This window comes from Ruditapes philippinarum, unplaced genomic scaffold (assembly GCF_026571515.1).
Source record: "Ruditapes philippinarum isolate M1 unplaced genomic scaffold, ASM2657151v2 ctg3085_1_1_1_1, whole genome shotgun sequence".
NCBI classification, from domain to species: domain Eukaryota; kingdom Metazoa; phylum Mollusca; class Bivalvia; order Venerida; family Veneridae; genus Ruditapes; species Ruditapes philippinarum.
The window spans coordinates 267,400-339,488 of record NW_026859772.1 but is presented as its reverse complement, the minus strand read 5'-3'; the positions used below and the strand labels follow the sequence as shown (position 1 = coordinate 339,488).

The following is a 72,089-nucleotide window of genomic DNA, read 5'->3' as shown; positions in this document are numbered from 1 at the left end:
TAAAAATATATAACGTCTTGTAGCCTTTTTATCTTGTGTTGGAAATATCTCCCGAAATTCTGTACATGTATGTTACATGATTTTTTTTAACAAAGTCATTCAAAAGGATGGTAAAGTTTCATACATGTACATGGTGTTTTTATCAAACTGTCATCTTCCAATCAATAAATCCTTCTAAATTCTCTAAATTATCACATTTTATTTTCAAAAAAAAAAAAAAAAAAAAAAAAACGAACATGATAATTATGTAAATTTTTTCTCTTTTTTTTTTTTTACTTTTTATTGTATAATAAAAATTTACGTGCAGAATGTGTTATTCAGTAGCCTTACAGATTCCCTTCCTTACATAACACTCATTCCCCTAATGGCTGATGGTTGAGGAATTAAAATTGCAGCCACCGTTTATCCTTGTGTGATCGTAAGAGACTATATGGGTTCGAATCACTGGAGTCTATATATACATCTCTTAGCTTCAGCAGGTGAGTTGGTTTTCATCCCTTGTGTTGCTTAAAGTTAAAAATGTAACACCAGGAGTTAGCAAAAATCATCTTTCCTGTTTCGGCACCATATGACCTAAATTGTGTTGGTGCGCTGTAAACCCAAACAAAACAAAACTCAGATACTGGAGGGAAATTCATTTCGATAACCTTAGCTGACCCATGGTCAAGCTCGTCCATGAACATCCACATTCTGACAAAGTTTGATAAAGTTTCAAACAAAACTAGGGGTGTCAGGGTTAGAAAAAAATGCTTACGTTTAAACGGAGACCAGATAACCGTGTTAAATATTTGACCGACCGCACTAATAAAATCCATAGATTTTCAACATTAACATTGTTTCTTTATGACAAGATATAACATTTTTGTTCGCATTTTTGTACTCAAAATGATTGCAATATGGAGTGACCATTTTCCGATAGGGTCGTAACGTATAATGGACCAGATCGAGAAAAAATACGTTGTTTAGTACAAATTGTTATATCTTGTTATATGAAACTAATGTAATTTTAAGAATCAATTTAAAACGTTTTCGCCCCTTTGCCAAATACTCCATTAGCAATAAAAGTCTTCATGGATGAGAGGTTCATTTTGCAATAATATACATAATAAAATATATTTGACCTTGACCCCAAAAATGGCATTGACCTTCGCGGTCATTTTTTTTCTTTATTTTTTCGAAATTAAGATTATTCCGCATATCAATTCAGTTGGATCTAGACGGAAAAGAGTTTTAAAAGTATACAAGCATTTCGCTCTATTTTATCTGTAAATACTTGTTTAAAATAAAACCATAATCTGTATTATGACATTATACATTCGTCAAGATTATGTGCCTAGAACAAATTTCTTCATTTCTCTTTACTATATATTACCACATGCGATATAAATCCCCGTATTTTATGATTCATCGGAGTTCATTGAGGCATTTTAACAGAGAATCTAAATCACTTTCATCGTAATGCTGTCTTTTCCAAGAAAATATAAAGCATGGTTTTATACTGCTACCTTATGCAGCTGGAACTAGATGCAACTGCCTTCGGAGGGAAGATATCTTAAAATTGAGAGTGTCACTTCCTATCGATTTTCTTAAAAACAAAATACAGGAGAAAGAGAATTTATCTAGAGAAACAAGATCTAAAGAAAATAGAAACAATTGCAGTCTTTACTTGAAGAGTATTGTCATTATGTACTGCAAAAACACATGATGAAGCATGTTCAAGCGTTGAAAATGGATGGTAAAACGCAAAATGGAAGCTGCTTTGTTTTTAAATAGATATCTTTGGGTTAATTGCTGAAATCATAGTCAGCAGAAGCTTTCATTTTTTGCTCTACACAGCGCTAGAAAAAGCAGCACGCCACCAATTTTGATGAAATTATTTTTTTTATAAGTAAAAATTGTTTTTATAAATGATTTAAACGTGTGTAAGGCCCTCGCTAAATTAATGAATACTCCTTACATACCAATATATGCAGAAATGAACCTGAAAGAAAATGCTGCCATATTTTTTTACTTAGATCTAAATTGTGAATATAATTATCTTTATACATTATAAAAAAACCTGTTAATATGCTTGTAAAATTTCAAGTTTTGTTTCTTCACTCATTAAAAGGCAATTGCGGCTTAAGAATCACTATTTTTAGTTGAACTGTGCGTTCCTCCCTTTTTTACATCACAATATCTAAAATGATAAAATCTGCTTTTGGATATATTTCAATGCCGTTATTTTTGAAATAATAATGACCTTCACATTGATCAATATTGATGTGAAACGAAAACAAGGCTCATCCCTTTAGAATATAAGATGTTTTCAACAATCTCAAATTGCTGAAGTTATAGCCGATACGACTCTTTGATGTGATGTGTATTTCAAAGTTAATTATGTATTTATATAATGCTTAAAGTGCTCTTAACACATCTCTACTGAAATGCCTCCGTATGTTTGATGGAAGAAAAAAGCGGTGGGGGGAGGGAGGCTTGGGCGTCCTTGCTCGAATTGTTATTTTCGTTGATTTAAACCACTTGTCCCTCATCGTTGTGGGTTCGTATCCCGGAAAGGACTTTTGTATTCTTGTAAGAAAACTCCACTTACTTACGGAATGTCGGTAGTTCCACTCAGATTCCCGCTCGAGAACCTGAAATAAATCTTCCTAAAGTTATTCTGTGTTTGTTTGTGTGACGTTAAACACAACAAACACAACAAAAAATATTAATATTTTGTACTGGTCAAGATAAACATTTTGCTGTTATGCAAGCCTTTATACATGTATAAAAGAATAAAAGGTATAGTTAAAAAGCTCTTAAGATATTACGATTAACTTTTTTTCTTAATTGATTTTTCAAATTTCATAAAACAAGTCATAAGTGGAATAAAAAAATATTGTCTGATATAGTCAGAGTATTCTTTTTTAAATATCAATGTTTTAGTGTTAGCCTTTGTTAGGTTGGCAAGAACAGTGTATAACAGCGCCTTTAGGGAAATGTTAAAAAAAATTACAAATTAAACCTGGAATAATTTATGACCTTTGTTTAAAGAATAAGTTTCTCGGTTAAGTTCATGAAAACTAGTTCTGCTGAATGAGACAATTTAAGTACATATGCACTTGTATTTATTAGACTTAACAAGTATAGACCCAGGCCAGCATACACATCCTTGCAACCTTACCTGGTCCTATATTATTGAAAGTTATTTTTTGTACATATTTTGATATTAAAATTCCTTAAACTTAAAATGGACTGTTCCATGTGCAAAGCTGGGGCAATCTATTACAGACCATCAGGGTACAGTTTATAATGATAATTGTAAAGAAACGGTAATTTTAAGGAAGCAAAATCGCCATTGGTCGCTTTCAAATATGGGAATTTTATTTAAACAAATCAGGTGTTAGATAGAATGGTCTTAGTTTAAACTTATGTTTGAAATCGGTTGTGAAATAAGTTTTCGCGACATAAATTATATTTATCACAAGTCGGGTTACTTGAACCCAATTGTCATGGTATCATATGAGTAAACATGACCATGACATTAGTGTGGCTCGAACCTGACAGACAGGACCATAAGGCAACCGCGTCTCGATAAAACTTGAAATATGATTTTCTTAATTTATTAGATTCGTCTCTTAGTGTTAGATCGTATATTCTTTGAATCTGCACAATTAAAGAAGGTACAATTACATAGTTTCTGCAAAAAGGGAAATACCGAAACACTAGTTATTAAGAAAAATACTGGCCAAGGAAATATAATTTAACACTATTTCTGCAAAAATGAATATACTCTAACACTGTTTCTGCAAAATAAATATATTGTTACACGATGTCTGCGTAAAGAACATATTGTAACAATATTTTTGTCGCATGAATATACTGTTACACTATTCTGCCAAAGGAAATTCTGTAACACAATTTCTGCAAAAGGAATATAATGTTACACTATATTGCCAATGGATTTTTTCTGCACTTTTTTGCCAAAGGAATAAATTATTACACTATTTTTCAGATGGAATGAGTTGTTACACTATTTTGCCGATGGAATAAATTGATACACTATATTGCCAATGGAATAAATTGTTACACTATTTTGCCAGTAGAATAAATTGTTACACTATTTTGCCAATCCCCTTGCACAGAATGTTTACATCAAATCAAATTCAGTGTGTACATACATACAGATATACATACAGAATCATTTATTTTTCAATTAATTTAAAATTAAAATGGGAGTGAATCAAAAAACATGACTATGCAAATAATTGACGGCATTTACTTCAAATTCCATGACAACGGGGAAAAATTGAGTACATGTAAATACATTGCTTGTAATTTTATTGTGACATTATGACATTGAATATGTTGTTAAGAACTTATTAAAACACTTAACTTTAAATTATAGACCGTAATAAATGAATTATGAAAGATCAAAAATATTTAATGCATTGGGTATCTGTTAATATAGAAATCTGAAGACAGTAATTTGGTATTCATTCATTTATTCGATCGATCGATCGTTCGTTCCTTCCTTCCTTCCTTTTTTCTCCTGCCTCCCTTCTTCCTTCCTCTCTTCTTTCTTCATTCGTCTGTTACTTCTTTCCTTCGTTCATTCCTTCTTTCTTTCTTTCCTTCCTTCCTTTCTTCCTTCATTCGTTCATGCCAAAATTTTCAAACATAGATATACATTACAACCAGAAGACATTTCTTAATTAATAAAATCATGTGAGACTGAATATATAAATTTAAAGGTAAATAATGCAAATTACTTTAAGTTCTTATTTAAATTCATTTGCTCAGTGGGTTGGAAAGGATGACGGCATACTCGTCAAAATAACGTGTAATGTTTTGAGATATGAATTCACAATTAAAGTGAACATTTAAAAGAGCATATCGTATTTTTATTTATTAGTAAATACTGTCAACTAAAATTAAATTTGCACGTCTTCAGATAAGCTAAAAATATTCCAAGAAAATTAACCTCGAGAAAAATGTACTATTTTCTAATTAAAGTAAAAAATGTCCACAATTCAAGAAATTATTTACATGTGAAATGCATTTAATGACTGATTTTGCAGTATTTTCAATACATTGCTGCTGTATGAGCAACGCAGTAAGGGCTCCTTTTGCATATTTTGACCTATTTTAAGTAATTTACGTTGATTTTAATTGCCGTTTGCAATGTGTAAATCACTTTCTTTGTTCTCTTGACAGTGTTTTACTCTTAAGGTAGCTCGCTACTTTCCGACCGAAATTTGACAACATCTCAGATCTTGATGATTTTTTGTATGCAAACATATAGATATGTGAGCTTTACTTCTGCAGTATTATTTTAAAAATAAACAGCGTTACTATGACGTCAAAGCGCCCTCTATCGGTGGCGGCGAAACTGCGTCTTTTTTTCAGTAAACCAATCTGTTCTTATCAATTTTCATCCGATTTCCTTCGTTGTAATTTTATAGTGTTCAATAAATGTATGTCTTTGTATTGATATCTTTCTTTAACATTTGCTTAATTGTCTGCGATTCTACGTCATTTTTCTCTACATTCTGACGTCCATATCTGATGCAAATACCGCGCGATATCGCAATAAAGATTGTGTAATAAAAAAATTCAACACGGTGAACTTTGCTATAATTTTTCGAGCGTGTAGTGAGAAAGTGAAGGAAAATATTTATGCAATAAAAATATAGGGTCAACGCGTAAGATATTTTGCTATTACTGTTTTAAAATAAAATAAAGGTAATGTAACGTAATGGTTTTGGTGGCGTTAATAGACGTTGGAGTTCAAAGAATAATACCAAATAACAATTTTCTTACGTCAAACATTACGATTGTAAGTATTAACAACACAGGAACATGATGAAATGTATATTTTTTGAATTGTTGATTATTTTCTCATTGAAAGCATGCGCTAGAACAGCAAATTTACAATGTTTAATCTTAAATACGTTTCTAATTTGCAGGACGCAGTCTCATACATCTTTTAATTTTTATTTTATATTTTGATGTTTGTATGAAAGAGTGAAAAGTGTTATATTATTATATGAATTAACTAGTTTCAGCGCAAAAAAATAAGATTCACATATTGCTGTATGAATGAAGTAAGAATATTAGGTCGCTTAGCTTATACCCGTTAGAATATTTATTTTACGTTACATTCAGCTTTTAAACACTTTCATAAAATCAAATACAGGCAGACGAGCCTCGGTGTCAAAACACATCGTAAAATGCAATTAAGATAGATATGCATACAAATGTGGAATAAGTGATAAATTAAATTCAGAAATAATATTCAAATAATTATGTTAAGTATATTAAAAAACAAACTGTACAAGAAACAAAAAATATTTATTTTTGCTTACCATTTTTAAGTATGTGCAATACATATATTATATAATTATAATCTAATTTAAATGTCATAATTAGAAAATGACAAACTATAAAACTTTTTGGAACTCGGATTTACGTATACCTACTTACCGCCTTTTCATTACAGTATAGCAAAGCGGCCCTCAAAATATTATTTATTTCTAAAGAGTTCCACTACATTTTACCTCTGTAGAGCAACCACTCAGCAACAAAGGGCATTTCTCTGTAGATGTTATACTGTATGTTTTTATTAAATACAAAATATAATTATTAAATACCTTGTGCAACTTTTGTTACCACTGAATACGAATTATGTATTATGTTGACGTTATCGTATTATGTTGACGTTATCGTGTTCATTTTTAATACAATACAGTTTTCTTTAAAACAAAAATAGAAAAAAATAACAACAACAAAAAAAAAAAAAAACAAAAAAAAAAAACGAAAACACACACCAAAAACAAGTGTTTATGATGTAAAACAATAAAGTGGACTTCTGTCTTATTAAGGGAGATCATAATCAGGTTTTTAACTTTGAATATTCTGTAATCGGAAAGTGGTCTTACGCTGAATTCGGATGGCATGAATTCGAGACACGATTGCGTATTGTACTAATAGATTGTCCTTTAGAATTGTTTACTGTGTATGAAATGTTTCAAGGTCCACCTCGGACTCCTGTCATTTATTTCCGTAGAGAAGTTGATATTGTGAGAAACACTGGTTTTGTTAAATTCCCTCAGCTATAATTGAAATACTGTTGAAAGCGGCGTTAAACCCAATATTAAAAAATAAGAAGATATAAAACATAAAATGCATAGTTCATTATTTTCATAGGCTCTACATAGCTCTGTATTATGTGCAGACAAAAACAAGCTTCTCCGAAAACCATATTCACACAAATTGAGGATCCTACATGATCGCCTTCAATACAAGGGAATCTGTAGTAATTTTAATATGCAAAATTATCCGCTTATGAACATACAAAATAAATCAACGGATCTTTTGCTTCGAATCGAGAAATGATCGCGGCTTCAGGTCGCCTCAAAAATGCGCTAGTAAACGCAAACCGCGAGTCAGGAGTTTTAAATAAATAAGAATATCTGTAATTATGTGAAATGCGTGAGAAATTCAAGCCATAGAATGATAAATCTGAGTCTCACGCTTAGTGCAGGGAAAGTATTTACTAGTATTTAGCTGCGAGAGAAAATAGAATAACCGATGGCTGTAAATAAATGAGCCGTGTCACGACAAAACCAACATAATGGGTTTGCGACCAGCATGGATCCAGACCAGCCTGCGCATCCGCGCAGTCTGATCAGGATCCAAACTGTTCGCTTTTAAACATTTTAATAAGTAGAGAAGCTGATAGCAAACAGAATGGATCCTGATCAGACTGCGCTGATGTGCAGGCTGATCTGGATCCATGCTGGTCGCAAACGCACTATGTTGGTTTTGTCGTGACGCGGCTCAAATAATTTTTTATACGAGAATAAATATCTGCTAGATTTATATAATTAAGACTACCAGTGAAACATGACTTACCTACAAATCGTTGTTACTTCGAGTTGATCATACATTTTTTAAACGTAAATTTGATTCATTTACTACTAACTGATATATACAATTCGAAATTGTTACATACGTATGATAACATGGAAATTTATATAGTACCGAGATACACATAACATGATGACACCGCGACTGCACCAGCCTTTTCATTCTTTTTTTCTGACATTCTTTGCAAAATTTATGTTTGTATTATTTCCACTTAGGTGGCATTTTAATTATATCTTTCAATATTTTGAATTGTTTTTCAGTCCTCGGGGTATTTATAACCATTCGTTTCAGTTTTTTAGAGATTGATACAAACTTTTGCAGACAGTCATACCCTGATTTGTTGTACATGTATATAATTGAAGTTGTTCATCGAAATGCGGGCACCTGACAGGACTTTTAAAAGAACATTTTACGGAATATGTCTAAATACAATTGTTGTTGATGGTTTTCACACATTTTAATTCCAGTCAGTATACTTTTCATCGGAAAAGTCGTGACAATTTCCTTGAGAAAAATATTTGACGTCACCAAAATCATTACGTTTTACTCATCCTTTATCTTATATTAAAATAGTAATAGCAAAATATCTTACGCGTTGAACCTATATTTTTATTGTATAAATATTTTCTTTCATGACTTCACTACATGTTAAAAAAATTATAGCTAAATTCACCGTGTTGATTTTTTGTTATTTTACAATTTTTATTGCGATATCGCGCGATATTTGTATTATAAATGGACGTCAGAATGTAGATAAAAATGACGTAGAATCGCAGACAATTAAGCAAATGTTAAAGAAAGACATTATTTCAAAGACATACATTTACTGAACATTATAAAATTAAAACGAAGGAAATCGGATGAAAATTAATAAGAATAGACCGGTTTATTGATAAAAAAGACTCAATTTCGCCGCCATCGATAGAGGGCGCTTTGACGTCATAGTAACGCTGTTTATTTGTAAAATAATGCTGCAAAAGTAAAGCTTACATATCTATATTTATGTATACCAAAAATTATCAAGATCTGAGATATTGTCAAATTTCGGTCGGAAAGTAGCGAGCTACCTTAAATACATTTTGAAATATTTCATGAAAACTAAGCTAAACTAAGCATGAATCTGGAGGCATGCTCCTATAAAGGAACACTTCATTAAAAGAAAATAACAGTTTCATTCAGAGAATAAAAGGATCGAATATGGTATTAACATTGAATTTGAATAGTTATTTATTCAAGGACAAGGCATTAAACAACATGTATATGCTAGTAGAGGACATCTTGAAATCTTATTCAAGGAGATGAATGAGAATGAATTCGTGGAGCATGGTATTACATTAATCAAAATATTAAAATTAAATTAGAATTTTTAAAAAAGCAAGCTTAGAATCTATAGAAAAAAATCTAAAAAGAGAAATTCAAAGCAAATAACGGAAAGGGAATATAGTTCATGCATCTATATTTAGCTTTAATTCCGTGAGAAAGTCATAAAACTAAAAATAAATAAAGGAGCAATGGTTTCAACTGTATGCAAAAAGTGTGACTTAAAATCTAATCCAAGGACATATCTCAAACATTAATGTATGAAGCCTTAGAATAAAGTCAATGAGCAGTAAAACCTAGAGCTACATTTAATTCTTTAGAATAACTTTTAAGTTAAGAGCAACCATTCTATTAAATTCAACAAGTAGTAATATTTAAAATTACATCAACGTTCTTCAAACGGAATGTTGCATAAGATTGCCTTACATTTGGATGTAAAAAATTTACTTGACATGAAATTGAATTCTAGGAAAAGACTCTGAAATTAAAAGGCCGGGAATATATAAATCATTGCAAATGCCAAGGTCTTAAATTTTAAGGAAGGAATATGAATTATGGACCATTCACTTGCTCTTATAAGTTAAAAGGTTTCATTATTTACTCGACATGCCTTAATTAAATACGATTTGAAGAAAGGTTTTAGACGTTTCATTTAAAGTGAAGTTAAAATATTTGAATTCATTGAGAATTTCAATGTAATTCATTATTTTGAAATCTATTAATTATTTCAAAGAATGAAGCAACAGTACTAGAATTTAAATAAGATTTTAAACCTAATTATGATTTATGGAGAAGGAATAGAAAATAATAAGGTGAGGGCAGTGAAAATCTCATTAAAATAAATTTCTGTTTATGGGATCGCCTGCATAGATAACAAAAAAAAACTGAGCTACTCTTTCGAAAGTATACGATAAATTGTTTATCGCTAGTATGTCGCCGAATTTATGTTTAAATTTGAATTCCATTTGTTTAATGGATTCGTGTAATAAATAATGGAAACTTCAAATTCACATCTATCGAGTTTCAGGTTTTGCTTGAAAATAAACAATAGGCAACTCATAATTTAATATATAAAACCAGGGATGGATTGCATGTCCCTCATGAGAATATTATATTCCAAACAGTGTTGAGCAGATATCATACCGGAAGTGTGAAACCGGAAATATTAATTTCGCGCATGCGTGCTTGCATATATCATGTTACTTGCGAAACTCATACGACACCGTCTTCCTCAAGTTACTACATTACACTTAATATGAACTCGATAGTCTAGTACCAAATGTTACATTATATAGTAGTAAATGTTGGCTGTTTTTGTAAAAAATATGTTAATTTAGTAAATACAGCTGTTGGTGTGATTAACCTCTCAATCAATAACATAGCGTAAACTATATAGTGCACACGATGCTCTAGGTTTGAGCTCTAACGTGTTTTTTAAATGTAATCAATATATATTTTAAAATGATCATAATGCAAACAAATTAGGTAAAAGGGATAAAAGGATGCATATTGCATATTCTAGCAGTTCAGATTACTTTGAGGAACGGACTTGCGAGAAGTGGTCTTTATATTGAACAGCTTTAATTTTCGAAAGCCATGGTTTCCTTACTTGAATATATATCACGTGTAGTTGTTGTTGATTATTTTATTGTTATTTGTTTAAAGGAGAATTTCATCAGCTTTCATAATCTTTCGATACAATGTTAAAATATAACGGTATTAAGGTGAAATAGTACAGCAGTTTTATTAAGACCACCATTTTTAACCATAACATAATGGTCTTATCATGGAGTTGAATCCATAATTACTATAACTTGGATGTCAAGTCTTTAATAGAATTCCATCTGCTATCAAAAGTTAAGCTATTTGTCCTGATAAAATATCGACCTTGGGATATTTTGACGAATCAACATCTCGTTATTAAGACCACTTTGGAGGCATGGGAGAAGTGGTGTTAATATCCAGTTGCTCTTATTTTCATGACTTATGTTTGCCTTTAATGAAAATTTCATGTATTAATCAAGTGCCATTTAGCTAACAAAATAGTAAATGGTCGAAGAGCACAAACCATTTGTACACTGAAGCTGCATGGGGACATACTACAAGTATTCACCGCAAGATTCTCTTTATCTATAACATGTTAAATATATCCATCTTCCAGTCAGGGAAAACATTCACCATGTCAAATAATTGCTTTCTGAAAAGCGAACAGTGCAGTCTGTGCTCAGAAGGCAAGGAAGGTCTTCGTCTGCAGTTATCGCAAGGGTATAGATCCAGTTGCTGTCTTAAAATAACTAAAATATTGTTCAGGAAAACACTAATTTCCCGACACTAGTGCATGATTTTACCATTTTTTAAAATTAGTTTTTTTTTGCCACTCATTAGTTTTTTCTTTATGGAATATTATGGTATAAATAAATCTCGCATAGCATATTGCTGGTATACTTTACTCCCACGAACGTTCATATAATTTTATGCTGTTTGATTGGGCAATAAATTACATTAACCTATACATACTATTAATGGTCTTACACCAGCTGCTACATTTTACTCCCACCTTGTGAGTTGTTTTTTTCTTTTACTTTTTTGTTTATCTTGAGATCAAAGTAATCAATATCATCGTCATAAACTTAGACTTTGATTTTGATCTTTTTTCTCTTTTGATGTTCAGTTACGAAGAGACGAAAAGAAAAGAATTCCTATATCTTTTTCATTAATGGAATAATAAGCCCCAGAAATGAACACGATTTTTCCTCTGAAGAAATGCAAATCTTCGTTTGATGGAAATTCTGGCATTAACGCCGAAATCAACGCACAGGTTTGGTCAAACGTGGATTATAAAGAAAAGACCATCTGCAGTATGTTAATAACTTTCTTTGTTCAATCCCCCCAAAAAATTGAGCATACTGTCTATGACCATAAAGCTTTACCAGTATTTGCCTTTTTTCATTTTATTTTGTCTAATGTAGAGATCTATGAATATACCATCTTTTTCTACAGAAAACATGTACCTGAGCGTATTAACTCCCTTTACTTGTGAGTAAAAAAAATATGAAGGAATAGTATTTCCCCTTGGATATGTCTACTTTTTTTGCTTTTCATAGCGAAAATCCTATCTGTAGAGACAATTTAAATACTTAAATAACTATGTCAAAAAAAGATATTTGGGGGGGGAGGGGGGCGAAATCAAGGACAGTTACTAGTATTTCATTTTGTTCGTTTAGATATCAGCATTATTTGACAATGCAGCTTAGACAACGCCACTGAATTGTAAAAGCCTTAAAACATAAAATTTGAATTTCTTACATAAATCAACCTTGGCACTTAAAATAGAAAGATTCGCAAAAAAAATTTAAAAAATATTCTCAGAAATATATTGAAAATTGTATTTATGTGAAATTTTAGTCCGATTTTGCGTGAAAAACAGAGTGAGCGAATGATCTGAAATTTTGAGCTAGTCTACATCAAATAGAATATTTATCTCCAGTCCCGTCATGTAAAAAAAAAACGTCAGTGCAGTCCCTTGGAATGTTGACAAAAAATATCTTCTTATCATTAAAATGATATTATGTTCCTTTATATTTCGTAGGAAAATGTCTCTCCTATTTTTTATGAAATCTACCATGTTTAAATATTTAAAAGCATTTGGATATTTCTATATTTATAAGCAGTACATGACTGACCTGATGGTCTTTATACAGGTGTGACTGTAACTGGGTAGAAATTAATAGAAAATGTATATAACGTGTCCAGATGGGTCCTGAAAAAGAATTTTTTGTTTTAGTTTGATTGTGCTGGAAGCTGTACTCTCGAATCGTCCCTGGAATCAACCAGTACTAAGCAATGAATGTAAAGTCTCTTGGTTTCCAAACTTTTGTTTTGAATACATACAAAGAAATTTTTGTTTTGAAGTAGAGAAGCATTCTTTGTTATGAAGGTATCATACCGGAAGTATGTTTCTGTAAGCCTCATAATAACAACATAAACTTTTGATAAAAATCTTCAATCTTTGTTTTTAACATATTGACAACAAAATCTCAAAATCTTTTAGTCATCTAATCGTCGTGCCGTACATTTTTTGTTTGTTTCATTTTGGAAGAAAAATGTTTCTTTTCAAATATCTGATGGTATTTTACTCCCAGCAGACGACCATTGCCACAAGAAAATGAATAAAAACTGGATTGTTAATGACTCGTGCCAGACATTCAGTTCGTCTGTAATGGGCAATGTCTGCCTTTGCGTAGATTATCTTCAGGCAATAAACTTTGTATCAAGGTTTCTAAATGCATAAACATGCTAAGATATACTGGTTCCAAGATTATTGTCAGACTCGTAACATGCGCAGGAATAAAAAAGTTTTATCTACGTAGGAGGAAGAGCAGACGATAGATTGATTATTCCTCCGACAGCTGCCGAATCCCCCCCCACTCCATACACACAAAAAAGAAAACCCGCTTCCATAAAAAATATATAACGTTTTGTAGCCTGCTTTTTTCTTGTGTTGAAGTGTTGGAAATATCCCGCGAAATTCTGTACATGTATGTTATATATTTTTTTTACAAAGTCATTCAAAAGGATTGTAGTTTCATACATGTACATGGTGTTTTTATCAAACTGTCATCTTCCAATCAATATATCCTTCTAAATTCTCTCAATTATCACATGTTACTTTTAAGAAATGAACATGATAATTACGTAATATTTATTTTTTGTACATGTTATCGCATAATAAAGATTTACGTGCAGAATGTGTCATTCAGTAGCTTTACAGATTCCCTTCCTTATCAAACACTCATTCCCCTCATGGCTGATGGTTGAGAAATTAGAATTTCAGCCACCGTTTGTCCCTGTGTGATCGTAAGAGACTATATTTGGGTCCGAATTACTGTAGTCTCTTTAGAAGGTGAGGTGGTTTTCATCCCTGGTGTTGCTTAATGTTAAAAATGTAACACCAGGAGTTAGCAAAAATCATCTTTCCTGTTTCGGCACCATATGACCTAAATTGTGTTGGTGCACCGTTAGACCAAACCAAACAAAAACTCAGATACTGAATAAAATGCATTTGGATAACCCTAGCCCACTCATGGTCGAACTCGTCAATGAACATACACATTCTGACAAAGTTTGATAAAGATTCAATCAAACAAAACCGTGACCAGCTCTGGATTGTTAACGATTTTTCTCTCTCTTTGATGTGACGTGGTGACCCAGATTTTGAGCCAAGATGACCCCGATACCAACTTGTCCAAGATGTTAATCTTTAAGAAAAAAATTATGACAAGCTAAATTGATGAAGATTTTATCAAACACGTGATACATATAGTGTCAGTAAAGTTTTTCTTTGATTTGACCTAGTTTTTTTTTTACCGCAGCTGATTTATGTTAGAACTTGTCCAAGGAACATTCTAACATTGCTTGACGACTATGACCTTTTGATTCTTAACAAACCCAAAATCCTAAAAGCTCACCTTCTTACGTGCTCAGGTGAGCTGAAACTATTCATGCTCATGTGAGCTTAAGCTATTTTGAAACATTTTACACCAGTGACGACAAAAACAAAATTGTAACTAGAAAAGTAAGTTTTTGAATTCTGTTCTTAGTGTAAACATGTTTTATTTAAGAAGGCATGTAGCTTTTTTCACCACTCTTTAGAGTCTGCTTCCTGGAGAATTAACCAGTATTGAGGACCAAGTTTTTCAATGTATGAACTTGTCAAAGATATCATTTAACAAAGTAGGGTTTGAACACACGGTCCTGGGGTCAGAGACAGACGAGTAAACAACTCCACCCTCTGCTGCCTTTCTAGACACATCTGATCATAACCAAGACACAAATCTTATTGTTTATAATCATATAATACAAATAAGAAACGAACTACAACAACTTTTTTCAAATGTTTTTTTTTTATTTTCAATGAAATACAAAGAAATATTTTTTTAATAATATTCTAAATAACCTGCTTGATGAAACTCTGACGTCATCATTTTATGATTTCTTTTATGAGGTTGACAACATTTTATAACAGTTTAAATATTTTACTGATACAACTATAACAACAAAACAGGGCTTCAATAATTCCACAGTTAATCCTTACTCTCAACAGTTTCCGACCCAATACTCCCTTTTTTTTTTTAAATCTGAGGCCAATTTTCAACATCAAATATATTTGGAATTGAAACTTGAGTTTGAAAAAACTTATGAAAGCCCTGTTAAAGACTGATTTACTTTTGTAATTATTTAAAATGACTGGCACTTAAAACATCGAGAGAGTCTGACATAGGTGTCCTTGATTAATATCTAACAATGCTTGATTCATGTACCTCAATGAAAACAATTCAACTTACTAACAATAAGTTTCTCATTCCAGTAATTACTAATCCCTCAAATATTTTCTTAATATTTCAAAGTTTTTGGTGTTTTTTTTTAAACTTATACATTTGCCTTTTAACACTATACCACTGTATATTAAATTAATAAATAATAGTTATAGCAATTTAGAACCATTCCAATTTGAATCATATTCTACAATGACTCAACTAAAATCATTCTGTAAGCACTTTTTATGCCAAAAACTTTTTTTTAAATTATTTTCAACACAACTTTTGAATTGAATGTTAAATACAACTTTCTTATTAATATAATAAAATAAAGTATAATTCAACAACTTTTCTTTTTACAAAGGTACATATTTCAAATAACAAAAAAAAATCTTGCTCTTTTTTCCATAGAAGTGAAAAATTTAATATAACTATAAAAATTCAAACAATATTTTGAAACAATATTACAAAAAAAAAAATCTGACCTCAATTCTCTCCCCTCCCCCCAGCTCCACCCCTAACAAAATTGTATCATTTATTTCTGACAAATATGGATTCCAATTGAGAAGATTCCTTTCTACCCAAGATCTCTTTCAAACTTCTTTTAAAAAAGCCGTACAGTGTTGTTGTCTTTTTCGGTCAGCTTTAAAATTCGGAACATCATATTCAAAAACTACAAATGTCTTAGTATGTATCTAAATGACGCCAGTGAACGTAAATAAAAAGAAATGCAATGAACATATTTGTCAAGAGATAAACTGTTTACATCAACACCACTACATCGCCATGTAATACATCAAATGCATTGAAAATTTTGTCAACAGATAATTTTCACAGCAGGGTTAAAGGCCCATCATGACAAACTTTTTCTCAAATAATTTTCAACAATGGAATAGATATGTGTAAAAATGTTGGCCAAAAAAGAACGCCAAACACGGATAAAATATGGCATTTATTTGAATGTTAAACCCCTATTAAAACACATTCCCTACCCATCAAAAAAATATATATAGATATTTTGAAAAAAAAATTAATAAACATGTTTTAAATTCAATATTAATCAGTTTATATTTTGACAATTTCAAGAGTAAACTTTTCATCAACATAATAAGAGTTGACACAAAATTGATGAAAAAAAAAGAAGATGTTCACGATGGGCCTTTAAAGTAAATATTTACCATACAACAACAGGTCTAAGTGCGAAGATGAGACAAAAAATGCAGTGAGAATGAAAGTCTGGTGCAACAATGCTAAATAGATGAAGAAGCCTTTTTTTTTTTGAAAAATGTTTTTAAAAATGATGCGTTTTTTTTATTTTACTCTCTAAAATAACAAATGACACCTAGATGAATGTACATCAATCACAACATATATAGTATATTATCTAACACCGTACTGGCCAAGTTTTCTCATAGGAAAAAAGAAAAGAAATAAAATACAAAGTTTTAATATATATAAAATATTATATATTTATGCTTAAAGGAAACTGTTTCAATGCTCCAAAAATAACATAATTATTTTTTATGCTTTTTTTATAATGTGGAAGCACATTTAAATATTTCTTAAAAATTCTTCTTTTTTTTGTCCTGACTTTAAAGCAATTAAAAAAATAGGCACCAAATATTCAAAGCAGAACAATATGGATTTTTTCAAATGCTCAATGCCCTTTACCTAAAGCTAAAGTTTGAATAAATATTATATAAATCGTCCATTATTGAAAAACAAATTTCATTACTGCCATATAATCATCAAAGATGTCAAATCAATGTTTTAAATCTTTCAAATACAATTTATTTAACCAAATTATTAACAATTTTAACTTACATTGAACTGTTTTATCATATAGAATTTTTGTAAAATCAAAACTTTGGAAAAAGAAATTAATAGCAAAAAATCTTCAAAGAAATTGAAGCCAAACAAGCATTTTATATAAATGGTATATAACCCCTTGTAAAAACACTTTGTATTTCTCTTTTTTTAATGTTCTATAAAATAACAAGTAAACTGTATTTGAGCGGTGTCACGACAAAACCAACATAGTGCATTTGCGACCAGCATGGATCCAGACCAACCTGCGCATCCGCACAGTCTAATCAGGATCCATGCTGTTCGCCATCAGTTTCTCAACTTGTAATAGTCGGTAAGCGAACAGCATGGATCCTGATCAGACTGCGCAGATGCGCAGGCTGGTCTGGATCCATGCTGGTCGCAATTGCATTACGTTGGTTTTGTCGTGACACAGCTCATTTTATCCTTGAAACAGGAAAATCATCCAAAACATCATGTGACCTGCACAAATGTACGTAAAAAGAAAAAAAAATGGTATGTAAAACGTTGTCTTTTTTCTCTCACAATTTTTCTCTCTCATTTTTCTTTATTCAAGATTCTTTTAACTCCACTCTTCTAGTGTTCAGAATTATTCAAAATTATTCAACAAAAAAAATGAGCTAACAATGTAAAACACAAATATTTCTAAATATATAGAAAACAATTCGCAATTCAAAAAGTTTTATATCAAAGCATATGTAGATCTTTTTATCAGTTCCCTCCCTTTAAAGATTAGGACTTGATTGAAGTGTACTGTAGGCAATCAGACATTTTCAATATGTCCTGAAGCACTAATTGCAATAAGTACTGTACTTTTGATTAAAGTTTTTAGGCATTTATTAACTGAAAGGATATAAAGCTATATCAAATAAAATATTTTTTATAAAATATGTAATCAATAAAGTATGTTGTTTCCATAGTAACATATTTATCACATATTTGCCATATGCTCTAATGGAAATGTGTTTTTTAACAAGAATTTTGGATTTATTTTTTTTTACGTATTTTTTTCTTCAAAATTCAATCAATTATCAATCAGTTTGTAAACTATAGACATCAGGATATACATGTATAGCTTTATAAACTTAAAATTGCAACAAAGTATGTAATGTGTATCTTATACAAAAGGTAAATTATCCTTCTCAAATGACAACAACGACAAATTGTAACTAACTATGAAACCATATAATTTACAATTAAATTTCAAGTCCCAATCTTTAAGAGAAGGGTTCTAATGATCTACATACCGATTTTAAGGTTTTAACTTAATTTTTGAGAACCAGTCTACAATGCAAGTATTTGATTGGCTGCTTCCGACAGCAAAGCTAAGAATGAACCAATAAAAACACTGCAACCACAGACTGGTCTTCAAAATTCAAAATTATAACCCTAGAACCATGACAAACTGATATGCCCACATAAAAAAAGTATCTCTGTAAAAACAAACTGACAAAATGCCCTATGTACAGTCTGCTTCCAAGAAATAAAATAAAAAATATGACACTTAGAATTTCTTTTACCGGGAATCATTCTAAGAGGATTTAAATTAACAGCAATAATTTGTTGTGCTTTTTTTGCAATTAAAAACACATTAACAATGTTTACAAACAGTTTAACTGCAATGGAATCAAATTCCAGGAATCCCATGTTCATCAACACATAAAATTTGTTCTCTAATAAAACAGGCTATATTCTTACATCCCCTTTTATCTTTTTCTGTCCTATAAATTTGTGTTAACACTCTTAAAAATATGCTATATCATAGTAAAATTTGATATCATACCCAAAGTAAAATCTCTGTTTCATTTCACATGATATAGATTTCTGTTTTTATTGTTTTTTGTTTTGATAATAAATAAATAATAAAAAAACTTGCAGAAATCTTTATAAATTTCTTTTTAAACAATGCCTATTTCAAATAAAGAAAAGAAAAGAAAAGGAAAAGTAAACAGAACATAACAGAATATTGCAAACATGTCAAAAAAAAAGAAAGAACAAAAAAAAAAAAAAAAAAATCAAATATATTCCACAATGAACAACCAAGATAGGGCTTGAGGTATTTGCGGTAAAATGCTTTAATTTCTTCTCTAAAAAAATCATTTTTATTACGTTAGATAAATACACCTCTGATACCTTTACTATAAAAAAGAAAATCGTGTCTCATAAAAAGCCTCTTTCTAATTTTCGTATTTTTTTACATCTTTAAAAAAACTGTTATTATTTTGTTTCATTTTCCCCTGGAACACGAGTTGTATTCAAATATCTCTATTCCCTCGTAATTTCTATTTCGGTCCACGTAAGATATAAATGCATCATCACGTAAGTGACGTAAAGTGATTAATTTCTATTAAATTATATATGGAGTTAACCCCTTACTGCACTAAGGTGATGGTACATGTAATTAACCTTTTAGTTTACAGATTTGTTCAGAATACGGGTAATATAGTATGTTGTTGGCTCACTTTTACTTAATTAAGCCATTGTTGTTACTTTTTTTTTAAAGCCACAGGTGTATTTATTCTAAGTAAAAAAATGTTTGCCATTTTCGTCACAGAATTTGTGATTTAAGAAAAAAAAAACAATAAAACACCCTGTTTATATTCATGTATATGTCATTAACTTCAAAACTCACTAACAAAAATAATGATTTTTATGTTACTGACAAAATTACAATAATGTTCCAGTGTTTTTAATTTTATGAAAAAACAAAGTACTGCAAGCACTGGTGAATGAGACCAAGGTATTTTTTATACACATCATAATGCCTTTTAGCCTACTATTGTACACACACTTATATGCCTGTATGCCAGATATATATATAAAAAATTGTATTCCAGATGTAAGCTGGAACATACTACAGAATGCAGTACCATACAGCAGTAAGCTGTAACATGCTGTCTTACATATGCTAAAATTTCGTTTCCCTTCATTGATTCGCTCTTCATCATAGCTTTTGTTTAACTTATACAGTTTCAGCATCACCATATAACAATGCCGTGTTACTTAATTGCACAAAAGTTATTCCGTAACATTTTCCGTCATGCCCAATACAGTGTTTACATCTTTTCGTAGTGGTTTAACCACATTTAATACAGTATGTCCATCTAATCATTCATACGCTTTTTCTTCAGATAAACGATACATTCCAATTAACTTTTTTTATCCTTTGAGAATGTCTTATTCATACAATTTGTTAACTATGCATGTTTCAAACATTTTCTACCACGCGAGGTTCTTTATCCACAAATTGCGACTTGTGCAGTTACCACTTGCTTTGTAATTCCTTACAACACAACAACAAACAGACGTTTTGTTGCCCCAACTTTAGAGCTGCTAACAAAAACACGATGCTTTCAAAATTGGTCAATGTTCACAGACATGAAGTACAAACATGTTTCCGTCACAGTAACTCCTTCCGTTTGTGTTTTTATTAAAACGTCCAACATATATTGCACATTTTGTGCAGTTTGATTTGTAATTCTTTCGCCTCAAGTCATATCACATGGGTCTATACCACGATAATTCCATCGCCTATTTTTCGTATATTCAAATAAAACTTCTATTTACTTTAACAAATGTAACACATCGTAACAACAAACTATTAATCTAAAATCATTTGAACATCACAGGATTAGAAAGAAAAAGAAATATAACTAGCTAAAAACAGGCTAACTCCAAATGATGAAATTCCAATTTGTAAATCCTAGGATGATTCTACTCCGAAATTCACAATATGGCATTTTTGAAAAAAAAAAGAAAAAGCGTCTCAAGTGCAACCATCCCGCTCTTTTTTAATAAACCGCTCTGCATGCGACTGCAGCAACACTGGCGGGGGAAGCATTGGATATGCGCCAAGAATCGAAGACGTGTGTTCCGTCGGAGAGCGCTGCGGTGTAGATCGTTGGGGCGGAGACCCCGACGGTGACCTGATCATTTTTAGACTGCCGTTACAGTTTGCTTTCACAAGATCGAGCACGTTAATGCCCATTTGTAGCAGCTTGTCCTGCATTATAATATTCTCCAGACGTATTTGTTCAAACGCCATCTCGTAGTGCTGAAGCCTGGTTTGAAGTTCCTGATTTATCTGTATTAACTTGCCCATCTGAAATAAAAGAAAACAAGTAATGTAAACTTGTGTTAAATAACTTGATTCGGAATACAACAGTACCGTTCTTTCACATATAATAAAGGACTTTCAAGGTCAAATGATAAACAATTCTAGAAAATGTTCCGAAAAATTTACTGTTTACTTTTCTTTTATCAGAGGGCATATAGGGATTTTAAAAACTCATTTTTTCCCTTACTTTTTTTTATACAACTCATTAATTCTATCTATAAAGTGGCCTTAGAGGATACTATTCAGGGCTTAAAGACATGCCATAAGCAAAAGCAAACAAGTCACTAATTTCTCACCATGAAATTTATATTGTCTCAAATCAGATACAATATTAAAGTTACGACCACATGGTGGTCCAACATGTATTTTCTCTTTCATTAAAAGATAACATTTGTTTTTACCTATATCGGGACCACACATCAAATCTTTATATTGATCAAGTTAATTACTTCGTAAATATTTATATATAATAAATAGATACAACAAGATATTTTTCCTTCAGTTTTTGATGAGAACAATGTGGTGGCCGACACATACCATCTGTTGCTATGAAAAAACCCACCTAGATACTTTCGTACACTAACAACAACGGCTTTGGTCAATTATGCACAAAAGCCAAATGTTTACTGTTATAATTATCTAGTCAATAGTGTTCTTCTGATTTTGTAAATCGAACCGGTTCTGCTTCAAATATTTGCCATTTTTTGTTGTTTTGCAAGCTAGCTTGATAGCTTCCTCACATGAGGGAAAATAAAAAGTCCTTGTTGGGATTCAAACCCAACTGTTAAGGGGCAACTGGTTAGAAGTCAACAACTTTCATCACTCGGCCATTGGACTCCCCTCCTTAACATCCAGTACCTTCAGAGTGGCAAACAATTGTTCAAACATTATTATTATGCCATGTTTATGCTTCAATGCTGCGGCCACATCCAAATATAGAATCTATGGAAGCCAAAGGTGCCACTTAACCGTTAAAAAAACGTTTTTTATGCAAGGCCATCGAAAGGATATGGCTAACAACAAATTTCCCATACAGGCCCTACAATAATTACATCAGCTACCAGTGCATCTAAAGAGAACAATGCCTGATTTAACAATCAAGAATCTCCTGATAGGAACTGATTAACCAATGTAACTGTTTGTCAGTGTTTTCAGTGCAAACATATTTATACCTCATCATCATGAAACAATACAGAAATGATGGATCAAAATGTTTACTTCACTTCATTAATCATGTTAGAGTGGTTCCGACCAGTTTTCAAGGACAAATAAACTAAACATGTACAAATCTAGGCAAATCGAGACTTTTGTGAAGCAATTGTGTAACTGATGCACACAAAACAGTGTTTAAAGCATACAAATCGAGTAACTGGAGCAAACATATTAAGTGTTTGATGCAAACAAATAGAGTGTTTAAAGCAACAAATCGAGTATTTTGAGTAAAACAAATAAAGTGTTTGAAACAAAACAAATCGAGTAACTGATGCAAATAAATCGAGTGTTTAAAGCAACAAATCGAGTGTTTTGAGTAAAACAAATCAAGTGTTTAAAGGAAACAAATCAAGTAACTAATGCAAATAAATCGAGTGCTTAAAGCAACAAATCGAGTGTTTTGAGTAAAACAAATCAAGTGTTTCAACTTAACAAATCAAGCGTTTGAACTTAACAAATCAAGTGTTTGGAGTATAAATCTGAGAAAACATTCATTACATTCAATACAAGTCTTGTACTAAACATAATAATATATAGAGATTTTTTATGTCATGGATATTATGAAGTTGTAACCATACCACCTGCATAAATAGATCAAAACTCAAGTTTTCCATATTTTTTTTTTATACTCTTTATAGCAATGTTAAACTTTCTGAGAGAGAAAAAAAAATGCACAAAAAAATCCACCCACCCACCCACATAATTATTCTCTCGCTCCTTTGATGATCCCAAAGGAAACCAAAGTTTTTACCACTAATCTCCTTTGATACTGCATGGAAATATTAGACCTAAAATGATAAATCTCTTAAAATGTCTTCTAATAAAACCAGGCATAACGTAAAAAGCATCTATTTTCAGGAGAACATTTCTAAGAAATAAACATTCATTCGGGCATAAACAACTCTCCCAGTAAATCAAACCAGGAGACAGCAGCAGTTCGACAAGAAAATGTATTAGCTGGGTTGTTTTTTATTTCTTCTTCCCTCCATGCAAATTTGCATGCCGCCAGAGCACAATAAGTTAAACCGATGTCAAGTGCGCTGGGGAGAAATTATTACAGAATTCTGGCTTCAGATGGCTTTTATATGTAAATATAAACACAGTTTTTCTTGCCAAAAGTAAATGACTCATTGAACATCAGACAAACAACAGAGACAAGGGAAAGAAAAAAGGCCTGTTCAAGTAAAAACTATGTACACCAGGCAGATAATCTATTATTATCCCTTAAATCCTATACAGCTTAGCTAGATTTTGGGGCACAGACATTTAGTAAATAACTGTCTCTGATATCAAAGCCTGGTTATTTAGTTCAGCTGGTACACCTCAGACTAAAAATACCTGTGTTTACCTTGATCAGATAATAAAAATTCATTATAAGCATTCATTTCATACATTGATATTATAAATTACTTTTAAATTACACCTTATCTTCTATCAGTCTCCCACAATCTCTCTTTCTCTTTTTTTCTCTCCAGTCCTTCACTTATACATCATGCCGGCATTGAAATATGTGAATTATCAATATTATAATTATGTATGCAAGAAAAGCACTGCACAAGCCTCCAATTAAACAAGGGCAACTTGGGACAATGTTCAAGTGGACACAATGCCCAACAGCCCATTCCCCAAACCCCTGCAACAATGGCAGAAAATTAATGTGCAATGCTTCCAATATTCAAATAAAAGACAAACCCTGTTTATAATGGTCTTCTCACTTATTTTACTTCTCATTTATTGTTTCTCATTTATTTAACATTTCTCTTATTGCCTCTTACTTAATTAATTTCTCACATTTTGCATCTAACTTATTTCTTCTCACTAATTGCATTCTAATATATGGTGTCCTGCTTATTGCTTCTCACTTACAAAACTTCTCACTTATTTAACTTCTCTCACTTTGTACCTTTCTCACTTACTGCCTCTCACTTATCTGACTTCTTACTTACTGATTTCTTCTCACTTACATATTTAACTTTCTCACTTACTCAACTTTTCATGCCTCTCACTTACTCAAGTTTTCATGCCTCTCACTTAACTTCTCACTCACATTGCTTCCCTCTTGCTGCAATAAATCATATGAAAACACTGCTTTCTGTTAATACTGTTTTACTTATTAACCTCAACTACTGTAACTTGTCAAAACTCCAATTACAATATCTAAATATAAAAGTTTAACACAAAGAGCTTTTTCTTTCTTATAGATATAAATATATACAGCATATATCTGAATTATTTCCACTTTTCAAGCGCCTTAAAAATATTCTAGAAATGTAAAGTATCTTAACAATGGGACGAATGCCAACAATTTCATTAAAATTTTGAAAACGCTTTTTATTGGAATAACCATGGAAACCAGCTAATCAAATGGAAGAAGATAGAATAGAAAATAATCTAGTTTCTTTCAAGTTCGCTTTTTTTCCCCCTATGAAATTCAGATTTCAACAAATTAAAGAGTCTGAGGGAAGATGCATGTAAAATCCCACTTGATTCCAATGTATTATCCCCCCCCCCCCAAACCCCAAGAAAACATCTTCAAAGGACTAAAAATAAAACCATAAATCATTGTAAACTAAGTTTCTTCTGACAGATCTATTAAACATTTTTATCATAAAATTCTACAAGCCTTTATTCTCATGACATAATATGGAAGAACACAATTTTCAAGCACTATCTCAGAAATGAATTTTTTTTCTACAGAATGATGAAATGATTACACATTTACCCATAAAACATTGGAATTCACCTGGGGGTGTGGGGGGCTCTTGATTATTCTTTAACATAATATCTCAATGATCAAAGGCTCAATAAACACAAATCAAAACTCAGTAAATTTAAATAATTAAAATTTACGAGACTGTCTTCTTATGAATTTTATGAAACTGTGATGAACTTGATGAAACCAGTTCCTAGTTAAATCCATTGAGGGAAGTAATAAACCAGGAATTCACAACCAAAACCAAAAGATAAGAATCAATACAGAATAATCAAGATGAAATTCCAGAACCTACAATTTGTTTTAACTTTCTAATTTACAATGTGTGAAGTTTATATAACAATGTCGTCTACGTTGAATATGAAACCATATAAAGCTTGCACAGGATTTCGACATCAAAATATTAAACTTTTAGGCAGCCCTGAAAGGTAAAAGCTCTGTATTGGCCTGGCTTTGTATCGGCCTAGATCTGTATAGGCCTGATTTTGTATTGGCTTTGCATTGGCCTAGCTTTGTATTGTCCTAGCTCTGTATTTTGCCTAGCTCTGTATCTGCCGTATCAGCCTAGCTCTCTAATGGAGGAGTCATAGACAAGTCCTTATTGTCTCGTGCATTCAAAATGTTAAATTTATTATCATATTTTTTAGCCGATTTTATCATCAAATTTCATACACCCAGAATGACGCAACAATCTACAAAGACATAAAAGCATTTGCACCAAACCTAGAGGGACTATAAATTATATAAATTTAGGGCGCTAGTATGCAGATGGTTAATCTCTTACAAATATTGATTATTAACTAAACTAGTATCAGTGTAATCATGTTAATCAGACGCACATTGAACCCAAAGTACTAAAATTAGTGCAAAGTAATTTTATGTCTCATCAATTTTCTAATTAAGCCCATTTCAGTAGAAATTAATTTGTTTTAGTACAATCGACAGTCTGCGAATGTATAACCACAATCTTAACTTTTTCATATTGAGTTATTTCATTTTTACAGTGATGTGACATCATTGGGTAATAATGTAAAATTGTCATTAATAGCTAATAAGTTCACAAATTTTTACAAGCATAAATCAAGTGCAGTTAGTATTCTACCCTAATACACTTGTCTCAGGGGCACACTTGATTAGTGCACCTGTCAGAACAGAAGACAAGGCGCAAGACCAATTTAGATATACATCATGAATGATGTAACATTGGTAAAACAAGGTCATCATTGATTTCTAGTTATTTACATTTGTATCTAAATATATATACACATATATAGAAATGTATAATTTTATATAATTATATAGTCAATGACCTATAACCTTAGGGCATGACAAAAATACTGAGACACTGGCTGATATTTATGATGTTATCTTAACCAATCTATCAAAATAACCTTAAAGAATACACTTTAAAGTTTAATTTAATGTCATAAAAATTTTGTATGTGTGCATGTTTTTTGTGTTTTTTTTTCTTGTTTTTTCGAGTTATGGAAAGGAAAGCGTGCTTGTTGACTCTTTGAATTTTTTTTTTTTTAAAGGCTTTTGGTAACAGCTATTCTTATATTATGTGTTCAGTAATTCTATAATTCCTGATTTGAATTTTCAACGAAGGCCCCCCCCCCCACAAATTCCAACTATGTTGGTGGAATTCCCAAAACCTAATGAAGTCTAAAAGGTCAATAAACCTCAGAGTATATTGATTAAATTGGTTTTGAATCAATAATGCACCCAAAAAAATCTCATTATAATAATAGTACCTTATAATATTAATCAGTACACAGATTGTTTTATATATAATGACAAAGTCTTTTTTCCCCCCATTCCATACGCTAAGCCAAGTAGATATACCAAACATTCATAGCTCTGGTATAGGCAAGCCAAAAAAAAAACCATTGCTCTTTTGTTTTGCCGACTAATACGAATATTTTGACTAGGATATTATAAAAGAATGCTGCATTACAGATCAAGATATCCGACACCATAAATCACAATACTGTTCAAGGTTTCCATACTAATTACAATGCTAAACTATATCTCCAAAATCTACCTCAATACATAGAACAATGGTCCGACTCGCAGATTATATTTCAAGTCCATTGATACACGTATCGGTCATTGATATATCTCTTTCATCCATTGATAATCTCTCTCGCATGATTGGTTATTGTTTCAAGTGTCACACCAGCAATTTTCATACATAACAAACTGTTCTATCCAGAGTGTCAAACCTTTTATTGTAAGGCTTATCGCCCTGAATGATTGGTCACTGTGAACTTGATCCAAAATATTCACGCTACACCTAAATGAAAGCATGGAGGGGCACCTGAGGTCTTTCTCAACCACTTAAGCTGGAATGTTGCCATATGACCTTTAAAGTGTCCCGACTTATACAATATAACCCGAACAAATAAGCCTAATTAAGACAATATAATAATGTCATAGTTTTTGTTCCCTTAAAAAACTTTCCGGTCTATGAAAATGGGGATATTTGATATTTCACTTCAAACAAATTCATCAAACAGTAAAATATATTCACTTATACATATATAAATGATTAATTTGACATTTATCTGTTGCTGTTTTGTTTTTTTTAATCAGAATAATGAAATACAATAAGTTAGTCATTGAATATCATGAATATATTTTAAACATTGCCTTGCATTAGACCATTAAAATAGCAAGAGAAAAATTATATATATGTAAAACAGTCCACTGTCTAAATAGTCATACAATGCCTTAAGCGTTGTAACCCCTGCTGGAGAAGTGATTAGCTTTTGCCACCAGTACAGATCCCGGCCAGCCTGCACGTCCATGCATTCTGACCAGGCTCTATACTGTTGACTGACTAACTTTCATTTTTTCATCTTGATATTCCTAAACTTGATAATAGACAGTTTCCAAAGTTGGACAAGTCCATTTTAGAAATTCAAACTTTTCAGGGTTACTGGTTAAAACATTCTGGGTGAAACACTGAAATTGTCTTTTTTTTAACTTTTTGAGAATTTGTTTGCCTGTCTCAAAACATGCAGCCGTAACAAAGATTCAGCCATATTCTGTACATAAAAGTCAATTCTGTGACCTTGTGCTTCTTAAAAAGACAGTAAACATTTTTATCGAGAGAAAAGAGTTACGTCATTGGATACAAAAAAGCCTCGGCTCACGTTCTTCCGACCATGTTACATAGCATGTAAGATATTAATTTATAATTTGTACTCCTACATGTACGACAAAAGCGTCAAATACGATCCTACATCAGGGCATTTTACACGTCCAATTACCTTTTATACTTCATAGTATTACATGTTTTTGACGCGAAATAATCAGTGAATTTAATGGCCTGTTCACATTTCTTAATTAGACATTCTAAGAATTCACCAATAAAACCCTTAAAAGACTACGAACAACTGCAACAAAAACGAAAACGATCATTATTATCCAGTCTTGAATTTCCAAGAAGAAAAATAATACAAGCTTGTATAGTGTTAAGAATACCTTCTTATTGCGTTTAATTATGAAAGTAATTATTGCTTAATAAAGGTATCATTGCTGTACACGTTTCGGGGAAGAATTCCCACTAGGTATAACAATAAACTGGCAGTGAAATTAGAAAACTGTCAATTTTCCCGCGCGTGTATATTGTGCCATAAATAGATAACTGAAAATTTCATGTCTCTAGTTTCATTAACATTTATTGTCGCAGAATTTAATTAAGGATAATATTCTCCCTTTACTTGAAATGTGTCGATGACAAAAATAATCCCAATTGAAGTTTTAATGATCATTTAAACATGCTAGGTATTCTTGGAAATACGTCCCTACCAAGAGGAAAATACCAGCATTCCTGATTTAGAAAAGCAACAAGTTTTTTTTTCTATAATGAGGAGATAAACAAGATGATTATGTAAAACACAGAATGCCCAATAAACCAACAAAATTACATGGGAGTAGGTGGGAAAAGGGGAATAAGTAATGGAGTGCAAAACTTCAACTTAAAGGTCAAGGTCATGAGCAAAGGCAATATATCAAGATTTGAAAATTTTGTCTAGATGATTTTTGTGCCCAAATATAAAAACAATTATGCAATTAAAAAGCAAAGTTATGGTGAAATTCCTTGAATTTAGACAAATTTGGCCATGAAAGGTCATAATTCAAACTGATTCTGTAGTTTATATAATATATTAAAGCTAACTATGTTTAAGCCGTCCCCAAACAGACATACCAAACTTTTAAAGTTCTTTAATATACACTATGCCATTTTTCTCCTTTCTTGGAATTCAAGACTAATTATCATGTTCATTTTTTGTTTGTTCATGCTACAATTTTTATTTTTTACTGGGGCTTATTTTACAACTTGACATACAATGTACTAATAGAACTTTAAGAATACAACCACAACCTATCAATTTGATACTATAACTTTATTGATGCCTGATGAATGCGTTAAAAACATCGCCCTATTTCTCAGCAGACTATTCATCTAAGCTCAAAGCAGCAAAGGCAAAATTCTCTTATCTAATCACAATTCCAACTTGCATGTCATCAGAAAAATCTAATCTGCAAAAACCACGTCATTGACCTAAAAAAAACTTCCAACATATTTCCTCCGGTAAAATTTCGCCTTAATTAGATCATTTCAGGCGAAATTCCTGTTCCAAACTTGTTATCGATGTACAAACGGACAATTTATATTTTGAGTCATGCAAACCTACCACGATATCATTCACTTCAAAACTACCGGAGACATCTTATTGATTACCACGCATAACAATTCCATGTTACGGCGTCGTAAATCTAGAATTTAATGTTACATGCATCAGTCCATCCATCTATGGCATGTTTGTGTCTCTGATAATAGGAACTATTTTTTTCCCCAAGAACTACTTTTTCCCCCTTCTTTTCTTCTTGAACATGCATTATTGCTTTCTGTAGGCAATAAATAATATGGAGCTGTCTAAAGATGTTTATTTGTATTAAGAAAAGACAGATTTACAACGTCTTTCTTCTTTATAGGTACAATTCTATTATTTGTGTAAGAATACGTCCAATTTGAAATTCAGTTTAATTATTCTTTACGGCCTTTTATGATGGTATGTCTAATAGTTTATGGAACTGGCAGAATCCCATTATATTTTCATAACGCATTTTGTTTTGCTGGCAGGGGGCCAATATTCCTCCCATGAATGAAATTGGGTAGACATTTTGAAAAAGCAGGAATTTCATTCAACGTGAAAATAAGATACTAAGAACAATTTATGAGAATTCTTTTGAAAAAAATAAAAAATTCTGACTAAATATCCGAAAAAAATTCAATTATAAGTTGAACAAAACTGTATAATATTTATAATTGCAAATAAATCATTTAAGTATTTGATATTAAAACAACTTAACAGATATTTAACCCTTTCCACACGGAACAGACTTGCATTGGATATGGTCAGGGTACTTGAAGAGGCGTACCAGCTTGGCTCAATTCAGCCCTTACATGCAAAATCAAATTTCCACAATCAGCACAATAATCATTAACATTTTACCTCTAAATCGTCCCGTTTTTGAAGTATTTCGACGTCTTTAAGCAGTTTAGCGTTGTCATCTTTTACTTCCTTCAGTCTGGATTCCGAGTCTCGTCTTAATTTGTTCAACTCTTTCTCCATAGAATGGTTCTTATCGTTTACCACCTGAAGTTTCTCCTTGGTTGATGCCTTTGCATTGGCTAGTTCCTGCAAAATACATCATTTATTTTTAGATAGGCTAGTTCCTGTAAAATACAAATTGCCCTGGAAGTTATAATTATGCTCATAAACACTCTAAAATTTGTTCCTGAACAAATCAGTACTGAGCAATGAATGTAGTTTCTTGCTCGAGAAAACAATGACTTGACCCTGACAAGGTTTAAACCCATATGGCTAGTAGAAATCTTACTATTATGAAGTGTTGACCACTTTGCCATGCCGCCACTGGGTAAATTTCAAAACATAACAACAGCTGTCTAAGGAGCAGTGGGCACCACTTTACTCAATACCCGATGGTGAACTGATCATTTTTTTTTATGTTTTGCTAATTAACGTGCAAGTGACCTTGACCTTTGACCTTTTCCTCAGAAAATAGGTGTACTAGAACTCATCAAGGTATATTCACATATTAAGTTCCAATGTATAGCACTGTTAGCATTGAAGTTAATGACCATATTATGAAAACTTTACCAAAGGTTTACCATTGGCCAGTGGGTTATGAAAAAAAGGCTAATTTTTCTTGGAAAGTGAAGAAAAATATTGAACTGCAGTAAATTCTTTGTATAGGAGAAAATCACATCAAAGGTAGAAAATTTAAGGAAAGCCAATTTTTAAATTTCTTGTTTAAGAATAAATAATGCTTCACTTTACACAAACATTACATTTCTTGCATCATCACAAAATTAGCCCTTAAAAATGTATCTGATTTAAGTAAAATTGACTCTCTTGTTCCCATGGAAACGTAACACTATATATATCCTAGTCTAACTTAGGAGACGTGCTTGAAGGGAGTGTTTCAAATACATTGTACATGTGATTTTCTCTCTGCACGCGACTACCGCTATATCAATTTCCAAACCTCCATGTCATTTAGTTTTCAAGCACATGTAGCATATTAGCTAGAAATTATCATTAAATCTAGGAAAAATTCTGCTGTTGGTACATCACAACTTTAAGCACCTAACTTCCTGCTTAAACACGTCATGTGGCTTGTTTTAAAACACCATATATCTGAATTGAACAGAGATTACAATCTTATACTTAGTATCAAAACTTCATCATTCATGAACATTACAACTTTTACTATCACCACTATCTAAATAATCACTGAAATTTATCAAACACCAGGGTTAGAGGTTATAAAGGAATTTTCTGAACTCAAACTCAAATCTCTGGTATTTGATTGGTCAGAAGCCAACAGGAAAGGCACACTGACCAATGAAAAGGCTGAAATTTGAGACAGAGGTCATAAAATTAAGTTTTATAACCTCAATGCCAGGTTAAGTAGGAGACTAAGAATAAAAATGAAGTTTTTAAATTTCAGTAGAAATATAAGCAACAAAATAAATAAGGTTCTGCCAAAGCCCAAACCTGTCAATGATTTCTTTTTTACGCAGAATATGGGCCGTTTCATAGTAGACAAAACACTGGTGAAACCCACAAAATTTGCTGTAACAACAATTTTTCGTCATCTACATTAAAAAATATAAATGCAAGACATGTTGATTCCAGGGAAGAAAATCAATTTTCTGCATATGACATAATCTGCACATGTTGCATTACAGACTTCTGTGATGATACAAAACAGACATAAAGTGAGCTTTTACATAGATAAAAGTGGATATAGATAAACATTACAAATCCTCTGAAATCAAATCATACATTTTATCTGAAATCATAAAATTCCTCTGAAATCGGTCAAATTTAACACAAGAACTATGGAATCTGATCTTCTGGGTGCCAGGTGGCCATCATATGACAACAAATCATAAAAAAAGATTTTTTTTCTTTCTTTCTTTTTCTTTGTTGCATAAAAAAAATTCTAGGGAAATTCACTCTCAAAAAAAGACTTTTCAATTTCTCACGACAATTTTTTCAACACCTATACTATAAAGTCATTTTAACATGTATGATAATTATAGTTTCAGTGTAGAAAAAATCAATTCTCTACACATGGTGGTGTCACAAACAAAGGTTGACAAACCTGCTTTAAATTTCTCCGTGCTTGAATATTTCTGTTTAATAATTCCTGATGTTTCGCCCGTAGTTTACAAAACTCATGTAAGAACCGGTCTTTCTCCTCCTTTTCCTCGCCGATTTTGCCGTCGAGAGCTTGACGTATCATTTCTAACTCAATTTCGAGAGCACGCTGGTTCTCTGTGGTTGGTGACAACTGAGATTCCTCGCCTGACAAGACCAAAAAAATTTCATTATATTTCATGTTTATAATATAAACTTGTATAATTACTATCTTTTAGTAATATAAACTTGAATAATTACTATTACTATTTTATTAGATGAAATTTCGCTACACAATAGCAAATAGGACAAAAATAGATTAAAAAGTTTACACTCTAATACCTTTATTTACATTAGATAACACTTATTTTTAACGCATTCACAACATGGTATCTTTACCTATTGTCAAGTTTGTGGAAAAAATCTGTCCTTGAGTTTACAAATTGTGTACAAATAATAATTCTGTTTTACTTAACTACCATTAAATATTTTACTGAGAAGCATACCATCACTTATTGAACCACTGGAATATTCCCCCCAATTCCCAAAAGACATATTCAGTACAAAGTCACTGACGACAAAATTGAAATTTATTTGTCATATATAAATATATTCTTTGCTTGAATTCATATCTCACTCAAGGAAGGAAACGTGGGTTTTATGACACGTATCCCAAAGAACTACCAAACTTTTACTGTTACAGCTTTTACTAAACCCCCTTTATTGCCACATACCATGAGAAGGTGACGATCTTTCACCCGAGGAATCGTCACTCTCCGAGAGGTCCCATTCTCTGTAAGATTTAGATGGGCCCGGCTCTGGAGTTGGTGCCCGTTTCTTTTCTACTTCTTCCTCTTCTTCATCATCATCTTCACCTTTGCACTTTTGAACGGGGGCGAGCGAGACGTTGGGGGCGTAATTAGGCTCATACCTGTAAATATAATATTAAAGAGACTGAAACTAAAATTTTACATTTTTTATAATTGCAATTTCGTCCAACAATATTCATATCTTTCTATTGCCATTAAAATAATGATCAGATAGTAATTGGCTTAATACATGAATTGACTTAAGGTACTAAATTCACGCTTGACAACCTTTGTTACTTCAGTGAGCATTATTTATATTCATCATAGTAGGATTTTATTCGGCCCTTCTTGAGGTGTGCAGAGCACTGCTCTGGTGTAACACCATTCTTTCACTTGCTTTAAAATCTTCCTTGTTTTCTATATATAAACTAAGGAAAGGACTGTGTGGTCATTATAAATTGTTATAAATACCCAGGCACAACTCTCCCAAAGCTTGCATTTGTTTATACTGGGCCCTAAACTGGCCATGCCTAAAACATGTCTTAACTCTTTATACACTGTGCCCTGTATTATTTTGAATCTAAGAATCTGATGATAACTATTTAAAATCTCATGAATTTTTTGTCCTATATTGTGAAAAACACATGTCACCTTTACAGTATGTTACTTATAAATATTGATGAATTTCAATACATCAAAGGGATTTTTACGGTTTCAAACGAACAACTGTCACGACTCACTGAACCAATTACAAACAATGATAGTAGCTCATATTATAGTCTTGTCTACTGCCATTTTTCCAATAAAAAGAATCGATATATCGAGAATACAATTTCACCACGTTGACATCCAATTGGTGTCTCCGAGTGATTAATTGCTAGATAAAACATATCGTTCTTTAAAGTGCAGCTGCTCTAAAAACCAAGCAAATGATACAGTACATTTTCTCAGGAACATAAATCTTGACACCTTTACAGGTACAGTATGTTATAAATAGCAAAATATATTGACATCGATCTGAAGTGAAAATAATTGTTTCTTCTTTTCCATTCAAACCTCGTTAATTTTCATTTTTCAATTCTTTTCTAGTAAAACTTGCTAACTCTGACAAGTTAAAATGTCCTAAAACTACATAAAATCGCTTTTATAAAGCGGGTAATTGATAACTTTTTCTTTGACGCAGCTTCTCCCATTAAACGTCTGTTGGACTAATAATTCTGTCTCTGATTATCTCCCTTTCTTCAATTGTGACCGAATGTTCAATACGGAAAACTGTTACTGGACCAGTCCACACTAGTATAGAAAACACAATCAATAACAGCGATTATAGAGGTTTTATATTACGCTGAGAATTATCGGCACCAGACACCAAACGGGACGTCATTTTGAGACTGCTCTGAAGCCGCCATACCATAATTCTTATTGCCCGCACTCTCGGATCATATTTGGTCATAAAAATAGCAAATAAAATAGAGTTTTACCAAAAGACCACTCTTTTGTTTTCCCCCAAAACAAGTTATTGCTTCGAAATATTGTGACATACTCTGGATTTTATCAGCATGCTACTGTCAACATATTATCCAGAAAAATCGCAGTCATGAATAATATATGTCGGAATTTTCAAGGTACTATAACTGTTACACAGAATTTTTTCTAAACACTTTGGGACACAACTTCAAGGGATTTTGTTAGGATGTTTTTGACAGCAAGTCTGAAATTTATCATTATAACAATAATGATAAGTGTCTGATCAGAACTATTCAACCAATCAGATCATGTCAACATTGATGTTTGTTATGATTATTCCCAGAGAGCACTGCTCTATGGCAGATCTGTCTGTAAAGACTGAAATAACAAGTCTTGCCTAATGAATGTTTTTATACTGCCAAAAATAATCTTCGCTAGACATTCCAGCTTATCAATTTCCGACCTACTTCTACTCTTGAGAGATAATGTGCATGTAGTACTGATCAATTTACCAGAACTAGGAAGATTTTTAAGATTCTTGTCCCCCCCCCCACTCCCCAGTTAGTTGGAGGAATAGACGGTACCTCCATTGAGATTTTTCTTAACATGACAGGGATTCATGGAAATATTTTTCTAAGACTTGTATACCATTTGACGTAAGTGTGAACCAATAACTTGTGTGCAAATTTTCAGATGATTCCCTGACTCTGTTTTTTCAAGAATACTCATTTTTACTGTACAAAATGACCCAAAACTGAATTTTTTTTTTTGAAAAAGTATGATCCCTCGGAAGCATTAATCACAACAAAATTACATGAAAATTGCAGACTCGGTTTGATTGAGTCTGTACATGTGGGGTATTGTACAAATATAAAAGCCTTGTACAAATCTGGCTAAGAATTTCGATATTTGCTTTTATTACGTCATTGTGAGTAAACTTCGATCATAGGTCAAGTCCCTTTAAGAAAGTTCAAAGATTACTACTTGTTTACTGTGCCTAATTTTGAAAAACAGCGGGTTAAAACAGAACCAATTTCTAATATAAATGAGCCAAATAAAACTTAAGTAGTCCATCCCAAAAATCAAATTCACTATTCGCATTTTATAGCAGTTAGATTTTTTTTTTCAACTTGTTTTTTTGCACACGGCATTTTTACAGCATGTTGTTAAAAAACTATAAAAAAGTGCTGGGTTGTTTTTTTTTTCATTTTCCACAGGAAACATAATCTTAAGACCTTATTACTTGTAGTTATTAATGTACTTTCTCCTTAAAAATAAACCCCGGCATTATCAACATGTCAGAATTCATGCAGGCTTTAAGATATTTCCAATTTGTTTATTACAATATTTAGGCCAATAGCGGATAACCATAAAACTATCAGTAAAAAAAAAGAGAAGAATTATTGAAATTCCTGAGTCTTATAGCAATTTTTAAGAGATTGAAAGGTTTATTTTCACAAGAGAGAAGAGAGGGAGAGAGAAAAAAATGTTTTATAAATCAATCAAATGTGTCAGAAGATTTGGATAGTAAATAGAATGGTATTTGTCAGAACTTTAGCCAAATTGTGTATACAACTTATATTTACTATATCAAAGTCTAAAAGTCAAGTTTAACAGCTCATCCAAGCTCATCTGTAAGGAATTTCCAAATCGAAAATCTTGTTTTCCAACTTAAAAAGTTATGGAAAAGCACTTGCCCATGACCATCTTAAAATCTAGACAAAAACCATTAATTTTCAAAATATATTCTGATTGAACAGCGAAACAGTTCATACCGGTAGTTTATATTATGGGCAGGCATCAATTGCCACAAGCAACTTGTTTGGCACCTGAGCAGGTTGTATGGTTTAAGAGCTTATTTTCTATTTTTTCATGCATTTTCATGAGCATTTACACTGGTATGATACAAACAGGACACACGTGACATCAGCAAATTTAATTTAAGACATTTTAATTAGAGTCAGTTCATATGCAGTGAACAAACTGCTGACAGAAGACACTTGTCTCAGTAACTGAAATAAGAGCGAGAGAAAAACCCAAATTTTTGCTATAAATGACAAAAAGAAGCATCTTTTAGTGGTGGCAAGCCTATTTTCATAATTTCTCGTATAATGAATGAGATTCTTTTCTTTGAAAAAATGAGAGGAAGTGGCCTGAAAAGTCCACATACTTTAAAGTTATTTTCTTATTTACCAAATTTTAAAGTGCTTCAGTTAGAGAATGCACCAATGAAGTTAAAGTGCTCTATTACATCACATATAGATTGTTTCTATGCAAATGCTTTAGATTTAAGAAGGCAGTGACTGAAAAATGATTCAAAACTGTCTAAAATCACTGATTATACATAGCACAATGGCCTCTATTGTACTCCATACTTTTCAAGCTCTTTGATATAAGATTGCCAAAATCCAAAAAAAATATCAGGAACATGCTTTTCTGAGTAATTGTACCAGTGCCAGATAGCACTGAATCTGGCACACTATGTACCTGCCTTAACTTGCTACATAATCTTGCCTGATTTAATAGACAAACACGATATTTCATCACATTAATTGCCTTAAGGTCTATCCAATTTCATTTGCCAGCTGCCAGGCAGCAAGAAGGCACCAAGTTACTCTGCTTTACGTATATTCAATTTACCCAATTTAACCCACCTGGAAACATTTAAGCCACAGCAAAAAATTGATAAAGGAAGCAAAAATAACATCTTTCTTACATAAATATCTGTGAATAAGATAAATACTCAGATTTTCAGCTTCAGCGAAAATGTTTTATACCGGAACCTGAGCATCAATGTAGAAGCAACAATGAAGAAATGTTTGGTACATAAGGTGCAATGTTTATCAGCCCAAACCTGATGTATATTTATTAAGGTGGTCTCTTTATGGACAAACTGCACAAAAACATGACATACAAACAATGGCAAATCTTTATGTCCCCAAACCCCAAAGTGGGGGCATAAAAAACATTACTGGTTTAATTAACATGACAGGTAGCTCCTGCCACAAGTACATAACATCAACACCAAGGGCATTTAAAGTACTTTCCATTAAAATTTATTGACTCAGTTTATAATTAACACGTTTCTAAAAACTCACCATCTCTCATCCCAAACCCCTTTTATGACCCATGAATCGCTAGCTTGATCATACAAAAAGATCATAAAGATTAATTACAAAGATGCAAAACTATTTTTATTGGTAAACATCACATTCAAAGTTCGGTTTCAAAAATGGTATGCTCGACTCGCCATTAATGATCTTTTGGTCTTGTATTATAAAACTCCTATAATTATAACACCTCCCCCTCCCCACCCATCGACCTGACCTTTACAATGAATCGGTCATTGACCTTTCGGTATTGTGGGTGGGGAAGAGAGGAGGGGTTCATTTTGATTATGTCCGTCCGTTGTACGGAAAAACTGTAATTCGTAATTTGAGTTTGATGACAGACTGGGAACCATTGTTAGTTATTAGAGTGTTTATAATGCTGGAAACTATGTTGGTAATATGCACAATGAGCTAGTTGCCAAGTTTTAACTGTTTCATGATGAATCTAATCCTGCAGTACAAAGTAAAAACTATGGAAACAGTTCATGGGAAAATTCCTCCCTCTTAGCCGAGAAACAAAAATAAGCAATATAGTGCAAAGTAATCTAAACTTCAACACCCAGAATTCCAAAGTATTACGATATTAATCAATAGATAATTATCAATCTAAAAATGAATTTGCCCGCCTGCTTTTAAATTTGGAGCAGTTTATTTCAAGTTACTGGTATTCAATATTATTTCCATAAAAAAATATCAACGACAAAAACTGAGAGCTTCCAACAGCCAGATTGCATTGATGCGCAGACGGGGCCTTATAGCAATATAGGCAAAGGACTCAAATGAGCACTTTCGGTTAACAGAAGTATCACTTTCAATCCCCGCAGGTCACAGATTAATAATTATTATAATAAAAAAAAATTCTGTTTCAAGCAATATGTTGTTGGAATGAAATAATAATTCTAAGATGATATAAATTTGACTTATTGTGATCATAATAAGGCGACTTTCCTTGTACCTACCTCACAACTTTTAGGGGTCGTAGGTTCGAGCCCTAAAATAGGGGCGATAACCATAACACCAATAAACCGACTTAACAGTCATTAAAATAAACCTCATTTAAATCAAACTTTCATCATTATCTACTGAAATAAAAAGATTTAAACTTTAATTCATTTCGCATCCTTCTCTTCAATTATTAACGTGTTTGTAGTTTTCCACAAGTTTTCGTTTTTTCTCATCTCCGTATTTAATCAGGTCAATAAAACTGTTTTTTTTAAATCCCTTAAAGTACATCTCCAACAGGGCTTTAGAATTTTTTTCATGAAATATTTCAGTTTTGCATTTAATTTACATAACAAAACCATTCATTTGAAATGCCCTGTTGACTGAATTACTGTTATAGACAGCACCTTTTCTTCACCTTTGAATAGTTTGCAACCTCTAAAGACCCATTCATGAAAACCCACATTATATGAAAGTACAGAACCTACTCTGTTGATATCTAAAACAATTTAAATGTGATGTGTGTTAGGGGTAAGGCTCCCACGTTTAAAATTTTTTGTAAACGTTTACACAAATGTTATTAGAACCGAAAAGATACCATTTAAACGGTGGTACTTCTATGTACTATACTACACCATGCATTTAAGTCGCCAAATGATGACTTACTTTCTATTTTCTTTACATGTACAAAAAGATAATGTTCAGGGCTCATCACGATTGGGTCGGCACACATTTTCTGCATTGTATCCCCATTTTGCTCTTTTGAAAGACCAAAGGAAAATCAACTTTACAAAAAAATGAATAATGTCACGAGCGATTATTGCACGGTAATGCTAAGTGGAATGTTGTAAACACCCATTTTCTGTTTTTTACTTTGGAATAAACCAATTAGAGTTGATAAAATCCATGATTACAGGCAATGATTATGATATTTTGTAAGACAATATGGTCATTTCTATTAAACGGTAAAAAATATTGTAAAGGTTTACGAATGAAAATCGAAACGAGTCCGCTAAAACTTTAAACGTGTAACCGCGGGGCCTTAGTTAGGGGGTGGGGTGGGGTAGAGGTGTGTGAGTGTGTTTGTGTGCGTGTGTGGGGGGGGGGGGGTCCAAATCTATTGCAATTTTAAATAATCTAATAATCCTATGTAAGATACATTTTAGATGCATTTCAAGGTCTGTACATGGTGATGTACAGTCCTTCTATAATTATACAGTTATACTCATACACAAAAACTTTTGTGAAATATTTCAAATTATACATTCACTAAATTGTGGAAAGAACAGACAGAGTGATCCTTGATACTCAGACATGTCTGACAGCTTTGCCCTATCTGAAGTCTTTCATTTATCTACCATTTAAAACAACAAACAAATTATTCAGACATAAACTTCAACACTCATCCTTCATCAACCAAACCATCAAAAACCCAGTATCAGAGATAAAAAACTAATAATGTTATAAATAAATTATACACAGTTTTATCTGCTAGTAAAAAAATTGTTTATACATAAAACACCAACAAAAACATCCCAAATTTCTGGGGAAATTAAGAAATTCTTGTGTACAAATTGACTGGCATAAAGCATTCTGTTTGTTTTCCCCAGGGCAATTATCAAACCATCATAATACAGGCCAATATTAACCCAACCTCAGACATATTTCTGTCTATCAAGTAAAGCCACTGTCTAGCACACTAATTGCCCACTAATATTGATACAGACATTTGTACGAATATCTCATTTGCTGTAATTCACACAAAACAGATAAAATAAGCACTTGATGACATCTGCTGATAAAACTCTTCAAAAAAGAAGGTGAAAAGACTTGTTAATTTCTGCCCTAAAGGCAAAAGAAAGTGTCTGAACTATGGTTTAATAAAATGCAATAAATATTTTATGATGAAATAGGCTAATGCCCTGAAACCAACATGTACAATATCAACAATGATGTGGTGTTTTTTAAAAACATATGTTCATACAAATTGTGAGAAAAACAATGATATGGAGTAAGATACAAAAAAATTTTTGTCCAAAAGAATAAATTTGACATATACGAGTACTATTGTCAATTACAGATTCATATTGTTAATTGTATTTGGGTGTGTGGACATTGTTTATTTTGTGTATTTGACCTGCACTGACTTGTCAATCATTAATCATAAAGGTAAACTGGCTATTATGTGTCTGAATATACCAATACATAATACACAGTGTAAAAGAAAGGTCAAGCAAATGGAAGTTTTAAAATTCTATTATTCTAATGCATAATTTATTGTTTGAGTTTTACAAATGCTAAAGTCCAATGATATCTTCAACAACTTATTTAAATTTAAAGTACTTTTCTGAAATGCAGACACACTGACCACCTAAATATCATGCAACAATATTAAAATCTTTTCCATGCATACATTTATGCCCAGGAACCATAATTAAATCACCTTTTGCTTGCTTTTGTAAGTATTAAAATAAGTCAAAAAAAGGTACCTTACTATATTCTAGTTTGCAATTTTGACTAAAGTAATCTGGTGCAATTTTTTTCTTTCCCGTCTTCTTGAAATTCAGACGGATTTTCGCTTGATTCTATCACATTTTCCATTATAGAATCTCAAAGTTTCTGAATCCGTCACAATGCATTTCCTAGGAGACGAGGAGTGCATTTTTTTCTTTCCTCGACGTATTCCGGGATTTATAAGACCCTAGAGCCGCGACGCAGAAACTTCACGATTTAAGAAGTTTCTCCGAAATTGTTTTTTGCCAATTACTGGTTCTTGTACAATTATAGCCTGCAAGTTTGCGGCAATATGCCAGTGTATGTGAAGAATGCTCCCTGCAAATCGATGGGAATTCAATTACTCTGCCATTTTCCACAGACATCATGTTATCCTAAAAGTTTTCAAAATTTTCAACAACAAGAAAAAAAAAACAACACACCAGCCTAACCAGATGCCGAAAAGTGACTTTCAATTTATGAGATTGCTAGCAACATGCTCACTACAAGTATTGAAGCATGTGTTTTAAAGAGAGAAAAAAGTATGTTTAAAACTCTGTTTATATCAAATGAAAGAATTTGAATTGGGAAGTGCAAACATTAATTTACATTATATGCTAAACAACCATTTCTTGTTTAAAAGTTCATACATATTTCTAACATGGATATCTAACAACCTGAATTATTTTTAGAATCAGTTTCATGATCAGATATAATTATGAACACTTGAACGCTCACTAAACTGCCCTTGACTTGTGTCTCAAACCAACGAACATGATCACCATAGAAAAAGTCTTGTTGCAGTCCACTTGAGATATATTAAAATTTGGGAAACAAACATTCAGGCATAAAAACAACCCTTTCGTCATTCTGTCATGAAAATTTTACACAAATACCAGCTCTACGTTATATAATCTTTTCCGCTGTTGTACAACTTTTAACAAGACGTAAAATTATTTGGCAAGCAAACGGCTGACATGCTTTGTGGTTCCATGACCTAGTTTCCTGAATACCGATCATAATTTAATGCAAGCGTGTACATATTTGATCAACTTGACGTCCCTAATGATGCTGATGAGATAGGTTTTGTTAAACTTTTTAGGGTTTGCTGCGTTTTTTGTTTGTTTTGTTCCGATGCGATAAAACGGTCCTCTTGAGACCAAAAAATAAAAATGTTTGTTTCCTCAATCCAGTGCCAAGAAATACAACAGATTTGGTCACCAACAGACATAATTTCAAGATCTACAGTCTACAGACAGAATGAACAATGTCTGGGTCAATAATCACCAAGCCACAATTGTAAAGCGACAAGGAATTGGAAAAACAGGAAACATAACCTATTAAAATCGTCCTTCAGCAATCTTTTGCTACTTTGTTTTTTTGCTTCCCTTATTGTCAACACAAAAACACTGTCATTTAATATGTTCCTTCCACTTGACTGAGATGGAAGTGGATTAATTTATTCTTTAAGGACGAAATAAATATTAAGTTACTGGTAAGCATATACCAGCTGTTTTCATTGTTACGAAATTTTTGTTGAAACACTTACCATCCCACCCTTCAACTTTCAATCTCGGTTAAACCCTTTATCATTTATAGAGAAAACTTCAAGTACTGACTGAGTAGTGAACAGTGAAGATGATTGACAAAATAATATTTCTCAAGTTATATGAAATCCAGGTTTGTGTCCATTTTTATATTGTCATGGTCATATACCACCTGGTAGAGAGATATCTCAGGTGGCACTTCTTTTATTACTTCAGACACCAACACTTAAGTGAGTAGAACCATTACACCAGTAAGAAAACAAATAAGTAGAACCATTGGACTTTCTGTAAGCAAGCTTCATAGAGTATTTACGACCCAGCTGCCTTAGTAAACCCTGGTATCCAGTATTTTTTTTTTTACTAAAATCAGCTAACAAATACCACATACCTGCTTGATTCTGAGTGGGGGACAACCTTGTCAGGGTGTAGTAGCACTGGGGGACCTGAATGTAAGTAGGAGGGCGCTGTACCTGTAAGCCTGAAATACAAAAAATAAATGAAATTAATAAAAGTACTATTAGGACAATAGTAAACATATTTTATTTTAATAATATCATACCAAATCAAAAATTTATTCCAATACTCAATGCATCAAGGACTTGAGTATTCACTATTGCCAGAACTTAGAGGCTAGGGCTATGTAGGAGTGGCTTGAGGAATGTTGACAACTACCAATAAGATGGAACTTGGAAAAGTTTGCTTCAGAAATTCAGCAGTGGGTAACCACAACAATCATGATATAAATAATACCTTAAAGCATGGAAATTATAAACAACTTAAAGAATTTGTTGCTGTTTTTCTTTTTGCGAAAATACTTTCAACTCAAATCATAAGCATCAATTTTCATACAAATCTTTACAGCAATCTCATAGTATAAGATGGTACCACTTTTTTTCATGTACTTTTATATCTATATCAGATAGCAATTGCTTTTTTGCCCTAGAACTAACATGTTTTTTATTCAAACATTCAAACAGTATCAGTTTACATCTACACTATAAAAAACAATATGGCTGACGGGTGATAAAAGGTTAAACATCTGTGCAAGAAAAGACATATTCAGCTGAGTCTTTAAAAGTGTCTTAACATATGAGTGAGTAGGAGGTTGCCATTTACATTTATATGGAGATCTCAAGACTAGGTCAGAGCACTTGTAAAGTTAGAACTAGTGCAAAATGAAGAGCATCATTCTTCACTGTCTAAACTAAATAAAATAGTATTCATTTGTTCAGTAAAACACTCCATTGCTGGAAACTGACATGTGCCGGCCTATAAAAACATTTTTCAGTTGAAATTCATGAACCACTTTAAAATGCCAGTGAAGCAGTCCATTTAAACCACTCTAAAGTTGGCTTCCTAGAACTATCCAGTTTCAGGTGTCATATGAGGAACCATGATTATGGCACGGCAGTGAGGCTCAAACCCACGAATCCTGGATTGAAGGTTTTTATAGATACATTAACCTATCATAAAGCAGTTCATTAATTCTTAACTTATTTATTTCAACATTCAATGACATGACAACATTTTGATCTATAAATAGACCTTAAACTTCACTTCAAAAAACGTTCGTTGACATTTTAAAGATCACCGACTAATGTAAATTTAGATCAATACAAAATGTTGCCCCGAGGGCTTTTTTATCCATGTTTGTACATTATTTTACTACTAGCTTTTCAGTGCATTTCACTTACGGTAGGTTCAGAAAATCAATAATTGATCTTGAAATTTTCTGTCAATTGACAGGGACACTGTCAATTGACATGGTCTTATATGGTAAGCAAAGGTATTCAACCTATTTAAAAAAAATTTTGCTTCTTAATTTGCGAATGAAATATTAAACCTGTAACATATTCCTTACATTTAAAAGCCATTTTATAAGATATCAGTCATCTTTAATGATTCAACTTCATGGCAGCCACATTTTCTTTCTTAAATGAAATTTCTTGCTTTACACATTATGATTTGAGAGACTACTGGATTTGAAACCCTGCAGCCCGATATAAGAGGCCCATCATATAATTAAGATTAAACACTTTAAGAGGGCTAACTTTGGGGGCTAACCCACTCCTTGGCCCCCCTTGTACAAATCAGATAGCCTTGTGTTTCGATGCTCTTTCTATTACTTAATAAACCATCAATTGTAATTATCATCTTATAATTTGATCTTAAAAATTAGGAGAAAAAAAATGTATCACAATTCTATCTGTCCACTAGTTGTGAATTTGTTTTTGATTCAGTTTTGTTCACTCATTTAGGCTGTTTATAAGATGTTAGTTCTTTAATTTAGTCATATTTAGGACCCCTGATACAGTATACAAAAAGTCATGGTTCCAAAAAGTTGAAGCTTTAACCAAGTTTCACTGAATTGTATACATACTAATGAATCGAAACTTACCCTTCTCTCATAATAGCTGGGGGAGCCGGCAACATCTTTCCTTCCTTCATAGCACTTGTTACAGCCGGGGACCATGGTTGGAATGCCGACATCATTGCACGGAGTGATGAACAGGTCTCTCCCGTCCATGAAGATTCTGCCGTTGAATTTTCATCATTCTTACTTCTTTTCACAGAATCACCGTTACCATCACCGGTCTGAAATATTAGAATTACTCTCAGTTTATAATCATATTGAATACTGTTTAAATTATCTAAACCCTTTATGACCAGTTTCTATAAGTCTTTAAGTGATCAACCCATTAATTTTCAGCAAGATACCTGCGATATTAGGACTGAATCTTATGCCATGAGAAATAGGATGCTAAGCAAGACAGTTTAGCACATCGAAGCACCGACTGAACTCAAAAAATAGTGGCTGAATAATATAATATGAGTATTTTGACCCAACATTGAAATTTCCTACAGCTTACAAATGGGCAATTCCAAATCAAAGCAAAGTTCATTCAATACATGGATAAATGTCAGCATGTTTTCACATTCAATGCTAATTGGCATACTTTATATAAATGATAGTAGCTCAATTATCATTGCATAAGTAAAGTTATATCTTGATTATTATAAACCAAACCAAATGAAGAATTACATTCAGACTTATACATTATATTGTGCTGTCGAGGTTTCATTTGTTATTTTTTTATTTTGTTTGGTTGAGTTCTACATCACACCAACACAGTATAGGTCATAATATGGCAACCTTCTAGCATTACTGGTGGGGGAGGACCTCAGGTGCCCTTTTCGCACAAACAGGCAACCGAGTAGAACCATGGATGTTCCGTCAGCTAGCTGGATAACTTTCTCACAAAAAAGAATCTAAAGTATGTCCAGGTTACTAAGCCACTAGCCATGTAAAATTCCTTGAGAAATATTTAATGTTTAGAGTCTCGCAACTCTTTTTCTTGTATTTTTTTAAAGCAAAACTTTCCTTTCTGATTCTATATGTACCTTCCTTACGTTCAGTTAAATGGCGCACAGCTTTATACACCAGAATTTCTATTACTAAGCCCTTCATAGTCATGATCTTAATTAATATAAGAGCAAAGAAAGAAACTGTCTCTATAAGTTCTTTTAAAAATAAAATAAGACTTGATTCATAATTGATCGGTTTATACTTTTAAAATCATAAATCATAAAATATAATTATGTCACCATAATTTATATTCTAATTAAAGGTGAACAGTACTCATTAAAATACATAAATGTACTTTAAAAAAACTAAAAAGGTCAAAATAAAGTATAACAGCATAAATATTTTGGTTAACAACGCACTAGCATAGTCTGAATTAGCATTTAAATAATAAACACTTAGTAAAACGAGGAGAGAACAAAAACGGCAACAATTTTAATTAACTGCCTACAGAAACATACAGTATCATCTTCTTAACTATAGTGGTTGTAAGTACATAATTATACAACTACACTGAAAAACATTAAATGTACACAAGTAATATAATCAAAGGGCCCATAAATTGCTTGACCGAGTTACATTTGTTCCGCTTAACAGCTGCATACAAATTTGGTCTTTAATCACCATAGGACTTGTTATTGAACAATGGTTTTGTCCTCTACTAAATTCCTTCACAACAACCAAAAAAAACCCACATAATCTATGATACTATATAGTACTTGGTGATGTAGTGTTTTCATATGTCAATTACAAATATATGACACCACTATATATAGTACTATATATTCATAATCATTATTGTTCAAGTTAGGAAATCTCTTCAACGTTCAGGAAAGTTAATTTCCTACGTATTTGAAAACAAACAAGCTTACGTTAATTATAGCAAATATGGTAATATGGTAATAGAGGGGTTACAGAATATCAGCTGAAAGTAGGTAAAAGTTTGTCAATATCACTACGTATACCAAGTGTAGTGGTGATGAAATACAGAATATATCTGATGATGTTTGTCAATATTATACGGCATACAGTGTTACAATTGATGATGAAATACAGAATATATCTGACGATGTTTGTCAATATTATACGGCATACCAAGTGTAGTGGTGATGAAATACAGAATATATCTGACGATGTTTGTCAATATTATACGGCATACCAAGTGTTACGAGTGATGATGAAATACAGAAGATATCTAATGACATCTGGTGACATATGATCACATCCCGGTTTTTTTACACAGATATTAAAACTGTGGTAACAGCTGATGTTATAATCATCTTTACAACACTACTAAATCTTGCTCACTGATCTCAAATCTTTTTTCTTTCTTTTTGTTTTATGCACGCTACATACCAGCCAGTTTTAATGGCAGATCGATATTCTTATATGAATCGAGGAAAAGTAAAATGGTGTATTAATTATTCATCCATTTCAGCATGATGGAACATTTTATAATTAGCAACCACTATTGTTGTAGTCTGGAGCAGTCTCGATTAAAAATTTCAACATTTACTTAGCTTGAACTGAAAAAAACTAGCCTTTAGCCTTTACCACCAGTGCAGAGCCAGGCCAGTCCACATCATTGCTTCTCTAAGTGTTCAATACTGCAGGGTTTTCATGGGTATTAATATACAAGCGATTTTAACAGCATTTCAATCCATGATATGGATCACCAATCTGTTAATAATGAAAACCCTGATACTGTTCGTTGACCAACTCTTAATATCTAAAGTTCCAACAAAAGATACATGGTACTGTAGGGGAAAATCAACAAATAAGTTTACAAAATAAAGTGAATTTCAAGTCCAAACCAACAATAAAAAGCTTATTAATCATATTCGGTAATTTATTCAATGATTATCTATATCTACTTTGTTTAACCATGTCTATAAATCATAGACAAGAAGAGTTACTAATGTCTGTGTTTGACCCATCATATCATCATCATAGTCCTATCTGACAGACAGTCAGCCAGACAGTGCATTTATATCCTAAATAGTTTCGGTTTGGCAGGCTGCCAAAACAGGTTTTTTTTTTACAACCGAAATACCACACGAGGTATAGAGGCATATCCATGCTTGTTAAGGCCTCAACAGACGGTAGGATTTAGCTGTGCAGCACTAATTAGAGATAAGATGTACAATTTTCAAAGCTATACAACACTTGCATTCAGACGGTAATTCCATAGGAACTCGAGAACGGGACCGCAGATTGTGGCGTATATTTTCGATCTTGTAACGGTTTTTAAATACGTTTTTGCTACATCTAAATATCTTTTAGTATTAGCCGAGTGTATGGACTCAAAAAATATATTATCAATTGAACCCAATCTGTCTCTTTTAAAATTGGTCAAATTTTACGGTATTATAAAAAAAGACAAGGAGTGACATCCGCCATTTGCCGCAACGTTTTCGGCATGAGTTTTTCCCCTTTGGCTACAATTGATTACTATTTTTTTTCAGAATTTTATTCCCGTTATTTTGTCAACTATCAGGTATCGTCCGGATATAACGTTAACGGTTTATTGTTTGTACACGAGTTGACATGTATAGGCGGCATTATAACGGGCGTATTCGTGTATTGATTTGTTAAAATGGAGAAAACAGACACTTTAGTAATATGGTCCAACTGATTTTGTCTATCTAAAAAAAGGAATATTTAAACATGATTCATTAGATAAATATTTTAGGCACTCATCTCGTATTCATTACTAGAAAAATTAAAACAAAAATCAAGCATATCAAGGGGGTAACTTACGCCGAACGTTGCGGCAAATGGCGGATGTCACTCCTTTTCTTTTTTCAATATACCTTATATTTGACTGATTTTTAAATTAGCAGATTATATTTAATTGAGATTAGATAATTAAAGACCACCCGCTCGCATAATATGAAAGGATATTCAAAGGTCGGACAAACAATATGTAAAGCCGGTACGGATTCGGATTTATGCGCCGCAATATGCGGTCCTGTTCCAGAGTTCCTATGGGTAATTCTACACTGTAAGAATCATCTGAGGTTTCCCTAAAAAGGATCCCTTTACATTGATCCTTTACATACTTTACTCACTAAATACTTTTTTCGCCATGAGTAATGATTGAAAACCTCCATTTAAAAAGAAAAATATATATATATTATATATATATATATATATATTTTTTTTTTTTAATGTGAAGCCTGACCGAGACTCAAACCTAGGACCCTCTGAATACCGTACTGCGGCTCTGCTGACTAAGCTATCTGGTCGCCTACAAACTACCTCCCCTCCCCGAATTAGAGAACAATTCAATACCGTGACATAATCATTTTCGGAATAATTTGGGATTCGAACATAACACACTGGGTCTCCTGAAGAGTTTTTCAACATCATTTTTACCCCATCTTACTACTATGTTTACCTTTTAGCCCTAATTGTTCTGGAATTTCATTCATTACACCTATTATCAGGAGATAATTTGGTTATCTGTTACTTGTCATTGTGGGAGGTCTATAAAAATCGGTACGACAAGATTTTCAAAATAGAACATGTCCTATCCCTTACATCTTGACATAAGGTTTCCGAAATCAAGAAATAGTACCCTTCACACATTAAGATTTGTCTGTACATCTTAGTTTTAATTGGTGTTGTACTTCAAAATCCTACCGTCTGTTGAGGCCTTTAATGTTCATTATGTGGCGTACCTATAGCGTGGAATGTTAAATAAGTTATAGTCAATGTACATTGCATTAACATACGTTTACATACAAGCTCTGGCACAAAGAGAAAAAAAAAAGGACAGTTTATGTCAGGTGAAAGGTGTCTTTAACATTTCAAATGCGAAGAAGACATTTCTAATGACATTCATACATTGTATTCTTATCAGGCAATCAGGGAAACAATGTGTTAACTTGCAATTTATGTAAACTGAGTTACAACAATATTGCGTGCAATTTTTGAACTCATGGTTTAATTTAAATCTTGAAATGTGTTTGAGAAAAGTAGAAATATAGGACTGTTTAAATCACCGGATGTTTTTGCCATTTTCAGTCAACATTTATAACTTAAATGTCACTTATTTTTGCACACTGTGACACATAAGAATTTTAAATTTCTAAAATCTTGCACTAAACTGTATAAACTCTGGAAGCGACTTTTCTTTCTTTCACATTATCAAACTTTCCAAAAGAAAAATAACAACATTATTTTCCACATTTCTCTTCCTAAACATTCCTAAAATGGAGGCACGAGATAACCTTTAATCAATCATTATAGACATAATTGTTCAATGCAAAAAAAAAAAAAGAATTATTGATCTTTAAAGGACTATACTAAATACCCAAGAAATGCTTTTTATTGCATTTTCTCAAAAAAAAAATTTTTTTCGGGGGTTCTGTTTTGGTTACCAAAAAATTACTCACTCGCCAATAACCGAAATATTTTGCATTACGTAACATTGCGTATAAATTATATAAATTAAGAGCAGTTACAGTGATTTAAAATTAAATGTATCTTGAATGGAAGTCAAAGGACTTAGTACTACTTTGTTTACATAATTGCGCTACTTATATAGTAAACAATTCCACATTCAGTGCTACTTTGGTCATACAGCGTGTCACATGCAGCTAAAAACACTTTTCTCTGAATTTAAATTCAAAAGTTTTTTTTTTTTTAAAAATATAACCTTATTGCATCATCAAACAAGAGCTGTCAGTAGGACAGCACGCTCGACTATTCTAAGTGCTTGATAGTAAAAGAGCCTTGATAATGTTAAATTTTTTAACATCACAAAAGGTCTAATTTTTTTTTAATAAACTCATGTTATAGGCCTTAGAGAGAGTCTAATTATACAGTATTGGCTTGACTATTCGGAAGGTAATGTCACAAGGTTGTTTTATTGAGTATAATAATACTAATTACCTATGAATACATAAATTTGACAGAAAAGGTACATAGGCTTCTAATTAAGATGTTTTATCAAGTAAATCACTGCTTTATTATTATGAATGCATAAAATTGTCCCAAAAAAGGGCACAAACCCTTCAGTAGCAATTGAGATAACAGCTTACAAGCAAAACTTCACCATGAATTTCTAAGTTGAAAAAGGGGAGAAAAATCAGCCTAAATGCAAGACAGAATTAGGGATCTTTGTCAGTGACCTTCAATTATGACCCTAAATGCATATGTGAAGTTTTAAATAAATATCTTTAATAGTTATTGAGATATGTAAAACTTGCATGTGAACATTAACCAAGAGTCTAAGTAGAAAAGGGGATATGAATCAGCCTTAATGCAAGATAGAGTTATGGAACTTGGTCAGTGACATACAATTATGACCCTCCAATTATGACCCTAAGTGCATGTGTAAAGTTTCAAGTAAATATCTTTGAAGACCTTTAACCTTTAACCAAAATTTCTAAGTTTCAAAGGGGCAAATAATTCTTCAAATTTTGCCGACAGAGTTATGCAATCTTGCAAACTGATGTACATTGTTACTATAAAAAAGTATTTTAAATTTCATTTGAATATCTCAAGCAATAATTGAGATATTTGACTTTACAAAAAAACTTTAACCAAAATTTCTAAGTTCCAAAGGGGCATAATTCTGTCAATATTGTAGGCAGAGTTATCCAACTTGTCAATCTGATATACCTTGTTACTATAAATAAGTATTGTAAGTTTCAATTGAATATCTCAAGCAATAATTGAGATATTTGACTTTACAAAAAACTTTAACCAAAATTTCTAAGTTAAAAAGGGGCATAATTCTGTCAATATTGTAGGCAGAGTTATCTAACTTGTCAATCTGATGTACCTTGTTACTATAAATAAGTATTGTAAGTTTCAATTGAATATCTCAAGTAATTATTGAGATATTTGACTTTACAAAAAACTTTAACCAAAATTTCTAAGTTAAAAAGGGGCATAATTCTGTCAATATTGTAGGCAGAGTTATCTTACTTGTCAATCTGATGTACCGTGTTACTATAAATAAGTATTGTAAGTTTCAATTGAATATCTCAAGTAATTATTGAGATATTTGACTTTACAAAAAACTTTAACCAACGCAGACGCCGACGCGGACGCTGACGCCGACGCCGGGGCGACTACAATAGCTCTCATATTCTTCGAATAGTCGAGCTAAAAATGATTCATGAAAGAAAAAAATCATTATAAAATTATATCTAAATGAAACACAAACATTACTGTGCTCGATGTTTGTCAGTAAAAATGTGTTACATGAACATTAACGAAGAATTATAGATTAAAATATTGTTCATATGTATCCGGAGTCGACTTGTAATTTCTTTGTATTCTTCCTTTTCAACCATCACGAAAAAGTCGAATATTGGTTCGGACTAAAGATGTCAGACTCTTAACCAGCTCTTGAGTGTAAGAAATTTAAATTACCAAACAAATTAAAATTAAAGAGTTTCTAAATCAACACTCCCAACAAAACATTCCCTTAAATTCAATTACAACACAAAGTGCAAATCACTATAGTCTGTCCCATCAAATTTGAACATTCCATTTTTTATTTAATATAATAGTAAAATCATTTAAATTAATGTCATGTTAACCCTGACGTCAATATCTCTAGGCATGTTTTTCATTTTTTTCATTAAGTCACGAATGTTGTCAAAATGCTAAATTTATATTTTTTTCCCGTTGACTTGCGTTGTAACTTGACGTGACGTCCATTTCAAAATGGCGGCGCCCATATAGACGTCATTTAGGGTTCGTCTCACAATTAGCGTGAAATGTACTCGGTAATTATAAAATAAAAAAATATTCTTATTCACTTATTGATCAATAGCTAAATGTTTTCATTAAAATGAAAAATGACAACAAAGTTTGAGTCAAAAAGGCAATTTTACTAGCAAACCATTATTTAAAATAATCAAAATCATTTGAAGTGAAAATGTCAGTAAGGTTTATAAATTCTAACACACAAAGATTTAATAAGTTAGCATGATATAATGTCGTTTTCCATATTTTTTAAGAAAGTGATTTGATTATATAGCTTTTCAATCAAGCGCGTATCTTGAATACCACAGCGCGTCGTAGGGGAGCGGGAACACTAGCTAGAAGACTATAAAAATGGTTCTTCGTTAATTAATGTTTAATTTAAATAATTCTAGATCTGTAGTTGTCTGAATTTTGTCCATTAGTGTGCATCACGTCTATTCAAAAATAAATAAATTGTCCAGGTTCGATGGGATACAAAAATATGCAACCCTTCTTATTTCGGGTGCGATGTTCGTGCGCTAAAACTTTCCGTAGGTTTCAACTTTCACAAGAAACCGCCAACAAGTACTACATTTTCATGCAAATCTGACAAAAAATATTAAGAAAACTGATTCACTATACGTTCAACATTGGTTTGCTTGTTACCAAAGTGTCTACTTTAACTAACTCCGTCGCAAACGGGAGAACACAGACTCGCGTTCGAGGAAAATATAAATTATAAGAATATAATATCATGCTTTCTAGTTGTAGGCCTATACACTTTAAGCTCGTAAATACATATTTAACTTTCCGTCTCGCAATTCAACAAAATGTCCAGAAATACAGACAATGATTTGATATTATTAGAGTAAGTTTGAATAAGGGTGTTCAATAAGCGACATTAAGTGGTTTTTTGTAGACACAAAGTGTTACATAATATTATAATTATTTTGTTTATAAGAAGGGTAGATCGAGTCAAAGAGAAACACCGAGTGACGTTCTCAATAATTTTAGCCTTCCTAAAATTTGAAACTATTCAGTGTAAAAACAAACACCACGTATTGTTTATTTTGTAGCTAAAAGAGTAAGATTTACAGAAGTCTTGAATAACGATAAATATGTAGGGAAACCATTTCTGAGAAATATAAAAAATAGTTCAAAAACATAAAATCAAAACGAATTTTATATGTAATTAATGGAAGAAGTATTGTACTGTTGTGGATTCATGTCATTTTTTAAAAAGTGTGTTTAAAATTATTTTTAAATGTTATCAAAAGTTTTATATTATTAACATATGAATTGAAAGTGGAATTTTTACAGTTAAGTTGCAAAATCTGGATACAAAAATTATTTTAAATGACATCAAGACAAATTTATCTCAACGCTTCAAATTATCTGTTTGAGGTTACATATGCCTAACCGCCCTCTGTCAATGCCGCAACTGGAATCATCGATAAAAAGCGCGAGGCATTTTTGTTACGTCATATATTTCGTCAATTGTTGTTGACGTAATAAAGTTTTTTTCGTCAGGAATCCATAAGCATTGTGATGTTGACAACTAAAATTGATGGGCCGTTCTTGAATATATGGATTTGGAACATGCTGAATTATGATGTGTTTCATTTACATATTTCATTTGCTAACCCAGGTAACTCCACAAATTGAAGAATGTTTTAATAATGAGACGGATTATCAGTTTAAAAAATCTGGATCATCAAAAGTGTAGGAGTCATGACTCATGTCATTTAGGATTTTTGAAGTCAAAAAGTGGGATCTATGGAACTGGATAGAAACTGGAAATGAAGGAATCTTCAGAATGCGAATTTGTCGTGACGTTTATAAAGTTCATAGGATTCTATTCAGCTTAAAAGTAAGTGCAATTTCTATATCTAATCCATGTGACTCGGCGTTCTTGTTGCTTATTTTTCATTTTTTAAAGTTTTCCATCATGCATTGCAACTGAAGCGCTACATCTTGTAGATCCAGCTTTGTAAAATAATCATGAAACGACCCCAAGAACCTCATGTATATTTTAGAAACATGACACGTGCTTTCTCCCGTTCATCTTCAAATGAAGAGTACTTCAGCAATGGCTACGGAAAATAAACAACAGAGATTTTCCATAGAGAAATCAAAATTTGCTTTCACAAGAAAAGTAGACACTTTAGAGTAAAATCCTGAAAAATCTCGAGGGTGACTTTTTTTTAGTTTACAAAAAAGTTTTATTTTTCATTCAACGTCGTTTTGTTAATTCATACCAGGCAAAAGTTCATTTCCATTTTTAATGGGAATTATTTTTAGGATCGCAGGCTCTCTTGCATTCAAAGAGGCCTATTTTTTTTTCTATATTGCAACAAACTTTATATGGGCACATTTTCCTCCAGACACAGAAGTGACAGATATCTTAATATACAAGGGAGGAAAAAACACATCAATTCAGGGTCAAGGCTGAAATCTAAGGTCAAAATAGACTGGGTTCAAAAGTTCAGGTTGAACTAGAGGGTAGAATGTTTCCAGACTGGTTACCATTAGACTGTCTCTCTCTTACTGATTGGTTCACAACATTACAGCATCTAAAGAAGCTAGACATGCTGTTGAAAAAAATCTATAGGTCATTAATACAAGAGTTGAAAAGTTCATAAGGGATAGTGTGGTGCTGATGCTTTAAATTGCCTGTGAAAGAAATAGAAGACAATGGCATGCTAGCAAATTACTTACTGCAGCAAGCTGGAAAACACCCTTTATCTGTTGTTGCAATTGTTGGAAAATTTTATGCAAAAACTGGCAAATCATGCATTTAACTTTAATAAGAAATGTATCAATATTCCATATGTTACCATGGATGCTAACACATTCATTGTCTTATCGGTCTTCATGCAGATTGCCTGACAGCAGAACAGTGTGATGGACCTACATGGTTTAAAATCTCAGTACCCCTGCCCCCATATAGTGGGGGCAGGTATGCTTTAAAAAGAAATCTACAAACACTGCTAGAGAGTTTAGTCTTGACACTTTTAATATACAGCAGTTTAGTCTTGACACTTTTAATATACAGCAAATGACAAGCAAGGGGCTGCAGTGACTAAGTGGTTACGGTCATTGACTTCAAACCACTTGCCCCCCTCACCTCTGTGGGTTCAAATCCTGACAGGGACTTTGGATTCTTTCGTATGAGGAAGCTATCCAGGTAACTTTGGAACATTGTGGTTCTACTCAGGTGTTTGTGCCTGAAATAATGCCTTTGAAAGAATTCCAAAATTAATACATTGTAATGCCTGTCGGGATGCGAACCCACATAGGTGAGGGGCATGTGATTTGAAGTCGTGCTGAAAATGTAACCACTAGTCTAAAGTGTTAACAAGGTTTTAGCTTATTTCAGCTGTGGGACTTGGTTTTTGACCCCAAATGACCCATCATCAAACATAAGCTAGAAATCATTCAAATAACCTTTCTGACACACTGACTGAAAATATTACCTCTTGAGTGTTAACAAGGAGCTAAAAATCCCCCACAGTGACTGTGTCCCTCATTCAACATTTGATACATGTATATATTTATCAAATTCAATGTATGAGATAAACATGGCAAAAATGTATGTGAACTTCTGTTAAAAGGAATCACCAATGTAAAAATCCTTGAGAATATATATATATATATATATGCAACCTTCTGGTGAATGTAAACTTTGTGGAAACTGTAACCACTGAGAACAAACACAAAATAACACGCCAATAAAACAGAATATTAAGACTAGCAAAGAAGCCCATTGACTTCCAAGTAATCGGACATAAAACAATTTATGGCATCTATTAATGTCTTTATTCTAACAAATTATATATGTTTGTACTTTTAACATCAGAAGGCCAAATACGCTGTAATAACTCTATGACTCATAAAGAGCAAGTACATTATTGTTTGTAGATATAAATACAAGACTTAGTGGAACCATTCTGTAGAATATAAATTATAACATGTTTATTTGTTTTGTCCCAATTGTGAAGCATGATGGCCATTGATGGGTGTCAGGAGTTTGGACTTTTATGGGGGGAGGAGGGAATTTTACATAAAAAATAAACAGGAAAACTGGCAGCATAACCTTAAAGGTCAACCAACTGACTCAGTGAAATGAAAAATGTTCGAGGCTTGGTTTTGGGCCTGGCCTGATGATTATCGGTTACAGTTACATGGATAATGCAAGGATCTCATTGTTTTCTCATATTATGAAACCTTATAAAAAAAGTCAGAAATCCAGGCTAAAATTTCTTAAAAGGAACAGGAATCAGTCTGGTATAATTTCACCCAGGAGAACAGACCGATTTTAAAATAATTATTTAACTTGTTCACTTCTTACTTTATTCATTTTCAAATAAGTTCAAACTGACTAATTTTCTGTTCAAAAACTAAAACTCAAAAAGTCAGTGACAGTAGTGTACTTTAAAATTGTTGTTTTTTTCATGTTAATTAATATAATATACAGATAAAAATAACACAGTGTTATTTTTCCACAGACATAATTCAGTCCACTTTCCCAGACACTTTTCTTCTAATCATGAATGGAAGTCTCTAAGATAAAGTGCCCTATCAATCCATCAAATATACAGCGCCCCTCATTCTGATAGAAAACTGGCTATTTTTTCTCTCCCCGGCAGAATCAATACTGGCAGCCACTGTTGGAGACATTATAATCATTAATCAAATAGGCAAGAGATTCTTCCAATTAGATTTTTCTGCGAGATCTGGCTGCCCACGTCCATGGCATGGTTCCAATTGTCTTGTCAATAAACCCGACTAGCCAAACGTCATTGGAAGTTATTGGAAAAAATAGACAAAATGCCTTGCTATTTCAGACCATTACATACAGGAGACCGAGGGACGTCAATAAAAGGTCAGCGAGAATGAAGACTGAATGTCTATGGGTCATTCTATTTCCATCAACGCCTTGTATATTTCCTTGTATTATTTTTTTTGTATAAACAAGTACTTCAATCAGACAGAATAGGGCAAATGAGAGGGATAGAGGGTATATCACCGGAAGGCTGCCAACACGGAAATCAATTTTCAATTGACAATTTGAGGCATACAAAACTATCTGATGAAACATATTGAATGATCGTGATCAATATTTTTTTCCATTTACTTTCCTCAATATTCAATAAGAGAAATAATTGTAACTGTTAACGGTTAAAATATGAGCCGTGTCACGACAAAATCAACATAATGGGTTAAAAATTAATGCGACCAGCATGGATCCAGACCAGCCTGCGCATCCGCGCAGTCTGATCAGGATCCATGCTGTTCGCTTACCAACCCTATTACAAATAGAGCAAACAGCATGGATCCTGATCAGACTGCGCGGATGCGCAGGCTGGTCTGGATCCATGCTGCCATGGTCGCAAACGCACTATGTTGGTTTTGTCATGAGGCGACTCATTATCTAGCTTGAATACAAGTCTTTGAAATTAGAATATCAAATGATACATTGAAATTACGATAACTTTGTTCATTTGACTAACAAAATGTATGTCCAAGACGCAATCCTCCCGAGATAATTTAGAAGAATGCAAGAAAAGGGCAATCATTGAATGAAATTAAAATAATAATTACTAGAAAATGGCAGACACAGTAAATTGAGTTTGATCATTTTGATCCAGTCTGTCTCTGTCAAACTAAAAGCAAGATTAACGTTGTCTGGGTTTTTTAATTCTGTTTCAGATTTTATAAACATCATTTAAAACAAGTAACTTTCTTAAATTTGTAAGTTATTTTCAAAGTTTAAAATCTAAATTTAGTAAAAGGGCAAAATAAAGCCAGCTTTTCAAATCAATGTACACTGTGAATTCCCAATTATCGTTCAAATTCAAGGAATTATACAATGTACAAATAAGACCATATTTCAATTAATAATTTGAGACTGCACTTTTTCTATTTCAAACCATTATTGACATAAATCTATATTACAGTAATAATACAAACAAAGTCGGATTATTTAGGATCAAATTGGTGTTTGTGTGCATTTAGCTGGTATAACTGACCGACTAACTATTGTAATGTCTACAGCGGAATAAAAGCTTGACAATATTCACTTGGCGGTCAGTCATTCACTTGACGGCCAATCACCTTGGCCACCATGCTGAGCGTCTAGAAACTAACTGGTCAATGACAGGCTGAAAACCATTCAATAAGCCGACTATTTATGTTATACTAATAACAAAGGTGTAAAGGGCAAACTGACATAAGCTGAAGCCAGGAAAATAAGGCATATATTTATTTCCTATTATAATCCTATTCATTCAAATGACAGAGAGGGTTTATTATTTTGAAATTTTGCCATACAGGTACTATAATCTTATGAAATATATATTGCCATTCTTGGATATAAATAAAATTGCATTCATTAATAAAAGAAATGGTCATTTAGCTAAAATAAGCAGATTAAAATTTAAAAAAAAAAATACATGTAAAACCCTTTAGCTAGTCTTATGTTATTATTTTAACATTAACACTACTACCTTCACATGGCCTTTACAGGTAAATCAATTGGGGACAATCTGATTCTGACTATGATCTTTAATTCTTCATCCCTTGCAGTCATAAACATAAATTTATAGTATATCTTAATTCAAAAAGTGAATTAATGTTGAAAATTATAATGCAGGAGTTGCTTTTGTAAATCATGAAATGATAAATTTAAATTAGTTATATGTGTAGTGAAGTGTACATAATGAATATATCGAGACAGTGTACACACACAAGATGTGTACAGTTTGTGGCAATCCATCAAGGATGAATGAGCTGAAGAAACTCGGTCAGTAGAGGCACCCATTGGGGGGCAATTAAACAGTGCAGTTTCGTGAATAAGGAGTTGTTTTTCTGTGACATCTTAGATGTAAGAGAAAAAATACAAAAACTACTTTTTATTTTAGAGCCCTACAGAATACATTGATTAGATTTAAAACTTTTAAGTTCATATCAAATTAATTTGAATATTTTGTAATGAAATGTTTAAACATTGTAAACTGCCGAGGCACATATCAATTATACAATTATGCTAAAAAATATATTCAAACACAACAGCCATTTCACACTAAGTCTTTAAGCTTTTTTCCATGTTCTGTTTAAAATTTCCTTTACGAAATATCATGACCTAAGTAAATAAAATGTTTAAAAATAACCCATGAAATTTAACACTGCCTATTGATTGCAAAACCTCACTTTACAAACACACTAGACCATGCGTAAAATAGCTTTTTTATACGCAAGTATTAACAAATAAGACCAAGTATGCAGATAAATTCATTGCGCCGCCATAGAGACATGTACCTATTTGAACAGGGTCAATGAACACACAAACAGTACGATAGGGAGATTTTTATGACTGTTTACCAATTGACCGCAATTAAATAGAAAAAAAGAGTAGACTGGTCAAAACTTTTATGTCAGTCTTTATCCCCACTTATATTGCAAATGACCTGGCCGCTTGTCATATAATGTATACACTATAATACAGTATGATTTTAATATTTATGCTATTTAATAGATTTGACCAATGCTTAGGGGGACTGTCCACCCGAGGGATTTCTATACCAAAATATAAAGAGCTATAATTAACAGAGCTTCGCAGGCTGTTCAGACTGCTAGGATGTGCTGGCCAGCCCGGCTCAATACTGGTGACAAAGGTTTATAACTTTAAAAAGACTAATTAATAATATTTTTTTCTTTTTTTTTCTTGGTTAATTTTTGTAAAATAAATTTAGCATAAATAAGTTCTATGTGGAGCAGAAGGGGCCATATAATTGCAAATGCCTATAGATTGATTATGAAAAAGTTTGTCCCTACTCTACCTGGTGCTTTTGAGTTCATTTATTCCATCTTAAAGCTACAACACAGAACTTTACACTTCCAAAGTTTTCATTGCCTTGTAACTTAGAAAAACAAAAAAATAAGTATAATATAATTCCCGCCCTGCAAACAAGATAAAAGAATACTGTGTTCTAGTTTTCAAAAGGTTGTAACTTCTAACATGTATAATATTCCAAAATAAACAACAACAACAAAATAACCACATATTCAGTGTCTATTCTAGGATGGGGGATTGGGGGATTCACTCATATTTTTGAGATTCCCCCCTATTTTTTCAGAGGCAGGGATAGAGAAAGAAGGAAAAAGATCATCAAAAAATAATAAATTCTCATTTTTCGTTAAAAATCCCCGTTTTTCGAATCCTAGATAGACACTGCATATTTGACATGTCTTTGGCATATCTTATTACATAATAAATTGAAAAGTATTGTACTAATCTGTGGTAACATAACAATATGGCATGTAATGTTACATCATCAATGGCTTTCTAAAATACACAGTCACAGCTTAATAAACATGTTACTTAACTTGCCATGGCTATTAGACTGTCTGGTTGGAAACAGGTCAGGTCCCAAAGGATTATCAGGCATTTGACAATTCAAGTGTGCACATGTATAATTATCAATACATGTATAATTAATTTTGACTCTGAAAGCTTCTAATTAAATTATGCATTTTTAAGCAAGATAAAAGGGAATTTTCAATCAACAAATTTTTAATTGAATAACTTCAAACAATTTTTAAGTAATGATTGTAATTTTTACGAAACATTGCTAAAATTCCAATTCATATGGCATGTTCAAAACCTTGACAAAAATGTCATACAGACCAAAAAAAATACCTAATGGCACTTTGTTAATTTTGGCAATGGAGCCATTCCATGGAATTAAGTTCACAACGTTTATTTAAACAGTGGTTAAAAAATGCCAGACTTAAATTTTGCAGTGATTAAATGAATGCAAAGAATTACTGTCTAGGATGGCACCTTCAAACATTTAAGCAGAAGCCCTTATTTGCAAAGATTTTAGAATTTGTAATTCAATATTTTTATTTTGTAACATTTAATTGAGTATTTTTTCCTGTGGATTGGGAAATTATATATTTTCAATTGAAAATATAACCAAATATTGGCTAAAAAGTATTAATAAGCCAAAAAAATCCCTGAACTCATATCACAAATGTTGTTGTATTGAGTCTCAACACAGCAACATTTGTAATATGGACAGATGTATAATAGATCTATGCATAGATTGATTGGAAAGTTGTTAGTTATTTATAATGAAAGGTTAACCAACTCCACTTAAATATATCGAAAAACCCTGTTTTAAAATCTAAATGGTGGGTTTTAGTCATGTATTTACTGAGTAAACTGTTGAAGTACTGGGTATTTTTGCATTTGGTATGGGTTAGATAGTCTGAACCTCACTCCAAATGTAAAAACAGTTTCGCTGTAACGCGATCCAGTTAACAGTAGTACTTGTATATCTTATTCAACAATTACCTGTTGCTTCCTTTTGTACTTGTTACTCGAGTCAAATCGGCCTTTAACCACCTCCAAGACATCTTGCAACTTTTCTATCCCTGGTTGATGCTTAGCCAAAAGAAGATAGTGACGCCAATTAGCGGAATCAAATCCCCAGTGACATGTACGATTTTCCAATGCTTTATGGGAATGACATACAAATTTTTGTGGTGTAAACCATCTACCACAATCTACACATTGTATGCAAAGGGCTTTTGACGATGTGTATGCGTCTGGATTGAAATTTCCTTTACATTTTCCAAAACACTCATGGTAAACTTTGAAACTGTTGTGGGATGGGTGATTCGGGGCTGTTGTGTCATTTGGTGTGCGAATTAAAGCGTTACAAAGACGCTCAGCATCAGTTTTCGTTATTAGTCCACAACTTGGCGCACTCCTTGGTAATATTCCTGATGCTTTTAATATGTCCAGTTGTTCATGTTGACATCGCGAGCAGAAAATATGAAGATCATCGCACACAGAATGTATTTCTGGTAACTCATAATCCCTAAGCACTGTGTTCAGAATTTGTGGTAAACATAATCTCTTTTCACCACCAACAACAAAACAAGCTATTTTCTCTCCTTCTAAAAGGGTTTCAGTTTGTTCACTCCGGCTCGAATCCGCTGGGGTAAACACCGGAAACTGTTGTAATGGGATCGGCGCTTGCAAACGATACATGTGTTCTAATTCTTTACTTTTCGCCACCAAGGCTTTACGATATTCATCGGACGAAATCTTCGCCATTTGTTGGATTTCATGACTGTTAGGTTGTAACAAAACTAAACCGGCTGGCCCTTGTAAAGTCCGATTTGCTGACGTTTGAAAACTCTTCAGCACCCGCTGAATGTGCGGGCTAACTGACTGTGGTGCAACTTCCATTAAACAAGTTAATTATCCATCCATATTTTAGTTATAAACTCCGAATTTCTGACATAATATTTCCTCTCCGTTACGGGTCGGTCTTTGCATACAGTACACATTGAAGACATAACACTGACTGTTAGACTAGACTTTGATTGGATAACACAAAGTGTGGCGGCTCTTCCATTTATCAACTATACATGTGCATTTTGACCTTGGGTTGTTTACTTCACTAAAAACTCATAGAATGTCCTAAGTTTATCTTATCCATCACATAAGTTTTACTTTCTATCTCATATAATCCATCAAACAAATACCTAGAAGTCGAATTAACCACTAAGAACATACCGTTGCATGTCTAATTGAGAAATAATATGGCCGTTCCATTTACCTCCCGCATATTGTACAGGCCATGCGCAAATTTCCAATAAGACTAAATATTTTAAGATCGAATTTACGTGAGAAGAAAACTCAACGTGGGATAAATGTTAATATGCTATTACTGGGGTTTTCTACTTATAACGATAGATGCAGACTCTGCAAATACCAGACTATACACGATGACCTGTCCATTTGGAAATACACTAGCCGTTGTCTACACATTTGCATTGTAGCCGTCTAGTCGATGACGTCACGCCTCGTGGTAGTCTCGCACCACCGCTTATCTCGTCTATAGTCTGTTTCAAAAAGAGCGAAATAGTAGCTATTCTCTCAACCGTAAATACTTGTTTACGCAGGGGAAATACGGGATTTTGATTATCTTAAGTGGCGCGGATGTCCGAATTTTTAATCTCTACAGTAAGGATATTAATAACCAGATCCATTGAAGTCATCGTCTGCGATAATCAAAACTTCAAAATTCTAATCAACTCTAAAATGACAAGGATGCTGTCCATATTATCATTATCAATTGGAAACTCACTTTCATAGTGTTAAAAGTGAAAATTAGACGATGCCGAGTTTAATGAAGCAGAGTATATAAACTTAGCGGCACGACATAAAGGCACATTAACCATCACTCCATCAGGAATCTGTTTTTTGTTGTGTTTTTTATAGAAATGCCGAACATGTTTATAGATCTAAAATCTAATAAAGAATTAATATATGAATTTTTAGAGCATGTTTGGTGTTAAATTAACGGATCTCTCTAAAAAGAGTAACGGTAGTGTATCGCAAAGGTAGTAAGCAAAATGTAAACAAAGTAGTATTTTGACTCAGTTCGACATAGAATTCTTGAAACTATATTATTATATACTATATAACTCTAGCAATTGCTAAAGAGCAAAATATGTAAAAGATTGTTCAACTAGTAACCCTTTGAACACCAAAAGATTTTGAATTATTTCTAATTTGGGGGGGGGGGGGGGGGGGGGCTTCACGGGCCTTTAAAAGACGTTTTTCGTCACACAAGCTTAGGCCTGCTTGTACTCATAATTGTGCAAATTTATAATGATTCTAACGTTATGTACAATGGCATGAATCAGAAGTAAACACACATGGTGATGCATATACAAATGTAGGTATACACACGTATTTTACAGATAAAGGGAAGTAATACTGCAACACGTATCTCAACCTTCCACACTCACTGCCAAATAGATATATATGTAATTCTAAAGCGAAACAGATTAAGTCTAATTTACAAATAACAAATTGTTAATATGAATTGTTAACAGTATTGTACTGTACAAACAAATGTACCCTCATTTAAAAAAAAAAGAAAGAAAAAGAAAAAAGTTACATGGTCTATAATATTATATGGTAGTGTAATAGGATTGATGTCATTACCTCCCCTGAATTTGTGTGAAAGTTTGTACGTACGAGTCATTTGTAATTCCAAAGTGCGGGGACTATATATAACAATGAGTTATACCTACTCCTGATGAAATCCCCGCTTTGTGAGGACATTCAGGTCATAAAGTCCCGGCTAATTCGTCCACGCTGAGGCTATCATCACCATAAGAAACATTCTTGATAAGCACACAATTGTCTTTACTTTAAAAATTGGCGCGAAAACCTCTGCCACATCCGACAATTTGCCCGACAACGTGGTGTAGAGATATGCACTAGCAGGCCTAATCCCCTCCTTTTGTTTTTGTTTTTATTATTTTATTTATTTATTTTATTTTATTTTTTGTTATTTTGTGGCGCATGTCGTTTTAAATAGTCTTTTTTTCTTGCTAAGGCTTTGAACTTGCACATTTTACCACAGACGCTTGGGGGTCAGATCCTGCCCCCCCCCCCCCCAAACGTGATACGCCCCTGTAAACACTCTACCAAAACTATTTTAATATTTAAGCACGAATGGGACATCTATTACAACGATAAAATGGTTTTCAAACAATTTTTACATATTATGAAAAATACCGTATACCATCAAGTCTTATTGGGGGGATGATCTGACCCCCAAACGTCTGTGCATTTTACCAGAATACTACTTAGCAGTACTGGTTGCCTTCACTTTTGCAAGGAACTGATAACTTTTGTACATACCAAAGAAGAGGTACAGTGCGAATGACTGTATGAGGATGTCATGATCAATCACAACGAAATTGATCAGCACCGTCCGGGAATCGAACCCTGTTTGCACGATTCACGGGCAAACGCTGTAACTGGACGGTTTTAATACGCATTTTACTGGAGCTTGAATTGTTTGTGATTCTTAGCTAGTTCTGTTTAAACAATATGGTATAATGTCATTGCATGTTTTTACATTATATTGCTTGAACAAGTTTTTAAAAGTCATTTTCAACGAGTTAAGGCTAAAAAGTTTCTTCAAAAACAATGTATGAAGTTGTGATCCAAAAGGTCATCGGCATGCGGATTCTTTTTTAAATATTAATACGCGGTTCCTCGAACTTTATCAAGGTCTTGTTCCACAAGGCCTACCCTACCTACATTTATTTTTGAATACGATAATCACGTGCGTCGAGAAGCATCTACGTTAATTGTTAAGGTCTTTGACACAAAAATATCAAAACAGATTTGATTACGCAGTTGCTTGTTTTTACCGGAAGTACTGTCTAAAATCATCACGCAGTTTGTAAAAATCACAATTTCACAGTGTATACTGCAACACACTGCAATTACTACATGCAATTTATATATACATGTAAAACAATTACAAGTTGTTTTATTTTGAGCTAAGATTATGCAGTGGCTAATAGATACTTTTTACTGACGGTTTAGTTTCCAACGCTTGATTTACAAGTTGTTAACTTAGGCTGTCCGCCGGGTGAAACAAGACACACCTTCTAAAGGAATTAGAAACCGGCAGTCATTGAGCCATATCACGCAGTCATTTAGCAATATCCCAGCAGTCAATGAGCCATATCACGGGATTCATTATGTCATAACCCGCTGTCTTTAAGCAAAATCATAGGAGTCACTGAGCCATATCACGGCAATCGTTGAGCCATATCCCGGTAGTCATTGAGCCATATGACGGCAATCGTTGAGCCATATCAGGCAGTCATAAAGCCATATCACGGCAATCATTAAGCCATATCCCGGCAGTCAATGAGCTATATCACGTAGTCATTGAGTCGTATCCCGGGTGTCATTGAGCCACATCCAAGCAGTTATTAAGCCATATCCCGGGAGTCATTGTGCCATATCCAAGCAATCAAAGCCATAGCCCGACAGTCATTGTGCCATATCAGGCAGTCATAAAGCCATATCCCGGCAGCCATTAAGCCGTATCCCGGCAGTTATTGAGCAATATCACGGCAGTCATTGAGCCATATCAAGACAGTCATCTAGCCATATCACGGCCGTCATTGAGCCATATCACAACAGTCATTGAGCCATATTTCGCAAGTCATAAGGCCGTATCCCGGCAGTCATTGAGCAATATCCGGCAGTCATTGAGCCATATCACGGTAGTCATTGATTCATATCACGGAAGTCATATCAAGTCAGTCATTGAGCCATATCTCGTCAGCTTTTTTTTAGACTATTCCGAAAGTCATTGAGTCATATCACGACAGTCATTGAGCCATATCACGGCACTCATTCAGCCATATCCCGGCAGTCATTGGCCAATGTCCTGTCAGTCATTAAGCCATATCAAGAGCCATATCACGGCCGTCATTGAGCCATATCCCGGCAGTCATTGACTAATATCCCAGCAGTCATTGGCCAATGTCCCGGCAGTCATTGAGCCATATCATGAGCAATATCACGACCGTCATTGACTCATATTCTGGCAGTCACTGACCAATGTCCCGGCTGTCATTGACAAATGTCCCGGCTGTCATTGACAAATGTCCCGACTGTCATTAACCAATGTCCCGGCTGTCATTGACTAATATCCCGGCTGTCATTGACCAATATCCCGGCTGTCATTAACCAATGTCCCGGCTGTCATTAACCAATGTCCCGGCTGTCATTGACCAATATCCCGGCTGTCATTGACAAATATCCCGGCTGTCATTGACAAATATCACGACTGTCATTGACCAATATCCCTGCTGTCATTGACCAATATCCCGGCTGTCATTGACCAATATCCCGGCTGTCATTAACCAATGTCCCGGCTGTCATTAAACCAATGTCCCGGCTGTCATTGACCAATATCCCGGCTGTCATTGACAAATATCCCGGCTGTCATTGACAAATATCATGGCTGTCATTGACCAATATCCCGGCTGTCATTGACCAATATCACGGCTGTCATTAACCAATGTCCCGGCTGTCATTGACCAATATCCCGGCTGTCATTGACAAATATCCCGGCTGTCATTGACAAATATCACGGCTGTCATTGACCAATATCCCGGCCGTCATTGACCAATATCCCGGCTGTTATTGACCAATATCCCGGCTGTCATTGACCAATATCCCGGCTGTCATTGACCAATATCCCGGCTGTCATTGACCAATATCCCGGCTGTCATTGACCAATGTCCCGGCGGCTGTCGTTGACCAATATCCCGGCTGTCGTTGACCAATATCACGGCTGTCATTGACCAATGTCCCGGCAGTCATTGACCAATGTCCCGGCAGTCATTGACCAATATCCCGGCTGTCATTGACCAATATCCCGGCTGTCATTGACCAATGTCCCGGCTGTCATTGACCAATATCCCGGCTGTCATTGACCAATGTCCTGGCTGTTATTGACCAATGTCCCGGCTGTCATTGACCAATGTCCCGGCAGTCATTGACCAATATCTCGGCTGTCATTGACCAATATCCCGGCTATCATTGACCAATATCACGGCTGTCATTGAGCCATATCTGGTTAGTTAACCTATCCTATAACCCTTCAAACTTATATTTAAGTTATTGTTCACAAATTGATTAAGCAACCGAAGATTTGGTATCATATAATTATATAAATAATATATAAGACTATAAATATACCGGTAATATGCATGAAACCAGCAAGGCTTGTATACCATTTTCAAAACCGTTTTCTGTAAGTCACGTTTTACCAGAATAATACATGCAATTTACGTAAAATAATAAATAAATAAATAGATAAATAAAAACGATTGCTTGTGTCACACAGTTTTCCTAAATTAAAGAATATCATTGGGTTTACACAGGTGCCTGCACTAAGGTATGTACACATATGGATTATTGAATGGAAATTAGAAGTAAAGCTGGACATCACCTTTTCGATGATAGTGTGACCTAAAACTCAGCACAAATCAAGGTAAAAAGTGTACATGTCATATGGGATAACGATAGTTGCCTAGTTTTAAGACATGAGCCATTGACATTTAGGCCGAGGACAGAGAATGGCATTATAAAAGATTCAATAAGGCTTCAATCCTCTCAAAATACGTAAGTTATTAATATGTACATGTAATAGGTAAAGATATGGAAATAAGAATTTGTCAGTTACATAAGCAACGGGGATTGCATGCTAATTATTGTGACGTATCCACGATGTCAGCTGGTGCGATTGGCTTGTTTTGCATGGAGCGACAATATGTATCAAATATGGAAAGACAGATCAACCGTGGAGAGCGAGGGCCACTGAATTAGACCCCTCAAAATACGCCGCCGACACTACCTCATTTTGACACGAACCTTGGAATTCTTGAAAGAGGAAATTCCCCGAAAGCAACAAAAGCAAGAAATAAAAGACTCAGTTTGACTGAATCAGTTCACGGCACAGATAATTGTTGGAGCAACACCTCTAAAATCATGAATATTTAAAAGATATAGGCAACACCTCTCAAGACACGAATATGAAAAAGACATAGGCAACACATCTCAAGTCATGAATATGAAAAAGATATATAGGCAACACATCTCAAGTCATGAATATGAAAAAGATATAGGCAACACCTCTCAAGTCCATGAATATGAAAAAGACATAGGCAACACCACTCAAGCCATGGATATGAAAAATATAGTCATCCATGTAAGCTCCAATTCTAGACAGAGCGTAAGGTCTAAGGAAAACGAATTCGCGACTTGTGTCTTAAGTACGACATCGTCGGCTTACTCTTAAAATGTCCTAACTGCCAAAATGCTATTTTGAGAAAAACGACTTTAAACATTTTGCATCTTAATATTTTTTTCCACGTGACACCACTGAATTGAAATTTTTCACAGATCTATATTTAGGATTTTAATGCGCAAAAAAAGTGTTTATTTTTCTTTCTGGAGAAAGACTGAGAGTAAATATGAAAAAAAAAACAAATTTGAGATAGAGCAAAAGGTCAAAATATTTCTTAAAAATTCACTCTAAAAGTGCGTCATTGGAGATAGAGCAAAGTAATGCCAAAATTAAACGAAGGAGCCAGAGATACGATACTTTAATGGTAGAAATTATTACATACACAGGCTGTTTTAACATTTAATTGCACTTATTATGCTTGTCCGTATGTGCAATTAGATTTTATTGTAAATCATTACAAACCGTCGCAATAATTTGTCAACGCAAATGAGCGACTGGATGTTTCTTTGTATAATAGTATAAAACTTGCTTTATAAGTTATGGGAAAATAAATTCAGAAAACCGACCTAAACGTAACGTTATGCATCAAACCTAAAGTGTTAAGACTTTATGATATTGGTCCCCAGATATTTAGTCACAACAAGTTCAACAATTTATAACTGTTTATCATAACTTTTGTATCATTAATAAATATGACTTCTTGTCATGACAAATAGAAATTGATATCTTAAACATAAATACGTACTGATCGTAAGTTGCGTAACAAAGAAACATATCTTAATTATAGACAAATATAGATATACATCATATAAAAGGTATAAAATTGTCTTTATATTTGCATATACAGCATGTTACTTTGCAAAATCTCAATCTGTATGTATTAACATAATTATACAACTGACATTAATGCAAAATGTCTGTATTAAACAAAAACATAAAACAGCGTCTCGTCATACCGTGAACAAAAAATCATGAAAGATTTAATTTTTCTATTATCTAACATTTTTTCAATGGACTAAGGTTAACATTATTAAAATGTTATTTACTTTCTTTAACAATGTAAGAAACCTGTTGCCAAGGTACTTCATCAAATTTGCCGTGTAGTAGTCATTAATATTAAACGTAAATCAGCTATTCATGTGGCTTGCAGTTTTAAACATAAATGCATCAATAACATGATTCCAAAGTACACATCAAAAAAGAAAATATATTCCAATGTCTCTTCATAACATTGAGTTTAGTAAATTTATCAAACATAATATTAATCACCTGTAGATGTAGATGAGTATTTGATAAATTGTGTTATAGAATAATGACATGATCAAATTCCTATGATGTCTGTTTACGTAATACTATAGCACTTGCACTTATAAAGGTTTATATTTTGCACAGACTTTTCATGAACATGCGATCCTCTGTCGGTATAAATCGTAGCATGGTTTCTGTATTTTTTTCTTGTCATCAGACAAACCCTTTCCACATTTTAGAATTTTAGGCAAAGGAAGTAGGTCTGCTTTAAAAGATAACCTTGTTGTCCATAGAATTGTCGCCTCTGTGTACTGGACATCAAATGACTCTTTAAAAACACTTGAAACGGCAATCCGTTCACATATTTCAATGCTTTAACTCTTGTTAACAATTTCAACCACTTCAGGATAATTTTGTTGAAATAGTTAAAAAGCAGTGGTCATTATGCTGTTCCGGTTTTGTGGTACACAACTATCAGACCACAACGTTATTTTCTTAACATGAGCATGAGCCTTCAAATCGTTTTCTAAAATAACAGTTACAGCACTAGCAAGTTCATTAGATCCTCGTCCAGC

General features: G+C 32.9%; 1 protein-coding gene across 1 annotated transcript; it reads right to left on the bottom strand.

The window, feature by feature from the left end:
• Positions 1–15,112: 15,112 nt before the first annotated feature.
• LOC132757885 (ski oncogene-like) lies at positions 15,113–64,433 on the bottom strand. The gene is made up of 7 exons (XM_060749379.1): positions 62,964–64,433; positions 45,929–46,125; positions 43,919–44,008; positions 33,897–34,093; positions 33,128–33,330; positions 30,946–31,131; positions 15,113–21,477 (listed from the first exon to the last, which is right to left on the bottom strand). The coding sequence occupies exons 1-7, from the start codon at positions 63,864–63,866 to the stop codon at positions 21,142–21,144; spliced, it is 2,112 nt and encodes a 703-aa protein (XP_060605362.1). The 5' UTR covers positions 63,867–64,433; the 3' UTR covers positions 15,113–21,141.
• Between the last annotated feature and the right edge of the window lie 7,656 nt (positions 64,434–72,089).

Excerpts from the sequence above, each read along its gene's own strand:
- LOC132757885 (XM_060749379.1), bottom strand. The coding sequence starts at position 63,866 with ATGGAAGTTGCACCACAGTCAGTTAGCCCGCACATTCAGCGGGTGCTG. Across the intron at positions 33,331-33,896 it reads AAGATCGTCACCTTCTCATG|GCGAGGAATCTCAGTTGTCA; the intron begins GTATGTGGCAAT and ends TGGTCTTGTCAG. Across the intron at positions 21,478-30,945 it reads AAAAACGGGACGATTTAGAG|ATGGGCAAGTTAATACAGAT; the intron begins GTAAAATGTTAA and ends CTTTTATTTCAG.